This window comes from Lichenostomus cassidix, chromosome 1 (genome assembly GCF_008360975.1).
Source record: "Lichenostomus cassidix isolate B80296 chromosome 1, HeHo_3.0, whole genome shotgun sequence".
NCBI lineage: Eukaryota > Metazoa > Chordata > Aves > Passeriformes > Meliphagidae > Lichenostomus > Lichenostomus cassidix.
In genome coordinates, this window is record NC_139479.1 from 113,346,113 (window position 1) to 113,415,851 (window position 69,739).

The following is a 69,739-nucleotide window of genomic DNA, read 5'->3' on the forward strand; positions in this document are numbered from 1 at the left end:
TGAATATCTTTAATTGCAGCTAGATTAGCTGGCCCACAGGGGCCTTTCCGCCTGCATTCCAAGGTTAAACAAGGTGACGCCAAGCCCTAATCCAAAAAATAATAGTGGATGTGAGTGTGTTTGGGGTAGGGCTGGAAGCCTTGGCACCAGAGACACCAGGACAGCAGCAATTCCTGATTTGCCATGCCCTTGGCTTGGTCACAAAACCTGGAGAGAGGGGTTCTGCAGAGATTTTGGGGCTGATTCCGCTGGGATTCCTGAGCCAGGCAGGGCTTTCTGGGGCACAGGTGTCCTCCGGCACCTGGCCCAAGCGGGAAGTAGCTTGAGAGGCTTCGCTGTGTTTATCTTGCAGCTGCAGCGCTGGGAAAGGAAAATAAACCCTTTATCTGCAAATAAATCAGGGGAATTGGGCCAGGTGGGGACAGAGACACACCGTGCTGATCCTTTTTCCTCCACCTCCGCGGGGTTTGTCCCCCTCTAGCAGCAGCCCCTACAGTGGGATGAGCCATGGAGCAGCCAGGATTGTGGGAGCCTGCAATGGGATGGGGGCTGGATGGTGAGACTGGTACCCCTAATCCCACCCAGTGATGTGGAATTCTTGCTTTTCCCGCTTCTGAGAGAGAGGAATGAATCTGGTGACCTCAGAACCTCTTCTGATGCTGTGACCAAAGGGGGAAACTCCTGTTAAAGGGTAGCACGTCATAAAAATATGGAAAAAAAACCCAAAAAACGCCGCTCTTCCCTAATCCAAAAGACTCCGAGGGGGAAAATCGTCCTGCAAGACACAGCTTCTGCAGCGCTGGTTACCCACCCTATTTGCGATCCATTGGCAGGTCCACTGTCCATCCCCGCCGGAAAATTCGGACTCGAGCCTGCGGCAGAGCAGGGCAGCGCTGGGGGGAGTCACCGGCTGGATGCCACCAGGCTGGATGCCAGTGCCACCTTGTGGCAGCTGCCTCAGGGTCCCGATGTCACATGCCCGGGACACCCCGGCACCCCTGGGGCAAGAGCAGGGACTTGTATCCGCTGGACCTCTGGCTCCTGTCTGGCTCTCCTTGTCCCCATGGCACGCACGGCTCCAATCTGCCTGTGTCCCCATGGGCTCCCTGGCTCCGGGCTGTTTGGGTGTCCCCATGGCACCCACGGCTCCAGCCTGGCTGTGTCCCCATGGGTTCCACGGTCTGGGGCAGCTTGACAAACATCCTCAGCAGTGGCTTGTGCTGGGCTGCTCGGAGGGGTCGGAAACAGGGATGCATGAGGGAAGAACAGATTTGGGAGCCTCCTGAAATGGGTTTGCTGCAGCTGCCAGGGGAAGGATTTTGCAATTATATAGATGCTCATCCCAGAGCTCAGAGATTTTTCCTTGGAGTCGATGGGGTCTGGCCTCACTTGCTGGACTGCAGCCCCAGGAGTAGATGATTCCTGGGTCACACAGTTTTTGTTAACAGCAAGGAGATGCTCTAGTAAACAGAGAGATGAGCTGGGAGTGTGCTGGTCTTGGCACAGAATCTTTTGGTCTGGAATCCCTAAATCCAACCAAGCAAATTGTAGCTGACTATATTTGGGGTTTGAGCAATGCAACTAGGAAAAAACAGGGCTCCTGGGAGGCCAATTTATTTAGGATTTTTTCCTTGGCACACAGCAATGGATCACGGGTGAGACGGTGCCTGGTACTTGGAAAGGATCCTGAAACGTGTGGGAAGTTGGGGCTGACCTTGGCTTGGCGGATCAATGGTCAGATTGTTGGAGCAGCAGGAATCACTGCAGCCTGTTCCTGGGACTGCTTTGATGCTGGGCATTTCGATAAGGAATGCGTGAGGTGAAACGATAGCGGCTCAGGGTGAGAGAGTGACGGGATCAGGGAATGCTGGGCTGGCAGCATGAGGTGCCTCAGGTCACACTGGTTTGGAATGGGAAGCACAGCATGGCTGAGCTGTGGGAAGCTGTGGTTGAGGGGAGCTGCTGCTTCAGGAGAGCTGGCAGTACTCCATGGAAATCCTGGGCTCTGAGGAGGAGCAGGTTGTTGGCCAGGGAAGAGCTGCTCTCCCATCAAGAATGATGAGCCAGTCTGACATCAGGAATGCTGGTTTGCAGCCTGAGGACAGAGGGGTCATGATGAGAAAAGTTAATTCCCACCTAGGGTCAGTTGCTTGAAGTCCTCTGGGGCCCTTTTCCTCTGTTTTCTGTCATCTATCTGAGTCCCCTCTCTCACCCCAGGCTTCTACCAACTGCTTTAGATAAATATGTGGGGAACTAAATTAATTATGTTCAGGCATGAAAAACATTTATTCTGCCCCTTTTGATTTTCTGTCAGCCAGCCCTCCAGCCCTTGTGGGAAGATGAATACATCCCTGCAGTGGCAGAGGAAGCATCAGGTCCTGACAGCTTTACTCCAGAGGATGCTCAGCACAAGCCCCATCTCTGACACATCCCTCTTCCCTGAGGCAGGAATGATTATTGCTGCTGCAGTGTTTCTCAATTTGCTGGGCAGTGCTGGACACAGCTCCTGCTATTGCCTTACCCACAGAAGTAATTTTACAAGGGTTTTGTTGTTGTTGTCGTTGCTGTTGTCGTTGTTGTTTTTTAATGGAAAAAATGCCGGGCACCTTTTCAGTACAATCTTTTTCAGTTTTCCACACAACTTTCCCCATACATTGGGATTAATTGGGGTGAAAAGCCTGATCTGAACTCCTTGCTCATCCTCTCCCCCGAGTACAGGGGTCCATCCCATTCCATCCACATTACAAACTGCTTTTAAAGCACATTTAGAGCATTGTGCTCCTGAGGAAGCTAAGGAGTGTGTTGCCAGTGCTAGAGGCTGTGGGATCAGGCTTCCCAAAGCTGACATCGTGAAGCACCGAGCCAGGGGCAGCTGCAGAGCTTCAGAAGCCATTTCCTAATGCCAGTGGTCCCTGCTGCACCTTCCCACCTGTGCCCCGTGCTCGTACTCTGCCTGCAGAGCGCCTGCACCCCTTCAGAACAAAGCCCTTCTCCTGCTGTGCCCCCAGATCTGCTTAAATCCCGGCATTCCAGCCCAAAAAGCCACCTGCTCCTGCCCTGCGGTGACAGCGCGGCAGGGATGTCCTCACCGCCTGCCTGGAGCATTCCACTGCCTTCCCGACAGTCCGCAGCTCGGGAAGGGAAAGGATGGGAGTTGCTGTGTCATTCATTGCCAGGTAACCCAAGAGGTCCGGGAGAACAAACAGGGTGTACAGGAGACGTAAACAATAAACCAAAAATGGTGCCCCGGAGCCAGGGAGTGCACAGTGCTGAGAGGCTCAGCCACCAGCTGCAGGGATGTGCTGGGTTCATCCCACATTACCTCGGCTCTCTGCAGAAACCGGGAGCGGAAAAGAGACCGGGAATGTCGCGGGAGCTCCGGGCTGTTTGTACACGAGGTGGAATAAACTGTGTGAATTGCCATGGAAACCCTGCTCCGCGCCAGGTTCCCCGGCAGCTGAGGGATCACGGGGCTGATCCCGTTTGCTGTGCGCGAGGATTTGGGCTGTGGAACCACATCCCTGAGGATGCTAAGGGAATGGGACAGATGTTTTGAATTCTGATGTCTGCCTTAGTCCTTCTTGCGGGCTGATCCCCCAGCGTGGGCAGCAGGGAAGGGGGAATTCTGCCCCCCTGCTCAGGTGAGACCCCACCTGCAGAGCTGCCCCAGCCCTGGGGCCAACAGCACAGGGAGGAGCTGGAGCTGCTGGAGAGAGCCCAGAGGAGGCACCAGAATGAGCAGAGGATGGAGCAGCTCTGCTGGGAGGAAAGGCTGGGAGAATTGGGATTGTTCAGCCTGGAGAGGAGAAGCTCTGGGGTAATCAAATTGTGGCCTTCCAAAACCTGAAGAGAACTTACAAGAAAGATGGAGAGAGACTTTTTACAAGGGCTTGGAGTGCCAGAGCAAGTCTGTCTCAAACTGACAGAGAATTGGTTTAGATTGGAGATTAGAAGGAAGTACTTTGCCCAGAGAAGCTGTGGCTGCCCCTGGATCCCTGGAAGTGTCCAAGGCCAGGCTGGATGGGGCCCTGAGCAGCCTGGGACAGTGGAAGGTGTCCCTGCCCATGGCAGGGGTGGCACTGGAACTGGAATTGGTGATCTGGTTTTGATCCTGGCAGGCAGAGTGCAGGGCCTGGTGCAGGAGCACAGCCTGCACGGTGACACACGGTGACACACAGTCCGTGGGTGCTCGCGCTCCTTTTGGCTCGGGAGCAGCCATTGCCTCCGGCCCAGCCCTGCCACGGCGCCCGCTGGCCCTGGCGGCTCCCAGCACGTGAGCTGGCGGCTGCCAGCAGCCTGGCAGCCCTTCTCCTCCCTGCCTGGCTCGTGTCCATGACTGGCAGCGTGGCCTCTGCCATGGCTTTTGGTCCCTGGGCTGTTTGCTGCTGCTCGCTTTGCTCCGCGCGTGCTGGGCCTCAATCAGGTGCAGCGACGCGTGAGGGGGAAAACAGAGAAGCCTTGGCTTTCCTTCACTTGCACATTAATTGCCTTTTTTCTGGCTTTTTTTTCCATGACCGGTGAGGACTGGAAATTTTGTTGCTAGCAGGAGATGAAAAGAGATGTTTGTGCTGACAGCCAGAGCGTGTGGGGAGCCCTAAAATCCCCCCAAGTGCCCGGGAAAGCCATGCTGTGCTGGGGCTCCGCACACTCAGCCATGCCAGCAGATGGGACTTGGTTTAACTTTCCTGGGGCAAGATAATCAGCTTTAAAAATTATTCTGGAGGCTGGTTAACCCTCGAATACACTGGCCTTAGTTGTCATCTCCCACAAGGTCAGTGTTTTCTTAAGGCCTACCCAGCAAATCTCCATCAGCACAATCTAAAACCTGTGGCTAGCACAGACCTTTCCCATGAGAATTCTTTTCTCTCTTCTTCCTGTGTTTTATAAACAAAGAGTTTATAAAGTTTGGATGTTATTAAAAACAGTGTCTCGAGATTTGGACAGTTCAGGTTTATGTTCCCACACCCAGCCAGACCTCTGGACCAGAGGGTTTGTTTGTGTGTGAGCCCAGCTTACTTATGATGGATCATTCCCTTGTTCATGTACAGTTTTCAACACTTTGCTGTCCTGTTGGGTGCCCCTGAACACCTCTTGGGGAGCAGTCCCACAGCCCTCTGCCCATCTTCCCAAAGCCTCCCAAAGCATCCCTACCAGCAGAGATGCCTCCAGCCCTGCGGTTCCAGCACAGGAAAGACATGGAGCTGCTGTAGCCCCCGAGCTGCTCCAGGGCTGGAACCCCTCTGCCCTGGAGCCAGGCTGGGGGAGCTGGGGATGTTCACTGGAGAGGAGAAAGATCCAGGGAGAGCTCAGAGCTCCTGCCAGGGCCTAAAGGGGCTCCTGGAGAGCTGGAGAGGGACTGGGGACAAGGGCTGGAGGGATAGGACAAGGGGAATGGCTTCCCACTGCTAGAGGGCAGGGTTAGATGGGATATTGGAAGAAATTCTTCCCTGTGAGGGTGGGGAGGTCCTGGCACAGGGTGCCCAGAGAGGCTGTGGCTGCCCCTGGATCCCTGGCAGTGTCCAAGGCCAGGCTGGACAGGGCTTGGGGCAGCCTGGGATAGTGGAAGGTGTCCCTGCCCATGGCAGGGAGTCGCACTAGATGGGCTTTAAGTTTCCCTACAACCCGAACTGATTTTATCCCTGATTGTATCCCTCTGCAGTGCCTGCTGTCACCATGGCAACCTGTGTGTGCTGTGGGGTGGGGATGCTCTCTGAATGAGGATGCTGTGTGGGATTGGGATACTGTATGGGATTGGGATGCTGTGTGGGGTGAGGATGCTGTATGGGATTGGGATGCTGTGTGGGGTGAGGGTGCTGTGCGGGGTGAGGATGCTCAGCAGAATGAGGATGCTCAGCAGGATGTGGTCACGCCGAGCTTGCTGCTCAGGGTCAGGCAATCCAATTAGAGCTGATGCAGCCAGGGAAGGGTTCTGATTCTCCTCCTAATGGCTATGGAATTGGCATCTGGAAACGCTTCTGAGCAAGGAGCTCATCGCGCAGGGCAGCGCCTTATCCATTACTCTCTCGGAGGGAACAGATGATACTATGGGCAGTCCGAGGGGCACAGCCGGGGAGGGTGTTAGCTTTCCCTCGGATCCGTCACGCAGGACGCGGACAGTTCCCGTTAGTGGAGCACCAAGGGACATTGTTTTTCACATCGGGGACGAGGCGGGACGCGAACCTGCGGCCCTCAGACCCTGCCCGCTCCCTTAGGCGACCGCGCGCAGCGACGGCAGCTGGGAGGTGTAGTTTCTCCCTACCCTCCATCTCCTCCCCCTTCTCAGCACCGCTGCGCCAAGCGGACTACATTTCCCATCGTGCCGCACGGAGGGGCGCGGGCGGGGCGGCGGCCCGGGGCGGGCCCGGGCTGGAGGAGGTGGCGGCGGCGGGGGCGGTCGCTCCCCGTTAATCGCCGCTGGCAGCGCCGGGCGGATATAAAAGCCGGCCCCGCGGGGATCCCCCAGGCGCCCCGGCCCTTCTCCGCTTCTTCTCGTCCCTCTGGGCGATGCGCGGTGCCGCGGCGAAGTGAAGAAGCGGCACTTTCTCCGTGTTCATCCTCTTCCTCCTCCCCGCGACCATGGGCGACTGCGGAGCCGCCGGGGACGTGAACTCCAACGTGCTGGTGGCCCGCAGCACTGGCGACGCGCAGCTGGACAAGGCGGTGTGGCAGTGGCTGAGCTGGGACAAGGTGGGCGAGCGCCGGCAATTCCCCCCGACCCCTCTGGGGCCGTGGGGTGACATGGGTGCGACACCTCCGTCCCCTCCCTGCTCCCTCCCTGCCGGTGGGAAAGCAGACCCTGGATCCCGCAGGTCCTCCGGGTGATGTTCCCGAGGAATCCTCACCCGTGCGGGGATGGGGATGATGCCACCCTGCACATGGAGCATCGCACCTGCCCCTCCTTAGCACAGGATGGAGCAGTGGCTCATTAAAATGCAGCATGGGTGTTTTCCTGCTCTGCCTGAATTTAACCCTTCCCCGGGGAAGAAACAGCCGGGCTCCAGCATTCCCCTTTTTTCAGCTCACCACGGTGTCAAGAGCACTGTAGGCTTAATTAATTCGGATTAAGCCACCCAAAGGTGTGATAACAGTGTGGTATTGGGGGGATATTTTGCTTATCCTGTTGTTGAAAGGGTTACTTCGGGTTTTTAGAGGTTTTTTTGCAGCTGGTTTGTCCAACCATCATGGCCTGTGCTTTAAAAAAATACCTTGATGATGGGGGAGGGTGAATTGCCAGTACACCGGTGGTTTAGGCTTCTGGTTTAGGCTTTCCTTCATTTTTTAGGCTTTTATCTCCTGAACTTCTTTTGCCTTTATTTTTATTAATTAGGACCGCCAGCGTGTTGGTACTGTTTCCTTTTTAATTTCATCCTGTCAGGATCAAAGCAGGAGGGCTGCAAGCAAATGCCACCTGATGGCTCTTAGAGGAGCTTTCTCCTGCTTGGAAATATGGTCTCTCCTCCCAGCTTTGCAGAAATTAACAGGTGCCATCTGCACATTCTGCACTCAGAGCTGCTGCTGTGAAAATATCCGGGAATAGTGGTAAGGGGGAGGGAAGGAGTGGAGAAAGGAAATGGCATTCCTGATAACTCATGTGATAACTCAGGTTGAACTCCAGTAAATATTTCTTTTTGATAACTTCTTGTTGGCTTATTGAAAGGCCTTTTTTTTTAAACAGGTTGTTTTGTCTTTCCTAGAAATGTATAAAGTCAGAGAACTTCCACTGCAGGAAAAATATTCAGATTAAAACTGGCAATAGGGAAATATCCCCATTTCTAGAGCTCCTCCCAGGGCCATACTTAACCAGTAAAATACAAACTGCAGGGTCAGGGTGAGTGTACCTGTTTGCCCTTGCTTCCCTAGGTGACAAACATAACCTTTCCTATAAAGCTGCTTGAACTTGGAGCTCCTGGGCAATTTGACAACTCAAAGTCACCTGGAGGAAGCTGAGGACTGAGGACTGCTTGCTGGGGCCAGGGGTCATTCAGGGGAGGTGTTAACAAACCAGGTGAAGGTGCTGTGGGAGGGGAAGGCAAGGCAAAACCAGGAAATATGGCATGAGCAGGGGTTATGCCCTTGTCCAATGGTCCACTTGTATTTCACCACAAACTGAGGAAATGGGGCCTTTGCTGCTTATCAAATTTAACCCCCCTTCCCACCCCCAGCTTTCTGAGCTGCAGGGATTTTTATTGCCTCTGATCAAGGAAAAATCTATGCACTCCATTCCCAGCTGTGGGAGGCTTTTGTGCTCTAACTTAATTGAAAACTGCTTGCTGTAATTAATTACCAGAGTTGTGCTCGCTGTCCTTTGTGGTTTGGGTGTTCATGCTCACCTTGCCTCAAACCCCGGGAGGGTGGAGGAAACCTGGCTGTGGGATGAGCATCCTGCTTTCCTCCCCTTCTCCCCAGCATCCTGCATCCTCGTCAGTGCTCCTGGCATTCCTTCCCTTCCTATCATCTCTGCTTAGCTGCAGCTTTGGTCTTTGAGCCTTGGAGGCACAAAGCCTTTGAGCCTTTGGTCTTTGGTCTTGGAGGCACAAGGCACTGCCCTTTGTTTGCTCCTCTTTGGGAAAGTATGTGAACAATTAGTCATTGTTCTCCACTTTCTCTCTTTAATTCCCTTTCATTCCACTTCCTAATTTTCCTATTGCATTTCCACATCTGCCTCGAGTCTCTCCAAGGAGTCTGGTTTGTGTGACAAGCTGATCAGAGCAGCTTTGTACACACATTGCTCCTGGCTGGGGGTACCTGGGAGAACCTTTGGCTCTTAAAGGCACTGGTAGAACTTCACATGGGGGGGAAAGCTGGAATTAATTATCCAGGAGCTGTTTGTGCAGGCCCCATTCACTGCACTCATTTGATTTTACTAATTCATGGACTCAGTATCATTGTCTCAGCTGGAGCATGGATAGTTCTTCCTTGCTGATAAGGTGGTTTGGCTGGTTTTGGGGTGCTTTTGAAGTGTCCCTTGGTGTTCTTCTAAATTTTGTGGCTTTTGAGATGCTTCTCAAGAGGAAATGGACTTGATAGTTTGAGACAATTAACTTGCATGTGACTTGCAATATTTTTTGCTTATTATGACTTTTAAGTGAATTTTTATGAATAACAAGGGAAAATGAAGGCCACAGAAAATTCATTCAAACTCAAGCCAACTTGAGATTTTTCTCCCCTTCTTCCAGTCACACATGCAAAGAGTGTGCAAAACAAAAAAAAGATTCCTGTGAGAGTAGTAAATTACCAGTTATTTTGACAGCTTTGAAACCTAACTCTGGTGGTAAGTATACATGATTAACATGATTGGGTGTGAAAGAACTGTAAGAAAGACTAGGTTAATGCCCTTGTCTTTAATTCTTCATTTGTTCCAAATGTTGAATCCTGGTGAGCCTCAAAAAAGTGTGATTCTACCTCAGCAGGCAACTCCACAGTACTTGGAAAACTGAAAATTTGGCAGAGAATCTTTTTTTAAAAATTCGTTTAATAAAACTTCAAGCCTTTCTGAAATGTGTTGCAGAGTTACCTGCAGGTTGTGACCCCGGAGTTCTGATTCTGGCAGTGACTTCTTATAAATATTTGTGTGTAATAATTTTGGAGGAAAAATTGCAGAACTTTTTTTTTTTCTGGTGTTTATGTGAGTGCAGAACAATGTTCAGTCCCTCACCCACGCAGCAGCCTGTCTGTCTCTGTCCCAAATGTTCCTGATTTCCATTTCTTTGTGACAGGGAATGTGAAGTACTGAAGGGAAGGTTCTGACAGCCTCATTCTCTCTCCTCCCAGCTTGGCAGTAATGCCCTCTGAGAATGGGAGCACTGTTGGGATGAACTGGGGACAGTCTGCTTCAAATGGGATGGGAAGGCATTGCCTGGGCTCTGCTTCCTCCCCACTTCCCATGGATCCATGGCGAGCCTCAAAGCTACTGAAAAATTAGGGATGCCTCACAAATTTACATCTTGAAATGGCAGGTTAAGGTGCCTGAGGGCTCTCACAGGGTGTTGGTGGGTGCTGCAGGGTTGGGAATTAGGTGAGGGCAGAGCTGCTCCTCAGGGACAATCCAGGCCAGGGGATTGGAGCAGCAGGGACATGCAGTGAGGGTGGGCTGTGCTGGAGCAGCAGGGACATTGCAGGGATGTCTGATGAGGGTTGGCTGTGCTGGAGGAGCAGGGACATGCAGTGAGGGTGGGGTGGGCTGTGCTGGAGGAGCAGGGACTCCCTGTGGCAGTACCAGCTGACCCATCCCTGGCCCAAGCACCAGCCAGAGCCCCTGCTGTGCTCCCCTGTCCCTTTTGTGCCCCAGCAGTGTGTGTTCAGGCAGCAGGAGCCTCTCCCAGGGCCACTGTCACCTTATCTGCCCCCTCCTTGTGCTGCTGGCCCTGGGCAGCACCCTTTTCCCAGCAGGAGCTGGGGAGATGGTGGCTGTTGCCTCTTGATTGTGGCTTCCACTGGCCTTTATAGATGAATGCTAAGTTGGGACTAAGTCATTGGAATGTATAGTTGAAGTATTCCTAGTGTTTCAGGAGGGTGATCAGATAAACAAATGCATGGAATTTTCTATAGAAATTTTGGTGCTGATGGTATGGTTTGAAGGTGTGGGGTTTTTTTTGGGTTTTTTTGTTGTTTTGGCAAAGTGAAAATATAAGAAAAGTGATGGGATTTTTTTGGTTGGAAGCTTCTGGTGTTATTAAGAAAGTTAGAGGAAAGGTAGTAATAAATATTTACATCCAGCAAACATTTGTCAAATAATAATAATAGTTAGGAGTCAGTGGATATTCCATAACCAAATGTGAGGCATTGTCCACCAGTAAGCAATCCTTGGAAAACCAGTGGCAGTGTGGGGCTTTGAAGAGTCTCTCTTCCCTGTTTGGGAAGAGTTGGTGCTGCTTGTGCTGGGATATTCCCTGCTCAGCCTTAAGTTCCCTGCCCACCCAGACCATTCCAGGACCCCAGGAAGGCTGGCTGGCCAGCATGCAGAGATTTGGCACATTTGGGCATTGAAATAAGTGCTGCTTTCATGTCATCATCATCCATGTACTGCTTGACTTCAGATGAAGCACTACAATCTCTGAGCTCTCCTCTCATGGGAATTTGAATTGCTTTGTTAGAGCCATTGGGATGCAGGGATGTCTTAAAGCATTGCTTTTTTAAAGGACTGACTATTTTTGTATCAAGCAGCCTGGTTTATTTCTGCTGAAGGCAGGCAGCTTTAGGCAGCTCGATGTCAGGGGTTTTTTTTTTTTTTAATGCTATTAAAAAAATCTTTCAAACACTGTAGTCTAAAGTCTCTAAGGAACTTTTCTTTTTTGCACTTGGAAAAATGAACCATGCCTAAAGCCCCTGCGGGACTTTCAGATATGAGATCAATTAATACAACTGCCAAGCATGCCAGAAAAACCCCTGGTTTTTTGGTGGTTTTTTTCCCCCAGGATTTGCAATGGGGTTAAGTGTGAGCAGTGAAAGCTGTTCTGGAATTCCCAGGGCAGGGTGGCAGATGGTGCTCAGAGCCAGGCTGTGTGTTGCAAGAAGCTGAGCTGGGCCATGGGGTGTGAAGCTCCAGCTTGGAGGGAAAGGACAAGCTGGAATGCAGGAAAAGCAGGCAGGATGTGCCAGGCTGGGATAAGGGAAAGCTGGAAAGCAGGAAGGATGTGCCAGGCTGGGATAAGGGCTGTCTGGAGGTCAGCCATACGTTGAACAGCATTAGAGCCCAGAGTGTGAGACAGATCATTGGCACTTCTGAATTTATACCCACTCCTGTAGAATTCCCTCTTCCTGCTTGCCCAGGGGTTTCAGGTCATCTGTGGAAAGCTTGGAGATTTTTACTTAACTTTTTTCTCCTCCTTTTTTCTTTCCTGCAACTTCAGCTTAACTGAGTGTGACCTGAGCAAATGAAAATGTTATTTGCGTGCTATTTTGGCCAACTCATTTTTATTCCTTAAGAAATGAATTAAGTAGCTTCAGTCAGAAGTGCTTGTTAATCTGTTTGTAAAATAAGTATCTGTGCTATTGCTTCAGTCTTGCTTGAGTTTTGCGAAGCTCCATAAACTGTGGAATGTGCAATTTCTATTCTATTTTTGCAGGGAGGCAATGCAGTGTGTCCTAAAAAGCTATCAAGGATGCTGTGTGATTTAATAACCTTATTTTAAACCAAACCCATGCACTATGGTAGTGTGAAATGAGGTTTTCAATACTCTTGCCTTGGATTCTTTTCACATCAGTCATTTGTTTTCTGGTTGGCTGCCCATGAACAGCTGAAAGAAAAACTTTCACTTTTGCAGTTTGATATTTGTTGTGCTCCATTGTTTTGGTTTCTTTTTAGGCCTGTGTTTATCTGTTTAGTGAGCAATGTCTTGCTTTGGTTGCCAAGCCATCCAGGAGCCTGGAAAATAGTGGCTTGCCTTTTATTTTAGAGCACACAGAAATAAAATTTATTTTAAATTAACATGTCTAGTGCTCAGGGTCTGTTACCAAGCTGCAGAAATAATTTCAGGTTTTTCAATGCATTTTATTGATTATTTTTTCTCCCAGAGAATGTGCACAGCTCATGTCTTTGTGCTTTTCCCAGCATTTTTCCAGCCCTCTGAAGAGCCTCCCCCTGTCTGTGTGGAGCATATTTCCCAGTGCTGCTGGAGCTGGCTGACCTCTATTTTAAATGTCAGGGGTGCTTCACCCCTGCCTGCAGATTCCATTTGCCTTTTTTAACCCTTCCTTGGGACCCTGCTTGAAGCAACACCACTTTGGAGAAGCACTTGTGCCACCAGAGTGGTTTACACCTCTGGAGTCATTGGTTTCTTCCAGCTGTAGGGTCTGGGAGGTGCCTTGTCCAAATTAGATGTCAGCAGACAGGCTGAGTTTCTTGGTGGCCAAATTAATTCAGCATTAGCTGGATAATTGTGGGGAACAAATAGTGGTGATGTGCAATGTGCAGTTTGTGCACTTGCAAGTTCTTAGCTGCAATGGTGGCACAGATTAAGGAAAACACTGAATGAACAGAGGGATCACTGTGGATCAGAATCCAGCCTGCTGCAAAACACCCTGCCCACTGCTGGAGGAGGCTTGCAGCAGCCTGGTCCTCTGCAAGGTGTCCCTGCCCATGGCAGAGGTGGAATGGGATGATCCCCAGTGTCCCTTCCACCCCAAACCATCCTGGGATTTCCATGATTTTGCTGTGCCTGTTTCTTGTGGGTGGGGAGGAAGGAAATGCTGCTTTGAAGTTTGGATTTTTGTCTGTCTTCCAGCAGCACAGATCAAGAATTGTGTTGTCTGCCTTGGAAAAACTTATTCTAAAGTCTGTGCTCCACACTTGGAATAGCTGGAAGGTGTCTTAATGACCAGACAAACACATCAGCATATCAGTGGCAGCAAGAGCTCTTGAATCTTTTGGTGATAAGGATGATGTGGGAAGAATGTGATAGAAGTGAGTTCTGGTGAAGGCTGGTGCACAGGTGTTTTATAGGATAGGAGGGATTTGCCCCGGGAATTACTTAAAACCACTGAGCATGCACAGTTCAGCTCCTGATTTCAAGCACTAAGCGAAGGCCTTGGTGTTTTGCAGAACCAGAAAACCAAGGAGCAGATTGAGAGCTTGCTGCAGAACGGGAAGCACAAGGAGCTGCGGGATCGCCTGTGCTGCCGGCTGACCTTCGGCACGGCCGGGCTGCGCTCGGCCATGGGAGCTGGCTTCTGCTACATCAACGACCTCACGGTCATCCAGTCCACTCAGGTGAGCTGACCACAGGTGGGGAGAGGCTCTGCCCCACGGGGAGTGGGTGGGAGCAGCGTCCTGCTGAAATCCCAGAGCTGGGGCACGGCAGCAGGGTGGAAGCGTGAAAAGTTTGGTGCTCAGAGGAAATGAAGGAGCTTGGAGAGGTTTAACTGGGCTGGAATTTAGCCAGTGTGTTACACAGCCCTGGAGCTGGAAATTATTAGCTGCCATAAAAACTTGTATATTAGTCAAAACCAACTCAACAAAAAAACCAAACCAAAAAAGCAAAGCTCCAACTAAACAAGCCTTTCATTTTCAGCACAAGCGTGAATAACTAAACAAAAATTAGCAGGATTTTCTAAGTAAATGAAGTAAGATGAAAAAGCAAATGTCAGCTGGCTGTGAGGATCTGTATTGGAAATTGTTTAGCTTTTGGGGAACCTTTCCAGTATCACTGGCTGTGATTGGTGGTTAAGTGGCTTGGTGTTCCTGTAGCACTGGGCACTTTTTGAAGTAGACAAGAAAGGAATTGGAGATACGAATTTAAACCTCTCAAACTGCAAATCTCATGTTAAGTATTGGATCAGAGGTGTTGGTGATTCCTGATTCATCTATGGTTCAATATTTGTGTATTTGGGTTACTGATACCATCCTGGAATTATTTGCTAGGAGAAGACTGATCTGATCTTTTTGAGGACCAGGTCTGTGAAGTTTGGAGTAGAGTATTTTGGGATAGTTGATTTATCCTTAAATTACTTATTGTGCAGTACCAGGGTGCTTTTCAGCAGAGGTGTTTCTCTATCAATTTTTCCCCAAGAACAAGTGGATTACATAACTGCTCTTCATAATGAAAGTTCTTAAAAATTAATTCAGATACATTTGAAATCAATCTGATATCATCTTCCCTTTGAGCATGTAAAAGAAGAGTTTGAATCTGAGTATTATCTAGGGTTGTAGTCCTGATAAACTGTTGTTCAGATTTAAGTACCTGTTCATGAACACACTTTATTATGCAAAAAGCAGTTGGATTCTTAATTTGAAAAACACAGCTTTCTCTCACCAGAGTGAAGGTAGTGGGCAAGGAAGGAGGAGTATTGAATCCTTTGGAAAAAAAATAGCATGAGTCAAAAAATGGGTGTTCTGTATTTCCTTACCACATGGACTGAGTATATTAAATATACTTAGTTTATCTGTTTATCTACTGTTAGCCTTGACTGTTAAAAATAGAATGAGCTGATATATTTGGAACCTGTGTCCTTGGAAAAATCAATAAAATGTTATGACAGAGCTACCAAATTTTACCTACTTTGACAGGTACTTTTTTTTAAATGGAGCTTCAGACATGATCAAAGGTGTTTTGTTACATGGTTTACAAAGGGTTGGTAAAACCTCTCATTTCATACTTTTTAGCTGGTTGCTCTCTGCAGGATGATGCTCTGACCTCCCTCAGGAGATGTGACCGAAAGAATGCTTTCTGTTGGCCTAGGATGGAGGGATGTGCTTAAAACTTGGAACAGCTGGGAGTCTGCTGAGCTTTTTGTACAACTGGAGGACAACAATTAGGGGAAAGCCAAATTCCAGTATGGTTTATACAGGTTTAGTGTTGAAGTGTTGGTTTGAAACCCAACCTTCTCTCTGACCATTTTTCTCTTCAGGATCTTCTTGGGTTGAACAGAAAGCTTTAAGTGTCTGACCTGTAAACTGGACACATCTTAGAATGATGCTTCCTTTAATTCTGCCCTTCCTGACCTGGATGTGGCAGAAATGCTGTATTGACATGAACAGCTCCAGGAGGACTCTGTGGATGCACTGGGAGCAGACTGAGGAGGCTAAGAACAGGGTTTAAAAGTCAGTATTTTGCTGCCAGTGGTGGAATGGTTAACAGCAGCTGAGTTGCTTTGACCAAGTCCCCTTTTCTTTGCAGCAGAGGAGGTTTCCAGGAGTCGTTTCCCTGCTGTTGGGTTTGGAGCTGCCAGTGCTCCCTTTGTGCTCCAGGCTGGCGGAGCGTGGCTGAGCGTGGGTCTGCTGGCTCAGCCACATTCCTGGGAGAGAGGGACAACTTCCCTCGTGCTTGGCAGGGAATGTGTTGGCAGGCTCAGTTTCATGGGCATTGCTGGTTTTTCAGAGAAACAAACTGGGGATGTGTTGTCTGCTCCCTCTGCAGAGCTGCTATTTTTAGTTGTTTATTAAAGCCGTGTATCAAGCTGGGAAAAGCAGCCTGTGGGAAGTGGATTAGAACTTGTTTCTGAAGTAAACTGCAGCAGATTTGAGCTTGCTTTGAGCACTCTTGTTCCACAAGCTGAGGACAGGGACAGTTCTGCTGGACCTGCTCTGAGCACAGACAGCCCTGGCTCTCTGGATTTGTCCTTACCTGGGACACTAATAAATATCCAGTCACATAGCAGCCTTGAGTGTAATTAACACTTCCTTCAATTAAAATTACCTGTGGTGTAGTCATATGTGTGCTGTGTCCTTCATTTGATCTTCATTTGATTTAATTATGTTGATATTATGAAAAGCCAGATCCAGGAAGGTCCAGAATATCCTGCAGCTTCCATGAAGGTGTTTGGATAGCAAGCAAGTCCAGTAGGACTGAGTTAACTTCAGAGGTCTGTCGCTAAGCTCAAGGGATTAATTTTTAGCAAACTGTTCCACATCAGCAAGTAAAGACATTGCTGTTTTTCTTCATAGAGAATATTAGCCTAAACCAGGAGTCTGTTATAAGAAATCTGTTCAAGTCAAATTTGAATGGGATTTTCCCATTCCTCTCTCTCTTCTCTCTTTGCAGCTGTGAATGAAAGTTCTTGGCACACTGTCAGGGCAGGGTGAACATTTTGTGTGTTTTGGGTTTGGCATGAAGGTGAATTTAGCGGGTGCTCCTGCCACAGCATGGCTTCCAGACCTGCCACTATTCAAAGGGTTATATTTATTTTAAAGATTTTTCTGTCCCTCTCTGTCTCTGTAAATCCCTCAATGTCTGCAGCTGAGAGAATTCTCCAAAAAGGTGCCAGTATCCTCTGGGTCATGCTTTGGAGCACACCCTGTGAGTGAGCACAAGCCTGCTTAGACTTGATCTCAGTGACCTTTTCTGACCTTTTCTGACCTTAACAACTCTGTGATTCTAAAGGGCCAAAGCCAGTAAAAAAATGGATCTCAGCTGAGTTTCAGGGTAGGAGTTAGGCTGGCTTTCCAGATACCCAGTCAGATCCAGATAAAAACATCCCAAAGAATTGTACTAAATACTGGTGGGGGAGAAAAAAAATCTGTTTAATTCTGGTACAAAACACCCCAACTCCCATCAAGAGGCAACTTGTACCTCTTTGAGATGTGAAATTTATGGGATCAGTGCGGCTGTGTTAAGTTCACTGTGCTGTGTCGTGTGGTTGTGGAGAGCTGCAGCCTCTGGAAACTTCCATTGACAATAGTGTTTCCATCTTTTTATCTAAAACTGCTGATCCATCGTGGGCTGTTTCCGTGATGGAGCTCTGGAAAGACTCTGACTGGGAAGTGAATGGATGGGAAGGCTGCAGGGGAGGTGAAACTGCAGCAAAAGATGATCTTCCCACCCAAGCCATTCCCTGATTTTAAGGCAAATTCAGGACTAACACTTTGGAAAGAATGTTGAAAATGTCTGACTTGTACTGTGGGCTGAGAGATAAAGACTAGGCTGGCACATCTTATATTGTCTGAGTGGATGGACTTCCAAAATACAGATTTTTTTTTTTTTTGCTTCAGTCTTTAAGATGATTTAACTAAATGAAAGCACAGTATGAATTGAAAATGGATGTTTGCTTCTTGAGGGTTTATTGCTGTCCCACTCACTTTTATTCCCTACACCTCTTTTGCTTTCTTTCAGTGAACACTGAGGAAAAAACACTGCTGCTTTTGTGAATAGCATTATTCATGTGTTTGAGCTGTATTTTGCCTACTGACATTATCCATCCTTTGTGAAAGATCACCTTTAATCTTTGTGTGTGCTACACTGCAGCTAATTCTCTTTTCCCTCCTTTTTTTTTCTTTTTTTTCCCCAGGGGATCTACAAGTATCTTGAGAGGAACTTTTCAGACTTTAAGCAGAGAGGCTTTGTTGTTGGATATGACACACGAGGTCAGGTCACCAGCAACTGCAGCAGTAAGAAGTATGAGTATTAACTACATTTGCAAGACTAGAAATGAAATTGTGGCTTTAAATGCATTCTGTCCTATCAGCGTTTTTTCTTTCTTTTTGAACTGGGCACACTTTCCTCTCCCTTAGTCCATTTAAATAGCAATGAAGAGGGGCTGGGCCTAAATCCTTTGTGGTACCAGTTTGCCAGCAAACGTGGAGTGTAAGGCTGGTTACTCCACCAGAGAATTTACAGATTAAATGCCTGAGAACATGAGGCTTGATATGCCTGGAGACAAATTTGAATGTGGAGGTAAATTCAGAATATGAACATCCAGCTGGAAATTCCTAAGTATGAATGCACTTTTAACACTGGTATTACCACTTTTAACAATGATATTCTCTGGTATTTCACACCTGATTTAAGCTTGCTTGGGGGAGAAGAATTCTGCCTGCAGCTTGCTGTAACCCAGTGTATTTTCACTTTGAGGGGATTTTATCTGAAATGCTTAAAATGTAGACTTCCAGCAATGGCAAAGTGTGCTATTTGCAAGGAAGGGGGAGAAAACTGCTTCCTGAATTCTCTAAGGGATCTTAATCCTTTGTCATTTGAGGAGCAAAACACAAGTGGAAAAGGCATGCCTTGCAAGAAAGCCAGCCCAATAGCTAATTAGTATTTAGGTAATGGGAAGTTAATTACTGTAGTTATTGTTGTAAATAACACAGTTCTTTCTTTTTAAAAATTTGTGATATTGATGTTTTAGGGATGAAGAAGTCCATGGTGTAACAGAGCACAAAGCAGTGACTGTTGCAGGAGTTTCTGCTTTCCCCTGAATGCCTCTCTGCTGGGCCTTGGGATGTGTAGCTCATCATCCCCCAGGCCTTGGCATGAGGGGTTAAACTCCCTGTGACACTGTGTTTGCAAGGCTCTTGGCACACCCAGCTCTGTGGGTTAGGCACAGTCAAAAACTGGGGAAGTGTAAGAATGGTGTTCCTTTTCAGCCACACAAAGCTTGGAATTCAGGCTTGATGGTCACACAGCTGTTTCACATGTCCAAGAAGCACCTCAGTTCTCAACTCCATGTTTTTCTTGTCCCCTTGGGATAATGCAGCCTTGCAGCAGTGCTAAAATCAAACACCAAAAGAGTGTTTCCAGTGGGAGCAGCATGCTTTTCCAGCACTGTGTGGGCAGCTGAGCTCCTGTCCTTGCCTCAGCTCCAGGGGGGTGGCAGATCACCCAGCTGTGTCCTGTAGTTGTTAGTGTAAACCAAGCAGAATTTTAGTAGCTTCAGCTGCAAGCTGAGCTCTCAAACTCTTCCAGGTGGTTTCAGGTGACATTTAACAGGTGCTATAGTGAAATTCTGAGTCAGTGGAACTCAGACTGCTGGTGATGGGAGAGAAGGAAGTCAGTATTAAGACTTGTCTGTAAGAACAAGGCAGCAAAGTGAGCTTACACTATTTTATCTCTCATCTGCTTTGACTCTGAGACTTCCCATTACCTCCTGAGCTGTGAGTACCTGAGTGCAAAAGAAGTTTCATATCAGTTACCTGGAAGAGTGTGAACTTCCCTGTTGCTTGAAAGGGCAAGTGTATTATAAAAGCAAGATTTAGGGCCATGGGCACTGTTCCTGTTTCTAAGGGTGTGCTGCTTTGCAGAAGTGTATTTCAGAATAGATCTGCTTCCTGGACATTGTGTGAAGCTGCTGAGCAGGGCTGGCAAACAAGCTTTGTGTGGAATACCAAATCCTTTTCCAAACCTGTTGTTGCACACATCTGGTACTTCAGACTTTGTGGGAAGTTGGTTCTGTCCTTGAGCAAAGGAGGAGTGTTCAGCCAGCAAGTTCTGTATCTCTGTGTGGGACATCACTGCTTGGCTGGGGTGAGGGACTGAAGTGCCTTGGACTGTCCAGGCAGCAGCTGAAAGTGCTGTCTCAGATTCTACAGCCTGAAAATTCTTACCCTGACTGTGCAGTTTGTAGGGTACCACTCTTAGCATGAGCCAAAAAGCAGCAGAGGGCTTTGAGAAACAAATGCCTGAAGGTGACAGGAGTCCCATATGGTTGTTGGGCTGCCCTGGGGAGTTGGAGTGACTGAATATTTTCTTTTCCCTGTTGCTAGGCTTGCAAAGCTCACTGCAGCAGTCCTGCTGGCAAAAGATGTCCCTGTGTACTTCTTCTCCACCTATGTCCCTACCCCCTTTGTGGTGAGTCACCTTCTCGTCTGTATTGTTGAACCACACAGTTAAGGGAGTGTTTGAATTTACTAAAAATGAGAACTAGCAATTTTCTTAAATTCTGTTATTCAGCAGAAAAAGAGGCTGCTTGGTATGCTTGGCTCTTCAAGGAGGCTGTAACAAGGATGTTGCTGAACTCCTCAGTGCCTCTGCTTTTAATATGTCAAATATAGACTCTTCTAGTCACAGCAGCTTTGCCTTGCAGGGTTTTGAATTCCTGTGTGTATTCCATAAGCTCTTCTAGTGTGCTGTGTGTTCTGTGGATCTTGGTTTGAGGGGAGGAGTGAAATGCCTGGAGTACCTGTAATTTGTTTTTCAACAAGCCTTTTTATGAATTCCTTTGTTCTGTTTCAGCTTGTTTCTAAGTGCTCCTGTAATCTGAGCATAGACTTGCTTTAGCTGACCAGTTAATGATTGCATTTTTGTAACTGATACAAAGAATGTTTTTATGGAGAATTAGAACCAACTTTCTGCTACTGCTGCAGGAGACAGTGCAGAGTGTTCATGCCTGCAGTTTTCAGGTCACCTGGTGTGGTGTTAAAATCCCCTTCTGTAGGATGCTATGGCAGAACTGCCCTGCCAATCTGATGTTTTGTGGCAGAACCCTGTGCTAAGGGCTGTCTCTGGGTTCCTTTGCAGCCCTACGCCGTGCAGCAGCTCGGAGCTGTGGCTGGGGTGATGATCACAGCGTCCCACAACCGCAAGGAGGACAATGGCTACAAGGTAAAGCCTCACGCTCACAGCGTGTCACTGCCTTTCCAGCTGCTCTCCAGCATTCCCTGGGTGCACTTGGCCTGTCGTGGGACCACAGAGTGCTTTGGGTTGGAAAAGACCTTAAAACTCATCCAGTCCACCTCCTGCCATTGGCAGGGACACCTTCCACTATCCCAGGTTCCTCCAAGCCCTGTCCAGCTTGGCCTTGGACACTTCCAGGGATCCAGGAGCCTCACCCACCCTCACAATGAAAAAGCTTTTTCTGTGTGCATCCATTAGAAGGTTAAATTATTTAAAGTAATTCATGCTTTTATAATCTGACACACTCTTCTGTGATGAGAACATAAGACCACACAGTTAGTGTATCTTGAGCCTAAATCTATTGTGACATTCCATAGTGTCTAACCAGCAGCTGAGGAAATGCTGCGGCAATTTGCGTGTTCACTTCTTAGGCTTAAAAATCAGTTTAAAACTAAGCCAGAACTGAGGTGAATTAATGCACACAGTAGGTGACTGTGCTGAGGGTGGGAATGATTTAAGAGTGGATTAATAAAACTCAGTAGGAGTGTGGTGTTCCCTGGTTTTCTGGTGTGGCTTCACTTTGAAAGCTTGGGGTGATAAAACCATGCACAATAGCAAATGCAATGTTTTAACTGAGTATTTCCTTCCTCACTTTATAAGAACCTGAACTAAACTCTCAACTTCAACTGAGCTGAGCATTCTAGAAGCTCTGTGGCAGGTCAGTGAGTGATGGGAATGTGAGGAAAGCCATTCCTACTGTGCAGAGAGAGAACTCTTAGGGGTGATTGAACTGCTCTTGTCTTCCCTGGAACAAGTTGTAAAGTTCTTCACCAGCCTTTGCTCCTGCTTAGCTGAGCAATCAGTAAGGAAAGAAGCCACAGCTGTGTTCCAGGTGCCTCACTTGCCAAGAAGCAATTTCATGTCTGTGTCTCCTGATACTCAGCAGTTTATATTTGTCAGGGTATTGGTTTGTTTCTTAGTTTATGTTTTCCAGGATATTGATTGTTTCCTAGTTTGTCAGGATACCAATTTATTTCCTAGTCTTTCCCAAGAGCTGTTGCATCTTTCCCAACTTCCTGTGTGCATTTCAGCAGCTTATGAAAGTTTTGGACAATTTTAACTGAAGGTGACAAACCCAGAGGACACTGATGAGGAAACAGAGGCAGATTATCTGAGCAGAAAGTCTGCACTGTGAGCTCAGCCCTGCTATTGGCAACAGACTGTGGGAAAACTGGCCTCTAAGTAATTCTTTAACAAAGACTTTCTTATAGTTCAGGTTTGATATGGTGTTTCCACTCTAGATAGTGTTTCCAGCTGAGAGATTACAGTTGTTCAGCTGTGGAAAAACACGGACCTTGGCATGCTGCTTATCTGTCTTGCTTTGGGTTCAGAAACAAGTCGTGCTTCCTTTTCAAAAGGAATGCCAGCCTTGGAGAGGGTGATATTTTTCTGCTGTTACAGTTTGCACGACACTCCCAGATATAAGTGCCTGGTTTTGGTTTCTCACATTCTGATATTTCAGCTGTAGTCATTAAATACCAGATCTTGTGAAAATGGGTTGTGTTGCTCTGTAAGCTCCATTTATCACACAACTGCAATCATGAACTCAGAGTTTCATGTTGAAGGATTCCAAATGTCTTGAGAATCAAGCCAGTCAGATGCTGACTTCTCTGTATGAATTAAGCAGAAAGTAGGTGGAATCCTATAGCTGAAAGAATTTATCAAGTAAATTTATCAAGTAAATAAACTTTTAAATAAATCTTTGTAAATAAACTGTCTTGTTTTTCTTCAACTTATACCAGGTTTATTGGGAAAATGGAGCTCAGATCACTTCTCCTCACGATAAAGAAATTATAAAATGTATAGAAGAGTGTGTTGAACCATGGAATGGCTCTTGGAATGAAAATCTGGTAGACACCAGTCCCCTCAGACAGGATCCTCTGAAGAAAATCTGTGACAGCTACATGGAGGATCTGACAAAGATCTGTTATCATAGGTATTGTATAAAGCAAAATATATCTAAGTTATGTTTATAAGCTCTGTGCTGAATGTGGTAAAACTGACTGCAGACAGTCACTGTGTTCTGTGTCATTAGATTCAAGGGTCACCATCCTTAGGATTAAATCATTTGGTTGAGAATAAAGCAGCTGCTTTTGGGAATTAAGCTATAGTGAAGCTCCCCAGTGGAAATCATTTAATGCAAATAAGTATGCTGTCGCTGTTGAGCTGCTAGCAGAGAAGTAGAAACCCAGGTTCTCAGGCAAGAAAAGAGAGCGTTTATTATTTTGATTTCCATATATATAGACTTCTCACAGGTCACCCAGATTGGTCAGTCAAAAACCTCCCCCTAGGCCTAATTGGCCAGGCCTGAACTGCCCAAGTCTTAAGACCCTGTTTGCAAAAACATTCAAACTTTTTGTTTATAAAGCACAGCAAAATGTTCTCACGAGAAAGACCTGTGCTGGTCACAGTATGCTGCAAGAGTTCTGAATAAAATGCAGAAATTCAGAGTAAAAGGCAGGTGCACATACATAAAACAGAGGTGAGAAGATTCAGTCTAAAGGTTAGGTGGGGCAGAAGATGAGAATAAAAGGAGGAGGGTGAATGCCATGGAGCAGAGCCAGAAAACATTAAGTTGTGGAAGAGCTTGAGATTGATGTAGAAATCAGCAGTTTATTTTTGGGAGACTTTGATCAGTTTCAGCAGACGGTAAATATTTCATTTTCCAGGAGAAGCAGCTTTAACCCAGCAATTTGTAGTCAAAGTCCAAACAAGCACTTTCACTCATTCCTTTGAAATTAATGCAGAGATCAGCAGAATGGTACCCAGAGGAATTGCAGTTTATTTTGCTTTCCCTCATGAAAACAGTCTTGTTGAATAACTGAAATCTTACTGAAGTTCTGCTCTCCTTCTCAGGGAGCTGAATGTGCAAACCAATTTGAAGTTTGTTCACACCTCTTTCCATGGAGTTGGGCACAACTATGTACAGCTGGCTTTCAAGGCCTTTGGTTTTCAGCCTCCCATTCCAGTACCGGAGCAGAAAGATCCAGATCCAGACTTCTCTACTGTCAAATGCCCAAATCCTGAAGAAGGAGAATCTGTGCTGGTATTTTTGTTTCTACTTCATTAGATTTCTGTGGGAAAAAAAAAAACTGAGGAAGAGAACAGGGAGAAGCTGCTCTCAGCTGTATTAATACAGTGGGCAATCCATTGGGGAGTTTTCTCTCACTGTGTGTTAGATGTAAGTAGGAAGGCTGTGGGTTTATTTGCTCTTATGTTACTTTTATGTTTTGCTCTCTCCTTCTCCCACCAGGAGTTGTCACTGAGACTTGCAGAGAAGGAAAATGCAAAAGTAGTAGTGGCCACTGATCCAGATGCAGACAGACTGGCAGTGGCAGAACAGCAGAAAAAGTAAGTGATGGAACCCTTTTTTGTGTCCTTCTGCAGAAAAGGTAGTGAAAGTCAGTGTCCCCAAATGGCTGGCAGGCACAGGCCTTCAATCCACTCTTTTTCTTGGTTATTTGGATATTTTTCCTCCTAGATTTATCTTTGGGTATAGCTCCAAATGCATTTAAAGTCAGTTAACTCAGCAAAGAGTAGATTAAATACTTACTGGTGTGATTGTAAAGGGCCAAATAAAGCTCAGCTGAAAACTGAATGGTTACCAAAGACAGTAAAATCTTGTTTACTGGTTTTTCATTTATATCAGGCAAACCTTCCTTGGCAGCTGTCATGGGCTTTTTTGGTGGGATGGATTTTTTGTGGTTTTTTTTTAAATTCTAATATTTTGTTTTCCCCTGTTCATATTGAATAGAAATTATTTTTCTCCTGCTAACAGGGCCTCACTCTGATGGTTGTGTAAGTAAAAGCTGTGCAGGCAATGCCTGTCTGCAATTTACAGATTGCATAGAGTGCTCTGTATGGATCAGTTCTAGACTGCTCTGCTGCTCTGGGTAATCCAAGGCCTGAGCTGTGCTAGAGCTGCCAGTGAAACACCCTGTGGGTGTCTTTTCTTGCTGGCAGAATGCTCTGGGCTTGTAAATCCTCAAGGTGTGACAAGTGTGGAGTCCTGTCAGTGCGGTGGCTTTGTCTAGAGCAGCTTGTCAGTGCTGTGCTCGCATCCCTGGTGTTCCAGTGACTGCAGAAATCCTCTCCCCCTGGGTGGGTGCTCCTGGAAAGCCAGGAGAGCCCTTCCATCACCTCTCCTCCCCACAGTGGCTGCTGGAAGGTATTCACTGGCAACGAGCTGGCAGCCCTGTTTGGCTGGTGGATGTTCTCCCGCTGGAAGCAGAACTGCTCCCAAGAGGCTGATGTGAGCAATGTTTACATGCTGGCAACCACGGTCTCCTCCAAGATTTTGAGGGCAATTGCACTTAAGGAGGGATTTCACTTTGAGGTGAGTGTGGGTTAAGTGTTGTTGTGTGGGCAGAGTAAAATGAGTGCCACGTTCTGTCTGAGCCCTACTGGTGACCTCATGGAATGAGAAGTAGACAGGTGACTCCCAGGCTTTTGGCTGGCAGTTTTGATGGATTCCAGGGAGCAGAGAATGTTCTTTCACCCAGGCAAGCCTGATTTCAATCCTCCTCAGTGTTCTCAGACTGTGAGATCAGCTTGGGCAAAGCTGGTAAGAGGGACACAAATTAACACCTGAATTCCAGTAACAGAAATACCTTTGCCATGGTTATCTTCCCAGAGAGAAATTCTCCTGTGTGAGGAGGAGGTCTGTGCAGCCTGCTGTGTTCACTGCAAAAGTGTTGATGGCTTTGTAATGAGCGCTTGGAGGTTACACAATGTCCCTTCAGGTGCCAGCGGGTTTTAAATTTGGTTTTGCTTCAGGCTGTGGCAGGCAGAGGAACTCCTGTGTTCAGATCTTTAGGGCAGCTTTAAGAACTTGCTGAAAAAGAAACTGAGGGTGCCCCCCACAGACTGACAGGGATTTCAGTTCCTGCATCCAAATTAAACCTGATTTCTGTGGGATGTTAGCCAGAAGGGAGGCAAGTGCCCTAAATCATAGCATAAACACACAAAATGCCAGGCCTCATTTATCCATGTCTTAATTAAATCCATGTGCAGTAGGAATAAATATTTTGCCGAACGATGAGGAATTTAAAATTGAAAGCAACTCTGAAAGCAATTTTGAGTGACTGGTCAGATAAGCTTCATCAGGGTGAATATCAGTTCCTTGCAGTGGATTTGGTTATCTCACTAAGTACTGATTTTGTTTTGTTTTTTGAATTGGAAAAGGACATATTTGACTGAAAGAAAAAGAGAAGCTGGGATTCTACAGAACCTCTTGTCCTCCTCTAAAAGTCCTTCCTCTTTTTTTTTTTAACTTCCTTCTCTCCAAGAAAAACTGTTACTAAGCTTTTGACTGCTTTTGCATTATTTATATTAAAAAAACACTCCAAAACCAAAACAGTGCTTTCCCCTCCCAGCGCCTGAAAGTGTTGCTTTTATGTTTCTGTAGCTTTTCCTCCTGAATAAGTTTGTCTCGTTTGATAAGCACCAGAGATGATCTGATGTGATCTCGGAGCTCCAGTCTCTGACACACTTATTCCTTGGTTTGAAACTCATGTCCTAGATGAGTAACTGCTAAGAAAATGCTATCCAGTGGCTCTTTGCCTTGGACTCATCATCCAAACTGAAGATATGACTTCTCTGATGCTTCTTTACTGTTCCTATTCTGCTTGTCAATTAATTAGATTTAAATTTAAGGAAATCACTTCAAGAAAATCAGAAAAACATCCTTAATCTTTAATGTTTTGACTCTGTGCCAATCTTACCCATTGACCCTAAAATTCAGAATACATCATTATATTTTTTTTTTTAGACTGAAGTGAAGGGAACAGTGGCAATACTTTTTTCTTTGAATTGAAATTAAATTGAAAATGTGGATTTTAAGCACTCTTATTTTTTTACCTGTTTTAGGAAACTCTCCCTGGTTTTAAATGGATTGGAACCAGAGTAAAAAATCTCCTTGATAATGGAAAAGAAGTTCTCTTTGCATTTGAGGAGTCTATTGGTATGAGTGCTAATATCCTTTCAAACTGTTGTGAACTGAGGGGGTGATGTGAATAGGAAGGACTCATCTTGGTTATTAAATAAAACACAGAAAGTACTTTATTTTTGTCCTAGTCATTGATAGCTTTGGTATGTTGCTCTCATCAAATTGACTTGCCAACTCTCATAATAATAAATTATATGTGACTTGCTGGTTCTGATATTGTGCTTGTCTTTCCAACCCTATAAACCCCCAAGTTAATTGGATTTCTCCTGCATATGCAGCAATAAAGCAGCTTCCATGTACTGGCCAATTTTCTTTTACAGGATCAAAGGTTAAAACTTCAGTCAAGTAAATCAGGGTAATAATCTGTCAGGTTATCTTTCCACAATCTTTTTTTCTTCCTAGGCTTCATGTGTGGCACATCAGTGCTGGATAAGGATGGGGTGAGTGCAGCTGTGGTCATTGCTGAAATGGCAACTTACCTGCAGGGCCAGAACCTGAGCCTGGCACAGAAACTCATTGACATTTATGAAACGTGAGTGGTGGTTTCCTTTACAATGTTCTACTCCACTATTTTAGACCTGGGAATAATCTAAAAAGTGTTTTTAATGTGTCCCTCAGATGTTTTCTCACTGTAAGTTGTTTGGTTTGTGGGTTTTTGGTTTTTTTTTTTAAGTATGATGGATTACATCCCATCACTAGTGTGGATACCACTGTACCTAAAGGGCTCCAGGAGAGCTGGAGAGGGATTTGGGACAAGGGATGGAGGAACAGGACAGGGGGAATGGCTTCCCACTGGCAGAAGGGATCTGTAACAGAGGTGGAAAGAACAGTCTCTGTCTGACTGCTACAGACACAATCCCAGCAATAAAACAAGGATCACGTTTATGTCAGAACTAAGCCTTGTGCTGAGGAATTTTAGACACCAAATGTGCCAAAACCTTCTGAGTCTTATAACTGAAAACATGAATGTGCTTGTAGGTATGGATATCACATAGCCAAGACTTCCTATTTCCTGTGCTATGATCCTCCCACTATCAAAAGGATATTTGAGAGACTGCGGAACTTCGACGGCCCTCAGTCTTACCCCCAGTGCTGTGGGACCTACAACATCTTACATGTCCGGGACATCACCACTGGCTATGACAGCAGCCAGCTGAACAAGAAGTCGGTGAGTTCCCAAGTGTTTGTGCAGAGGAGGGCCTGCAGAAACTGGAAGGGAAATACACCAGGAACAGGCAGGTGCACTGTGCCTGCTGAGGGGGCAGAATATTCCACCAGTGTTCAGCATCACTCACTGGGGAGAGAACTGCCTGGATGGGAAATGCTGGTTCTTCTGATCTAGCAGTGAGCTCTACTGACTCCTGGAGCCTGGTGCTGCTGCAGCAGGAGTGAGGGAGCGGCTGCTGTGTTGCAGGTGCTGCCGGTGAGCAAGAACAGCCAGATGATCACGTTCAGCTTCCAGAACGGCTGTGTGGCCACGCTGCGCACCAGCGGCACCGAGCCCAAGATCAAGTACTACGCCGAGATGTGTGCCCTGCCCGGCCTCAGGTCAGTGTCCCCAGCCCTCCTGCTGCCCACAGCAGGGACACGAATGCAATGGGCAGCATCTGCTGCTCTAGGCTTGTTGGACTAACCCAGTTCACCATTGACTTAGAGCTAAGAGGTGATGAAGTGACAAAAGCACAGAATAATTTAGGTTCAGAAAGCTCTCTGAGATGACAGAGTCTAACCTGTGACCACCCCTCACCTTGTCAACCAGAGCAGGGCTCTGAGTGCCACATCCAGCCTTTGCTTTCTCTTCTGCAGTTGTACTGCTGCTGGTGAGTGTTTGCAGCCAGGTGGATTCCCATTGCCTTTGGGAATCTGCTGTGTTCCTCTGAGCTGCTGGACAGGAACTGGGGGTTGTTCACCTGGATTGAGCTTCTTCCAGTTTTAAGGGGTGGGGGGGAGAAATCCAGGCTGTGTTTACACCAGAGAAACCTCTTCTGTTATGGAATCATGGAATGGTTTGGGTTGGAACCTCATCCAGTTTCACCCATTCCATGGGCAGGGACACCTCCCACTATCCCAGGCTGCTCCAAGCTCTGTCCAGCCTGGCCTTGGACACTGCCAGGGATCCAGGGGCAGCCACAGCTTCTCTGGGCACCTTGTGCCAGGGCCTCACCACCTGATCATTGCAGTAGTAATTAAAATTAACTTAATTAAAGAAGAAATAGGCCACTAGAGGGCTCTGGGCACCATCTTTAAAGGTCCCTTCCAACCCAAACCATTCTGTGATTGCATGATAATCCCTGTTGGAAGGCAGCTTGCTGAAGCAGGCAGCATAGAGTCTCTAGAGCTTGAGGGGTAGGAAACACAACAGAACAAGTCTGTTCCCATCAGGTCTTGCTGTATATTTATGTTTGGGTGTTTCCCAGACCTCTGACCTGGCCCTATTCTTTTCTGCAGTGACAGAAGCATGCTGGAAGAAGAGCTGCAGAAGCTGATTGAGGCTTTGATTGAGAATTTCCTGGAGCCTGACAAGAACGGGCTGACCTGGCGCTCTGCGTAGAGCCCGCTGGGCACAGGAGTCACGGTGTGGAACAAAGGCCCCAGGAACAGACCCAGTCTCATGTTTGTGTGTGTGTGTGTTTTCAACAGCTGCATTCTTGTTCTGTAAAGAAGCATTCTTTTGTCAGGCTTGTCACCAAGTTGGGATAAGGAGAGGAGGTCAGAGGAAAGGGTGAAATTGTTTCAGCTTTCCGTCCTTTTGACCAAAAGTCCAATTAGCTCACACCAGTGCAAATGAACTGCCCTGGTACCTTTGAGGCAGCTGAGCTTAGCTGCTACATCTTGTCTTAAACTCAGCTCAGGTACCTAAAACACCTCTTTTGTGTGTGGAAAAAGTTAAAAGTTTTAAAGGAGTGATTGCTCCAAACTGACAACAAAGGCTGCTTCTTCCCTGAAGCTCTCTGAGACCTTCACTGTAGGTCTGCACTTCCAAAAACATTGAAGCAGAGCTCAGCACTTCCTGTTTAGGCAAATTGTTGACATTTTTCAGCTACTTAAGAATTCTTCTGTTGGTAAAGGTGTTCTTGGTGTGTTGTAGCTTTCCTGTGTGCATCTTGAAATAATTGGCAGTGAAACAATAGTGGCAACAGCTGCAGCTTGGGGTTGAAAGTTCCAGGGCTTCCAAAGGAGCAGGAACTTGGTCATTCCTTGGTAAAATTGTCCAGTTTGACTACCATAGGCTCTGTAGCTACTTTTTGTCCCACATCTCTGAAGGGTCTTAACCTTTCTTGGTATTCTATATTCATTTACTGTGAATGAAAATGCCAGGCAGTGACTTCTAGGGTTTTGCTGGCCTGAATTTATATTGTCTGTGTATTAAAAAAACCCCAACAAACCAAGGAAGAATTTGGAGGTGAGACACTGAGACAGTTAATAAATTGTGGGTTTTTGGTTTTTTTTTCATGCCTTGCCAGCTAATTTCTGTTAAAATAGCACTTTGCAGATATTATCATTCTTTATCTCTAAAGGGCAAATTTTCAACAACTTCTCATCTGTTTTCTCCATTTGCTGAAGAAGCAAGACTGCTAATAAAATTAAAAAAAAAAACCAACCCAAAACCAACAAACAAACCAATACACAAATTCTCCTTGTGGTTATGTCAGATTTTGGGAAATAAAGGCCATGTTTTGGCACTGTAGAGCTGGTTCTGAACAGCTCCCTGCTGTCCTTGACAGGAAGTAAAGAGAACAAGCAGCAATTCAATGCTGGCTTTTGTCTGTGTTGGAGATGATGGGAGAAGAACCCAAGGTGCCCTGGAGTTCAAGCTGCTCTTTTGCCACTATTGCTGCCTCTCCAAATTCCTCTTCCCCCAGTTCTGCCCTCCCAGCTGGATGCCACAGGATGGCACAGGGTAGTTTGTGTGTGTTGCCTCTCCATGGCTTTGAAGAGCCCCGAGGTTTGGGTGTTTCCTGCTGCCAGCAGCTTTGCACTATATCCATGGAGAAGGATTTCGGTGTATATGAATGTACTTGTACTAGAGAAGGTCTGTGTTGCACAAATTCTGACCTGTCACTGCTATTTATTTATTTTTTTATTTTAAGAGAAAGGATCTCCAAATTGTTCTGCCATCGAGAGAAATGTATCTAATGCCAAAAGTTTTGGGTTTTTTTTACCTTGACTGTACATTTGACTGACATGGTGGGGAAAAGAGGTAAAACCAGTTACACTGAGAGGATTCTTTGTTGTCTATGGTGGGTAGGGCTGGGAAGGCATTTCTGACTGATGCTTTGCCTTCAGCTTTCCCCAAAATAAGTGCAGATCTGGATCCCCACTGCACTGAACTTGAAGAAGCTCTTGCCATTCCTTCCATTGGCAGCAGATTAAACCCTGAGGTGTTGAGAATTTTGTTCACCAAGTTAGCGGAGAAGAGAACAAGTGACTTGGGACATAATTTTGAACAACCACTGTAAAAAGCATAGTGTGTGTGTGTGGTGAGACCAGCTGTGTGTTATTGTAGCAGTCATGTCTTGTGCTCCTACAAAGAGCAGGAATCTGCAGCTTCCCAGACATCTGCTTTGTGTCAGTAGGCAAGTGCTGTAAATGGAGAAAATGTTTTCAAATAAGCATTGTTAGAAGCTGGTAACTGTTCATAGTCTGGATATCTGAAATTAAAGAAGAGAACCCAGCTGTGGCGTGTTATGTATCTGGGATTTCCCCATGGATAGGTTTGACAGTGAGCTGTAGCTGTAGTGAAGCTTTTGGGATAACAGCGGCAGGCACAACGTGTTGAATGTACTTTCAGGGCATAATAACTATTTGTTGTTTTGAAACTGCTGCTACTGTTGTTTTCCTACTGTATTGGAACTGTTTGATATATTTATACTGTTCCATTTGTGGACCTTCTTTGTCTACTCCCTCTGATCTCTCATCTCTTACTTTTTACTGTGAAGGACTGGAATTCTCGTTTTCTTGCCCTGTAACTTTGTTATGCATCGTGTTAGAGTTTACTTGGTTCATGCACAGCCTTCCTTGAGCTGTCAACCATTCTTACCCACTTCTCCCATAAGAACAAAGGCTTTTCTAACCTGAGTAGAAGGCAGATCACAGATCAAAGGACACTGTGGATGTTGTTTCCGAGGTGCTTCCAGGTAAAACACACCAAAGGTCCAAACAAGGTTGGACATTGGCTAAAACTGCAATCCTACAGCCAGTGAGTTGGGTTTAGTGTTTGATAAAATCCAGAGGGCTTGGGTTTGTCTTTTTGCTGTGACAGATTTAATCTCTGTGGTGAAGTTATGTTTCTGCAGGCCTGGGACAGGAGCCTTCCAAGTTCAGGGGCTTGCCAGGCAAGGCTAAATATCTGTGAGGCAGAGCTTGTAGCTGGGCTTCTTCTGGTCGTTTAGAGCATTCAGGGTGTGGATCAAATAGTTCCAAGTGCCGTCCATGTCTCTCTCATCCTGCCCCTCTAAGGGTGTTTCCTGCCATGGTGTGAGGAAATGTGTATAACAGGAAGAGCTGGGTTGGAAATGTGGCCCAGAGGAGCACTGTAGCCCCCACTTCGTGTTGGGCTGCTGAGGCAGCTCTGCTTCCCTTGCATCCCCAGCAGGAGCTGTGATTCTCTGGGGCTGTGGGAGAGCTGGGACCTTGTCTGAGGAGCTCTGCTGATCTCCCTCATTTGAAATACCCAGCCCTTCCTTCTGAGGAGGGGAAATAGCCCCTGGTGCTGTCCATGTGTCATGGGTTTGAGATAGGACACTGCCAGGAGGACGCACAAAAAGAGGGCAACCAGGCTCTAAGCTTAAAGTTGCAAAAAAGTGTTTTAATTACTTAACAGAGTTAGAGGATAAATGCAGGCAAAAATAAACTTTTCATATAGTATTTGTTCACTCCCCCTCCCTCTTACAAACCTATAGTATTCACTCCCTTTTTTCTCCTTTACAATCAACAAGCCGGGTGGAGGGCAGGGTGTGGGGTTTCTTTTCAGTCTACAGAGCAGATTCTCAAATTTACTCATCACCACGATTCTTTTACTACACATACTCTTTATCTCGACTTGTTTCTCTCTCCTCAGACAGTTTTTTCTGCTCTCACCCTCACCCTCTTAAGAAACAGTCTCTGGACTCACCCCCCTTCACTCTTTCCAAACCAGCAACAGAGCTGGGGGCAGGGTGAGAGGAGTCTTCTGGTCAGTCTGATCAGGGAGAAGGGGTCCCTACTTAGCCAGGGGTCTTTCCCACGAGAGACAGTCCTCTGGGAACTTCTTTGGCATGGGTCCAATCTCATGAGCAACATCCTGCCCAAATTTTGCTGCAATGTGAGTCTTTTTGTCCATAAGGTGCTGTGCAGACTCTCCTGAGCTGAGGCCAGGCTGCTTCCATCCCAGGAGCAAGGCCTATCTCTCCCAGTCAAGGCCTTTGCAGTTTTAACTCTTAGATGAGACTCCCACTGGTTCACAGTTTTTTCCAGGCATCCCCCTGCTCCTCTGGTGTGGGCTGTGGGTGGATTTCTGCACCCCTGTAGACTCCATGGGCTGCAGGGGACCTCCTTGGCAATCTCCATGCTGTTCTCCCTCACATATTTTCATTTCCACCTCTACCTCCTCCAACTACAAAGAAATGAAAGAAGTGCGTACCTTCTTTGTTTTAAGTATGTTTTCACAGAGGCGTAACCAGCACCTCTAATTAGCCCACACTTGGCCGGCAGCATGTCCATCACCTTCAGAGCCATCAGAGATTGGCTCTGCTGGACTTGATGTAAAAACTTCTAGAACTTTCACTCAGGACACACAGGAGCCATCTTTGTGCCACTCCTCATTCCTCAGACACCTCCCCAGGCCTACCACAACAGCTTCTGAGGGGTATAAATTTTTCCTAGATTTTAAAAATACTTTACTGATGTTTTAGGCCAATCAAAACCACCACAGCACGGGGTAAAGGAAGAGGGAAGATGACCCTCTGTGGTGTTTTAGCTGCCCAGGGGAGTTGCCCAGGAGCTGCCTGGGGTTCCCTTACCTGCCTCACCCCATCCCAAGCTCTGGGGGTTTGTTCCCTGCATGTGGACATGCCTGGTGTTATTCCCTGGTTCAGCACTTTGTGTGCCCTCTCTGCCAGGCTGCTGAAGTTATGAGGGATTTCAGCTCGCCTTTCCTTGCAGGAAGTGTTTGTGTGAAATTCTGTCACCAGGGCAGGGTGGGATGTGTGTGCTGCTTTAGGAAGCACCTGGATGGGCTCTAATTTTAAATTGATACAGTTACCACTTTGTTTTGTCTTCCCTCCCCCCTTTTATGCTCTTCCCAACTCAGAGAGGGGGCTTCTTGCATGGTGACACTTGGGTGGTTACAGTCCAGCTTGATTCCCTTTGCTCAAGAGTGGATTTGAAGTATCTCAAGTTGCATCGTTCTCCTTGCCTGGAATCTTGGGGAGTTCTGGATCTGTACTCCTGTTTACCTAATGTCTGTTCTGTAAAACTAGGGCATATTACAAAATGCAGAGTGAGAATTTGCACTTTTCTGAAGAGTTTGTGTATTGCTATGTGGATTTAGCTGAATGAAGTGTTATAAGTAATAAAATATTCCCTTCATAGTCTTAACTGTGTCTTGAGCCAAACACTTTTGCCCTAAAAGCTGACCTGGGCTGAGGAATCTCCATGTGCCACTTGGATAAGGGCTGGGAACAAGAGGCTGTTCAGAGCCTCCTCCTTTTGATGGCACTGAGCTACCTCCTGAAGGTGGAAGGTGTTCCTAGGGCTGAGGGGATGGCTCTGACCTGGAGGGCTGGGGGTGAAGCTGCTTCAGGAAAAGCAGCAGCTTGGGAAGGAGCAGGCAAAGGGAGAGAGAAGCAGTCCTGGGTCCCTTTGGTGATGGCTGCAGGCTCTGGGGGGTGCCCGTGTGTCCCTCGGTGTGGGGACAGTCCCAGGCCAGGCTGGGCCCTGGGGGGCTCAGGGTTGGAGTCCAGAGCAGTGGTATGCACCTGCACAGAGAGGGGGACCTTGGGACTGGGATCTGCTGCCCTTGACATTTCTCCAGGGACAGCCTCCTCAGGGCTGCTGGGAGCAGTTCGGGGGAGCACAGCATCTCCTGGAGGCTCCAGGGCCCCTCTGTGCTGCTGGCAGAGCACCAGGACCCAGGGACATACGGCTGGGAGCAGCCAGGGTCGCGGGAAGCTGATGAGTCCTGGCAGGCAGCAGTGCCTGGCTTCACATTCAGGTCTTGTGAATTTAAATGTTAATTTAGGAACTAAATTAATTACCAATGTGCCAAGCCCAGCCTGCGTGGGCTGTCCCTTGGGCTCGGCTCTCCGCAGGCTCCTGAGGCAGCGCCGCAGCCAGTCCCTCCTGGATTCATCCTGCTTGGCTTCTTCTTGCTGTGGGAGGGACCCATCCTGGCTGGGCAGAGCAGCATCTCTGAGGCTGAGGAGCCTGAACAATTAGAAGTGATGAAGATCATCTAAAAATAGGGATTTGTAAATGTCAGACTGGTGAGAGGTTGGGGAATGTGCTGGGAGGATGGAGCAGCTCCACAGCACTCTGTGCCTGTGTGACCTAATGCAGGATGAGGGACCAGCATTGCTCTGCCCCAGGCTGATCCTGGCTCCCTGAGAGATACCCAAACCCCCCAGAACAGGCTGACGTGGATCATCCTGGACACCCAGCACCAGAGGCCTTCTCTGTGCTGTTTTATCCTGACAGGAGCTGCAGAAGATCCCAGCTCTGCTTTGGATGGGAGACATGGTGGGAGACACCAGGCTCTCAGCATGTTATTTTCCACTGGCTTTTGATGGGAGAAAACTTCAGCGAAGGCCTGAGGCACCAGGGGATGATCCCAGCCTCAGGAATTGGGTGATGTGCTGCCAAAAACACCTCAGAGATGTTCTGGTTCCCCTCTCTGTGCAGATGATGGGAGCCTGGTGGCACAGGGACACCCAGCAGATGTTATCCCCTCTGTCACCTCAGCCCCTGCCAGCTTCTCCCTCATCCCCAGGATCCCACCTGTCCCCAACGCGCCAAATGCTTGCTCAAGACAGCTGGGAACAGAGGTTTATTTGGAAAAATAATCCAGATTTGGGCAGATTAGTGCAAACACGTCCTTCCCCATCTGTCTGGGTGGTGCTGTGCCAGCTCCCCAAGGGGCTGCCCGGAGCCAAGCTTTGAGAAAACACACAGCTCTGCTCATTCCAGGGGCTCTGACCTGCCCCTTGAGCTCCCTGGCCAAGCTGCGTCCCCAGCCCCTGTCCCTCGGTAAAGAACTCCCATCTCACAAAAATATCCCAGCCTGCCTAATTAGAAGCATCCATAGATAAATAGGAGGAATCCTCATTACTCCCAGTTTCTTTGGCAGGGCACAGGAGCCACCTCTGAACCAGAGGAAGGACAAACAGAGCACTGTCCTGGGTGTAGAGGTCCCAAAGCTGTTTCAAGTGAACCCTGCCGAGGACTGAAACCCTTTTCTGTGTTATTTTTTTCCTGTGCAAACCCTTTCCTGCTGTCAGGAACTCGACCCTGCTTTGTTGGTGCCTCAGTTGCCCCAAGGCATGAGGGTAACATCCCCCTCTTGCTCTTCCTCAAGGAATAAATGAAAAGCAGAGGGGTATTTTTTCTCCCTCTGAAGGTTTGGGTTAATTCATGATTCCAGAAGAGGGGGATGAGGATGAAGGAGCCTGGTGTGAAGGTTCTCAGGGGATCCCTACCTGGATCATCCCTGCCAGGGAACATCTGAGCTTTGGAAAATAAGGAAGGAAAAGTGTTTCTGAAAGCCTGTGCTGCTTGCAAAGCACTGATGGCATTTCATATGCAGGGCATATAAATAGACATTTTTTGGCTTTTTTCCCCCCTCTGTTTCGGTGATGAGCCCCTGCAGGGGGCTCTGAGCATCCTTGGCTTGGCTCATATCATGGATGCTGTTTCTATCCTGCGTTTCCTTTGGCTCCAGGAGCCGCTGGGGTAACTTTCCACTCAGGCAGCAGCTCCCTGCTATGAACTTGGGACACTGGGAGGTCCACATTCCTTCCTGGAAAGGGACTGCATGCAAACGTGGTGGCAGCTGGGGTTCTCCAAACACAGGGCTGTCTTAGGGAACCCAAAATGCACATTTTGAGTCTCAGCTTGGTGACAAAGCCCTGACCCAGAGGTTCCCTAATCCTGCTCCTCTGTCATGTGTGGGGTATGCGCTGTGCAGAATAATATTGATGCTAACAAGCCACAGGAATTCTGCCCCCACAGCTGCTTCTCCACCCCCATCCTACCCCTTGCACGCACCTAAGGGGGCCTAGCATCCCTGGATGGGGATCCCTGGGGGCACAGCCAGGTCTCAGTGCACCCAGCATTGAGGGCGAGGATGCTCCGAACCTCTGGTGCCAAAAGGAGAAGTGCCCTCATCGCTGGGGACCGAAAGCCACCACCTCCCTCCCTCCGGCCCCAGGAAAAGCTGGAGCAGCCAGCTGCCCTCGCCAGCACCCTTTCAGAGAAAGGGCTGCAGGGCCAGGGAGCGTTTGGCCACTTTTCCGTTTGCCTGGGGGTGATTTCCTTCCCGTTATCTATCGCCAGAGCCTGGCGGCTGCTGCCAGACGGGTGCTCTGTTCCCTGCTCCCTGTTCCAACAACCCGTCTGCCCGCAGAGCTCTCCAGCCTTCTCCCTGCTCCAGTCAGTTTCGCCAGGCTTTCCCAGCTCCGTCCCCACCAGTGGATGCTGCACCCCGGCAGGTACAGCTGGGACGTGCTCTGCCAGATGTGCAAATCCACCCTGCAGCCCCTTCTTTTGCTCAGGGGCTGCGTTCTGGCTGCACTGGGGTGGGAAACCGAGAGAGGAGGTGAGGAGGTGGATGAAGGTGAGGGCAGGCTGAGATTTCTCCCCTTGTAACTGATTGCCCACAAGCACCTATGGTGGGGGGAAAACCTCAGGAAAAGGTCTTCAAAATGCAACAAGTTTTCCAGATGAGCTGAGCCACGGGGATCTCAGGATTCCCGGGAACCAGGATAGAGTGGAGAACCAGCTCCCTGCTCAGCAGGACCAGCTCTGAGCATCCAGGAAAATAATTTTGACTCCCAGGGCTGCATCCCAACAGCACAGAGCCCAGCTGCAGGCTCTGCTTCTGCTCTCCTCTTCCAAGTGAGCCACCTCGATACTGTGATTTCAAGAGGAGGAAGTTCAAAGGGAAAAAATGCAAAGGATCCTGCATCAGGCTGCACCGTTCCCAGAGCCTCCGGGCATGCCTGGGATGGAAATATCTGTGCTTTGCAACTGGCAGCTGAGTCCACAGGCACCCAGGCTCAGGGAACGCAACTCCCACCAAACTCTCACTCACACAGCCAGCACGGCAGGCACCAGCTGCTCCCGAGCATCCCCCAACACCCGGCAAAGCCTGGCGCTGGCCCCAGCACGGCTGGATGCAGCCCTGCTCCTCACCCTGCTCGCCTTGCCTCTCTCAGCCTCCCGCTGTGGAGAAAGGCAAACGCACACGGATCAAAACGCAACACTTCAGTTTCCATCCCAGCAGCGAAACTCAGCACTTTAAGATGCTTCCCTTAGGGAAGTGCCGCAGCCCCGCAGCCAGAGATGCTCAGTGCTCTGGCACCTCATGAATTACACACCAAACCACCCGGGAGAGAAAAATTGCTTTAGAAAACTGTTACCTGGATAGTTTTCCCGAGCCCCTGCGCTGCTGCCAGGGAAAGATGATGCCTAGCAGAGCCTGATGTCTGTGCACAAGCCACGCAAAGCATCTCGGCATCCCTGGCCACCAAACCAGCTCAGGAAAAGAAGTTTCTAAGCACCGATGAAAATACACAGGAGCCCAGAGCTCCATTCCTCTGGCAAACCAACCACAATAACTTCGCCTCAGCCACGGGGGTATTCGGAAATCGTTTGCAAGGAGCTTTATAGAAAATAGACGATGGAGTGGGTGCAGCTTTCAATATATTTGCTCTAGGATATAACAGGCACTAAAGCAAACACGGGCAGGCGAATTAGGGCGGGAGCTTCTGCTTCGCTCGTTTTAAATTACAAAGTGCCGAGACAGCCAAGTCTACGCTACATTCTAGAGTCAAAGGGCTGCCCCCGCGTGCCCCGGGGAACATGCACGCAGCCGGCGGAGGCGTTTCCTACAGCTGCATCGCCTTGTGCCTGGAACGAGCTGGAAATGTCATCGAACGAAACGAAATGGATAAACGGGCTCGGAAAAGCACGTCGCTTCTCGGGGGGAACAGCTGGATGGCGTGCTTTCCTTTTTGCAGCGAAAGGAAATGGAGAAAAAAAAAAATCGAGTTAAACTTTGCACCTGTCAGATAGAAATCTAATAGGAAAGAGAGCTGTACACGGTGTAAGTCAAGTCCAGGCTCCAGGAAGGTCCAGGAGGACAGTTTCAGGTATTGCCCGCGGTTTCCCGGGATGCGCCAAGCGAACACCGAGGTGCGATGCCGAGCATCCCGCATGCGGAGCTGGGCAGGGAGCGGCGTGGGAAGCGCTTCCCAGCCCTCCCGGGAGCGCCGGGGCTGCGCACGGCAGCACCCCACCGCGGGGCCGAGCCGGAGCTTCCCCTCACCGGGGAATGGGGATGGCCACCGGGATGGGGAGCGCTCCGGCCTCGTGCCCGGCGGGAACCGGCGCTGCGGAGAGGGCCGGGCGGGAGAGCGCTCCGGAGCCCGGCAGGGAGGGTCACCCCGCTCGGGTGCGCCCAGCGCTCACCCCCGAGGCCGGCTGCTGCTCGGAGCCCGGCTTTCTGCGCTGCCGCGGCGAGGGGATGGACGGGCCGGGGCGAGGCGGAGGCGTCGAGGGGCGGCTGGGCGGTGCCGGCGCTGCCGTCAGAGGCCGGGGGTGCCCACGGCGGCGGCGCAGCGCGGATCGGAGTCCTGCTCGTAGCGGTAGTGGTAGCCCTCCATCTGGTCGCGGCACGCTTCGCGTAGGTTGTGCAGCCAGCGCTTGATGCCGCGGCGGTTCAGGTAGAGCACCATGAGGAAGACGATGCCGATGAGCGCCAGCACGATGCCGAAGAACACGTAGGAGGCCGTCTCGAGCTGCCCGGGCTCGCCGCCCTCGCCGCGGGCGCAGGCCAGCGCCTCGGGCCGCAGGCGGAGCAGGGCCGTTCCCCTCAGCGCGGGCGGAGCGGCGCAGCGCAGGCTGCGGGCGTCGAGCACTCGGGCGGGCGCGGCGCGCAGCCAGGCCAGGAAGGCGCGCAGGCCGCAGTCGCAGCTCAGCGGGTTGGCGCCCAGGCTCAGGCGCAGCCCCCGCAGCTCGGGCGCGTCCAGGCCGCGCAGCTCGGCGGCCGCCAGCCGCTGCAGGGAGTTGTTCCGCAGGTCCAGCTCCTCCAGGCCGGGCGGCAGCAGCGCGGCCGGCAGCGCCCGCAGAGCGTTGCCCGCCAGCTCCAGGCGCCGCAGGGTGAGGTTGCGCACGGCCACGGCGAGCTGCTCCTCGAGCGGGGCAGCCAGCAGCGCCTGGTTCAGCTGCAGCGTGCTCAGCAGCGGCACCCCGGCGAAGGCGCCCGCGGCCACCGAGAGCAGCGGGTTGTGGCTCAGGTCAAGGGTGCGCAGCGCGGGCAGGCCCTGCAGGGCCATGTCCTCGATGGTGTGGATGTTGTCGTGGCGCAGGCGGAGCAGGCGGAGGTCGAGCAGCGGGCGGGCGGCGAAGGCGCCGCGGGCCAGGACGCTCAGGTTGCTGCCGGCGATGCTGAGGTTTTGGACGGCGGCCGGCAGCTCCCTCGGGGGCTCCTCCAGCCTCTCGTAGCGGCACTGCACCAGCTCCGGGGTGGCCACGCAGTAGCAGGCGGAGGGGCAGGCGGCGGGGGCGGCGGCGGGGGGCACGGCCAGCGGCAGCAGGGCGAGCCCCAGCCAGGGCAGCCAGCGCCCGCCGCCCGCCGCCCGCGCCTGCCTGCGGGCCATGCTGCCGGCGCGGGCATGCAGGGCGGGGGGACGCGGGCCGGGCTGCGGGGGGACGCGGGGACGCAGGGGGGTCGCTCCTGCCTCGCCGCAGCCCCCCTGGGGCCGAGTGCCTCCGGCGCCGCGCCCGCTCTCGGCGGCTCTGCCGGCAGCGCCGGGCGCGCCGCTGCCCAATTCGGCCCGGGGGGGTGGAAGGGGAGGAGAGCGAGGAGGAGGAGAAGGAGGAGGAGGAAGAAGAGAAAGGGACGGGTTGGGGCTGCCCGGCGCTGCGGGATGGGCTGGGGAGCGCCGCGGGCAGCGGCCGTCGGGGGGAGCTGAGCCGGGCTCGGCTGAGCGGGGCTCGGCACCGAACCCACCGAGCCCCCGCCGCGGGCTCCTGGGGGCTGCACGGGGCTGGCGCGGTCCCCTTCCCGCGCGAGGAGGGATTAGGGGACGCCACGATCTCCATCGCGCCCGGGGAGGATTTCCCAACAAGGTGGGAGTCGGGGGGCTGCTGCGGTGTGTCCCCCCGCAGCCTGGGGTGGGAACGGGGGCTGTCACCGTGTCTTTCCATCCCGGGGAGGATTTGGGGAATTGCCTCAGACCCGCTCCGTTCCGGGGAGGATTTGGGGGGTTGGCTGAGCTCTTCTTCAGCCGGGGAGTATCTAGGGGATGTCCTGCTCCCGTTCCAGCCCTGGTCCCCATTGCCTGAGCTGCCCCACAAGCTGGAAGCCCTGTAGCATCCTTGAGCATTTCAGGGTGTTTCCCTCTGCTTCCTAGCATGGTTGGTCCCCACCAGCATCCCGGGGGCTGCCCAGGGCTAGGGGGCACAGGGTGCTGGGGGATCACAAGCCCCTGGTCTTGGGGGATGGTGTTGGGGTGGGCATGGGATTTTTGGATGCTAGAGTGATTGACAGCCAGGGACTGGGAGTGCTGCGTTCAGAGCCAGATGCAGCAGCAGCTGGACTCCCCTCGGTGCCTAAATACCTCCATGGACCTGAGCTGAGGGTCACATGCAATAAACCCCATCCTGGGCACACAGAGTCCCAGAATGGTTTGGGTTAGAAGTGACCTTAAAGCTTATCCAGTCCCACCCCTACCATGGACAGGGGCACCTTCCACTATCCCAGGTTGTTCCAAGCCCTGTCCAGCCTGGCTTTGGACACTTGCAGGGATGGGGGTCTCATGGATCTTGATTATTCTCCTCCTCCCTGTCCTTATCTCTCATCCTGACCTTTTCCTCTGAGGATTTCCCCCCTTTTTTTGGGATGGCTTTCCCCAGATGCTCTTGTGAATCTTACAGGGACCAGGTAGATTGTGGATGCTGCTGTGACTGGGTGAGCTGCTCCCGACCACCCTTTGCTGCACTCCCAGAAATTGGGCAAACTCTGTGTTTAAAGTGACAGCAGCCAGAGAAATCAAGGAAGCCTGTGGGGGAGAAAAATAGCCTTGGGAACATGCCAGATAACTGTGATCCATCAAATATTTAAGTGTGGGGCAGCATCCACGGTGGGTTAGTGGGGAGAGCCAGGTGTGCAGTGGGTTGTGCTGAGCCAGCACTGCAGCACTCCCAGATGGAGCCTCCTCTCTCCCAAAATAGCACTTTGGAGCCCATTTATCACATTTAAGTGTTATATTTAAAGAATTGATAGCTCTCTGGAAGACAAGGCAGTGGGTGGGCGAGGTCAGGCCAGGTGAGCCAGGTCCTGGCAGCTCTCACCTGCTGGGCTGCAAAGATCCCAGCTCCTCTCAGTCCTTCTGCGGGCTCCTTGGAGAAGGAGCTGCCATACAAAAAGGCAGGTACCTTCCCTCCCGATCCAAAAGCCATAAAACATGGCTGGTGAGTGACAGTAGAGGGTATGGGAGAGCATGAGGCTCTCTGCAGCTGAACCCTCTGACTTTGAAGGGTGGAGATGCTCCAAGGTTTGGAGGGGACGGGAGTTCAGTGCTGTACTGTAGCAGGGTGACTTTGGGGACCTGGGGGCTCTTGCCTGGTGGCTTCCAGGGTGCTACAAACACCCTGGACTTGCCCAGGGATGGCTGGGGGTGGTTAAATCACAGCACCCAGCCCAGCAGAGCTGTGAGCCTCTGGGGAGCCTGGGCTGTGCACCACTTCCCCAGGTCCCAGCATTGACCACCAGGCTGATGTTCTTCGTTCCCAGCTGTCAGTGGTCCTGCTGGAACCTGGAGCCCCTCAAACACACTGTGTGCAGACCTGACGGACTTGAATCGATTTGGGAGCTTCCTCCACCATCCCCCCCGACCATAATTCTGCATTTGAGGCAGCATTGAAGACTTCCTGTGGTTAAAGGCCAGGAGATTGCATCTGCCATTGCCATGTCGCAGGATGAGATTAGGTCAGGCTGATGTGATTTGTTCCTACAATTCCATGCAGACCGTTACTCATCGCCTCGTTATCTTCTGGAGGCTTCCAAGGAGAATTGATTGCTTGTGCCATGGCTTTGGTAACTGCTGTCAGGCCACCTGCTCTGTCACATCGCCTCTCTTTCCCCCTCGGCAGTGGTGGCCTGGGTTGTTTGTGGTGCTGCAGCCTGGGCATGTGCAAACTCTGGTTCCTCTCCCACCATGTCCCACTTTGGTTTGTTTGCTGCTGGTGCTGCTCTTGCTGGCTGTTTGCAGACAGCTTTTTAGTGAAGGCTGGAACAAAAAGACACTCAGTGCTTTGGCTGGTTCCTTCCAGTGGCAGAGGGCATTGTTCCTTCCCCTCCATCCCTCTGTGTTTCCTGCTGCTGCAAACAGGCTAAAGGCTCTCCTCATCCTCCTCTGGGCAGAGAATGGATGGAGAGCAGCCCTGAGGAGAAGGACCCTTAAAGGTGAGCATGCCTGGAAAAATGCTGGAAAATAAGGAATAATTTTTCAACATTTCCCATGTGAAACTGTTGGAAATGACATTTCTTTCACTTAAAAAAAAATAAATCCTTCCACCTGTATTTGCAAAGGGTGTGGTGCTGAAGTTCTGTTTCATGTTTTGCTTTGTCCCAGGTGATTTCTTTCCCTCCTTGCTCACACCCTCTTGGGATTGCAAAAGGTTTTGTTAAAAATGTGGGAGAGTCCCCAGGTGCAGGAAAGTGGATGCCAAGTCCCAAATTTTGTGTCTTTCTCCAGGGATGGTGCTGGGGCTGGAGGTCAGGTCCCATGGCCAGCCTGTTTCCCTGTGACCTGGCAGAAATTGCCTTCCTCAGCACCAGCAGATCAAAAGTGGGAAATAAAAGCCAGGCTGGGATGGACAGACAAAACAAGACGGGGACAGCACGTCCCTGTGGGTTGTGGCTGTCCATGGTTATCCCTGCAGGAAGAGCTCTTCCCTGGGATTGGCAGAGACCTGCTGCTGGCTGGGTGCTCCACACCACCTCCTTCTCCTGCTCCTCAGCTCCATATGTCCCAGCTGGCACCACCAGCTCCCATATGCTGCTCCCTTTGGGAATAGGGTGGCTCATTTCGGCAGCCCAGCCACCAGCAGCACCACCGTGCTCCAGCCCACTGCTGGATTCCTCCTGCTGATGCAGGTGGAACTGGACACGGCTGAGCTGCCTGCTGCATATTTTGAGATGGTATCAAAGCTTTTGCATTTAAACATCACACACAGGATCCAGGAGGGGAGCGATGGCCCTTCTGGAATGTCAGGGCATGGAGACAGCAGGGCAGCAGAGCCCGGGCTGTGTTTAACTGCTCTGGTTAAACCACGACATCCGAAGGAGAGAGCACCTTCTCCCAGCTGCCTGCAGAGCCCTGTGTGCTGGTAATGCTCTATAAATACATTAGCAATAAATAATGAATAACCTGGATGGGCATTAAAGTGTAAACAGGAGGTGAAGGGCTCTCTCCCATTACCGGTCCCCCGAGAGCCACACGCATCCCTCTCTCCGAGTCCAGCTTGATGTTACTCCAAGTGCAGAGCCCTTAGTCACAGCAGTGACAATAGCATAGATCAGTGGCTCCAGAGTTGGGAAAAACAAGCCAAAAATAGTGCAGAGGGCAGAGCCTTCCTCCCGATGGCATGCTGGATTTGCCTGCATCAGCGTTTTTGCCTGTGATGCCCCTGTGCATGCACGGGCTGACCCTCTCGAGGAGTCACAGTCCTCTCCATCCCCAGAAAGCTTGGGAGTGCCCCTGATTTGGGAGGCTTTATTCCCCTTGGATGCAGATGAATTGTTGAGCAGTGCCAGCTGGATGTGGTCCCCAGAAGTCACTGCCTTGGGACTGAGGGTGGCCCCAGTCCCAAACTGGGAGGGATTGTCCCCATCACCATGGTGACCATGCCCATGGATGGTCCCAAGGGGTGGCACAAACACCCACCCGATATGTAGAGAGAAAAGGAGATTAAATGAATTTATGGATGGGATTTGGGAGCATCTGGGGAGGAGACTGGAGCTGGGAGGTTGCAGTAGGGGCTGGTCAGAGTCAGTCAGGGGGTCCTGTGCTGCTTCCAAAGGCTCCTCACAACCCCAAATAAAAGAAAACCTTCCTGGCAGCAGCTGTTAAAGGTACATCCCAGGGTCTGCTGTCCTCCTGGTGGGGAGAAGAGGGCTTGGAAAACCAGCTGGCTCCGAGCCCTTCTCCTCCTGCAGCCTTGCTGTGCCAGAGCTGGGCATTAATTCATCACCTGGCTGCAAACAGCTCAGGAGTGGCTCTGCTTCAGGAGGGAGCAAAGGCATGAGCTCTTCATCTCCCCAGCTTTCAGGAGCCTCAGGCTGAGGCAGGGAGATGGGACTGGGGAGCTCTGCCAGCCCGGCTCAGGGTCAGACACTGGCAAATCCGGAGTGTCACGGTCTGCTTGGGCTCCTTCCTCTGCGAGGGGCTCTGGCAGAGAGCCTGGCCAGCCAGCGTGTCCCAGGCAGGCCTGCAGCCAGGCTGGGCTCAGGAGGGAATTCAGGGATGGCCTGGCAGCGTGGGCTGGGAATGGGAAGGTCCTCAGGTTCTGCCCTTTGCAAGGGCTGATGCTCAAGGTCTGGCTGGAGCTGGGGGTTGCTGACCTGCACATGTTCGTGTTGTGATTCTTCTGCATTCTCCCCCTCTACTCTGCCCTGGTGAGACCTGCCTGGAGTCCTGTGCACACTCCTGGTGCCCCAGCACAAGAATAAGGAGATGGAAGTGTTGGAGTGAGTCCAGAGGAGGCCACAGAGCTGATAAGGGGAGTGAAGCATCTTCCCTATGGAGACAGGCTGGGAGAACTGGGACTGCTCAGCTGGAGAAGAGAAGGCTGTGTGGAGACCTCACAGCAGGTCTCCACCAGGATCTAAAGGGGAGCTGGAGAGGGAATCTCCACCAGGAACTGGAGTGACAGCTCAGAGGGGAATGCCTTTAAACTGCCAAAGAAAGAGTTTAGATTAGATATTAGGAAGGAATTGCTCCCTGGGAGGATGGGAATGCTCTGGCACAGGTTGCCCAGAGAAGCTGTGGCTGCCCCTGGATCCCTGGCAGTGTCCAAGGCCAGGTTGGAAGGTGCTTGGAGCAGCCTGGGATAGTGGAAGGTGTACCTGCCCCTGTCAGGGGGTGGAACAGGATGGGCTTTAAGGTCCCTTCCAACTGTGACCATTCTGAGATTCTGTGATTTTTGTATTTGAGCTGCTGAAAGTAAAGGAAAAACATCCCCATAAAATTCTGTGTGCATTTCGTCTCCTGGAGCTCCCCCAGCCATCTCCAAAAGCAGGACCGGTCTGTAATGGCAAGAGTATATCTTTAATAAGGTAATCAGGGCCATGAAGATACATTCCAAAAGGATAACAAACAGGATTTCTGGAGTGCAGGGAAGAGGCACCTCTGTCCATCGCTGATTCCCCCTCTCGTACCTCCTCCCTGAGCCCTTCAGGCCTGTTTATCTTCCAGCCTTTCTTTGGAGAACTGTCACTTCTTGCTTTTCAGGGTGTCACTTGCAGAGTATAAGGTGTGGGTTGGAAGCCACGTTAATGATGTGAAGAGGGTGAGCAGGATGGTGGAGCTGCTGGGGGGATCTCATCTCCCCCAGACCCCTCTTGGGCTGAGCTTTGCTCCCAGGCAGGGGCTGATGCAAAGCTGCTTGAACATCCCAAATTCTCCAGTCAAGTGGAAGCCAAGGGAGTGATGCAATCAGACAGCAAGCAGCTCCAGCGTGTGCTTCCCTGGATATTTTTCATTGCCAGCCAGCTGAGCTCTTGCCACTACACCGAGCAAATGAAAAAATATAAATTTCTCCGAGCTTGGAACGGGGGGAGGGTCACAATTACTCATACTGGAGCTGACAATTAATAATGGAGATATGACAAATTACACGCTCACCTGAGATGGTGCACAGTACCTGCAGAATATTAAATTAGCACTCTCAGCCACCCTGAGCTCGGAGCTGTGAACTCCTGGTTTTGATGCCTGATGGCAGAGCTGAACTCAGAGCTCCTCCTGTGGGCATGGTGAGGGCAGGACAGAGGATTCCTCAGGGAATTTCTGACCTCCAGCTGCTGAAACAGTGTGGTAGGACCTGGTTTTGCATTGTTAAGGTGACATAAATCATGTCCTGAGTCCAGAGGAGAAGAAAAGGGCAGTGATGGCCTTGCCGAGGCTCCTTTTTGCAGCAGGTGACTGGGGGTGACCCTCACCAGTACCTGTCCTGCTCTGGACAGGGACTGGGCAAATGTGGCCTCCTGGGAGACAGGGAGAACCCAGTGTAAGGCCTCTGCAAGGAAGAGCACAAGATCTGGGTGTCCTATAGTCCCATTATATCTCAGCCTTTTTTCCTCATCTCTCATGGGCATCAAGACTTCCATGGTTTTGTGTGTCCCTTGGCTTTGTTGAGATGTGTGTGCAGCATCCAGCAGCTCCTGTGCAGTGAACCTGCCCCCAGCAGGGGAGGTTTGTGGTGAATTCTTCCTGAATCCCTGAAAAACTGGAAACCCCCACTCACTGGTGAGGATTTCTGAGTCACAGCAGAGCTCCCTGCAATGTTTCAAAGTCCTGTCTGCAGAAGGGATGCTCATGGGGGAGAAGCAGAGCCAGTGCTCAGCAGGATTATAAATAACTTGCTGTGGGGACCTTCCCACCTTCCCTTCTGTGGCACAGCTGTAAATTCCAGGCTTTGGGAAGCACTGGTGCATCCATGAGGGCTGTGAAGCACCACAGGCCTTGGCTGGGCACTGCTGACTGGGGCAGCAGCAAAAACCCAGGGAGAAAAATGAATCCCATTTTCTTTTATGAACCACAGCAATCTGCTGGCTCATAGTGCACTTTCAGAGACTCACAAACTAAAGCCCAAAACAGGTAAAAGACCTACAAAGCACCCTGAGGCTGGGCTGGGGCAGAGCCTTGGATCCTCTCCCTCTGCTGCTCTTCACGCCATGGATCCCAGCAGGGTGATCTTTCCTCTGCCACCATGGGCAGGGCAGGGCAGGGCAGCACGGGTGACACCTGAGCAAAATGCTGCAGCCAGGAGTCTTGCAGAAGAAAATGCAGATGAAGGAGGTGATAACATCTGGTAAATGATCCTTCTCTAATTGCTGTTTTATGGTTGTTTAATGGTTGTATAAAACCCCAACAAGCTCCACCAAGGTTGCAGTGAAACCTTCTGAGAAGCAAAGGGCTGCTGGGGAAGGGGGGGCAAGGAGAGCCCCCAGCTTTTGACTTTTCAAAGGCATTTTCTGAGTCACCTTCACACCCGGGGGACCTCTCTGCTGCTGTCCTGGGAGCTCAGGGAGATGACCAGGGAGGGCAGAGACCTCAGCAGCCCCCAGATAGCTCGTGCTGGTCTTAAATAGAGGTTTTTTTTAAAAACCTGCTACATGGAGAAGGTTTTAGGGGTGAACAAGCTTGGCGTGGTCCTGTCCAGAGTTATTATTTATTTCAGAGCTGCTGGAATTGCTTGACTCTGGCGATGCACCAAGGACCCAGGACATGTCCCCAGAGGTGTCCCTCATCCACAGGGACCCAGGACACGTCCCCAGAGGTGTCCCTGGTGGCTGTTTCTGGCTGGCACCAGTGATGCTCCAGCTGTGGTGGCTCTTGTTTAGTGGTCTGAGGCCTGCAAAAGATTAGGAGAAAACAGATGGCTCCTAATTGGCAGTGCCAGCTTACTTCCTGCTCTCCAGATAAACCATTAAATTAAGCCTTAAATCAAACTTTGTACAAGTTAGGAGGCTGCTTGTAATTATTTCAAAATCTAGACAGATTTAAGGGCCTGGATTAAGGCTCTGCTTACTGTAAAGGATGGAAAATGCCTGCTCTGTCCTGTAAGGCTGAGCAGCAAAATGTTGAAGGGCTGGGGATGGGACCAGCAAAATCCTCACACTCTGATGGCTGAAGTTTTGGTGAAAAGCAAGAGGTGATGTACTTTGGCCAGGCTTTTATGTGAGAGTAGACCTGCGATGGGGCTACTGAGGAGCACACAGCTCACTCTGGGACACAGTGACACCATCAGGACACTCTGGAGATCCATGGGGAGTCACAGCATGGCTCAGGGCTGATCAAAGTGTTGGGATAGTTTAAATTGAAGCTGAATGCAGCTCAGTTAAGATAAAATTGGATGAGCTGGCCAGCTAAGGCTGATTAAAAGGGAGTGATGCCTCTGGATCTCTCGTGAGCATCTCCCAGTGGAGCAGCATGGATTGTCAGCTGCTCCAAGGATGTGCAGATGCATTAGCCCACATGTTTGGGACACACCAGTGCCACCTCTTCAGAATTCAGAATTCCTCCAGGAAGTGAGATTATTGTTGTTTGTCCTAAAACACCAACATGCCTGCAGCTCTGACCAAGAAATGTCTGAAACTTCTCCAGCTCTCAACTCATCCAAGCAGGGCAAAGGGCCTCAATTCCACCCTCAATCCACCAAGGAATTTCCATGTTTTACTAAAACTTTGTTTGGGTGTCAGCATTTAACCTCTGCAGGAATCAATTCCTCAGCTGAGTGTCCTGGCACGGAGGGGATCAGGGACATTTGGAGTGCAGTTGCAGGCAGAGAATTCCCAAGAGGCTGGGAGGGCAAAGAAAACATCTTGTTTGCAGGTGATCTTTGTCAAGCAGGGGATGTCCTGCTCGATGTAGTCCCATTTTGTGCCCAGCCTGTTTCCAGGGATGCTCCACTGCAGGGAAAGGGTTGATACATTCCTGTGCATCGCCAGGGAGGGTGGCAAAGCCCCACGCGTGGGCACAGAGTCCCTGATAATTTCCTAGCAACCTAGAAAAGTATTGATCGTGCCAGGCAGCACATTCATGCTTCATCTCAGAGTGAAAAATTCAGTGCTGCCACGCAGTAAATTCAGCAAAGCATTCACAATTAATGCACAGTTCCTGGCCGTGCCTTTTGGATAGGCTGCCAGCGCTGATTGATGATTGGAATTCTGCTAACTGCCTTAAGGAGCAAATTAAGGAGCAAGTTAAAATGTCTGTGCTTTGGGCATGGGAAAACAGCCTCAGTGAGGAAGCTGGAAGATCACAGTGGTCTAGACAGTCTTCATCCATCCCTTGTCAGCCCCACAGAAAAGGAACAACATCCATGGGCAAAGGGTCAATTCTTGCTGCCACAGGAGGAATTTTAGTGCATGGAAATGGAAGCTGGAGGTGCACCAGACCTCACAGCAGCAGCTAAATGCTTTGGAAAGCAAATGGCTCAAGGAAAGCTTGCCTGTTAAATGGAACAGCAAATACCAGTATCGATATCCATGGGGAGCATTGTGATCCCTTCTTCCTTCTCATCCAGGAAAGGAAGTCAGGTGGAGCAGCTGCTGTAGTGCAGGAGGGAAATGTGGAGGCTTCAGGAGCAAGATCCCTTCAGAAAACACCTCTGGGAGAGGGCAGATGAACAGAGCTTTGTGCAGAGCAGACATGCAAAGGGCTGGGCAGGGGCAGAGGTGCTTTGTTTGCAGCTGGTACAGAGGACTTTGCCAGCCCCAGCTCCTGGGACACAACTCTCCTTAAGAAACTCCCAGCTCTGCCAGGAGTTGTGGTCAGTGGGTACAAACTGAGAGAGTGGAAGTTTAGGCTGGATATTAGGAAGGAAATCTTTACTGTGAGGGTGGTGAGATGCTGGAACAGGTTGTGGTTGTGGATGAGACTTTGATCTGGTGTGGTGGGAGCTGTCCCTGCTGTTGAGCAGTGACCAAGAGGGGTTCACTCAGCGTGTTTATATATTCCAAAGGCTTTGCTGCTGCTCCCATTTCAGTTCAGCTGGACAGCAAATCCAAGAGGGGAAGCTGTGTGACCCTGGCACAGTGAGGTGTCTCTGCAGGAAAGGCAGGCAAAGGTTGTTCAAGGAGCAAAGAGCACAGAAAATCCTGACAGCGTTGCAGAGTGTGCACAGAAAGGGCTCTGAAAGCCCACTGGAAATCAAGTGGCATTAAGGCATGAATAAGCAACTGAGGGGGAAAGCAAAAAAGGCCTGCATATTATAAAGAGGGATGAGGAGGAAGGGAGCAATTCACTGTGGGAATGAAAGTGCTGCATCAGCCTGATGGCTCTGGCGGCAGCAGCCGGAGGGATTGATCCGTGTGCTTGCTGGGAACTGTGCCACCATCCCAAACGATGGCTCCTCAGGGATCCCCTGGGCACAACCCCCTCCCGGAGCTCTGGGCAGGCAGAAATGCCAGGTGCAAAACCCTGTGGGGGCAGGAGGGTGGGAACAGCCCTGTCTGCTGAAAGGATCCTCTGCACAGGGTGGGAGGTGCTGTGTTGGCCTCTTTGTTACTGCCTGGGCTTAGGCTGGAAGAGACCCTAAAAATCATCTTGGTCCAGACCCTGCCATGGGCAGGGACACCTTCCACTATCCCAGGCTGCTCCAAGCCCTGTCCAGCCTGGCCTGGGACACTTCCAGGGATCCAGGGACAGCCACAGCTTCTCTGGGCACCCTGTGCCAGGGTGTCCCCACCCTCACAGGGAATAATTCCTTCCCAATATCCAATCTCTCCCTGCCCTCTGACATTAGAAAGCCATTCCCTGTGTCCTATCCTTCCATCCCTTGTCCCCAGTCCCTCTCCATCTCTCCTGGGGCCCCTTTAGGCTCTGGCAAGAGCTCTGAGCTCTCCCTGGAGCTTCTCCAGGTGAACACCCCCAGCTGTCCCAGACATCCAAGGCAGAGATGGTGAGGGGGAAGAAAGAGCAGGTGAATGGATTGAAAGAATTTACAGCTCCTGCCCAAGAATGAGTGAAAAAACCCTTCGGGGTCAGGAGAGGGATGATTGCACTTGGCTTTGCTGCTGCTGTTGTGGGAAGGTGACCCTGCTGCCAGGCACTGCAGAGTTAACAACTTTCCCGGCTTCTGACACAGAAATATGATCTATCTGGGGGAAAGCCGAACTTTTACAGCCCTAGCATCGCGGCGTGACATTCTGGAGCTTCAGTATTCCCCTGGCAGAGCGCTGGGTAAATGCCACTGCTGCTAAAGGCTGATGACCTCTCTGAAAAGTCAGGGGCAGCTGGATGTCTTGGAGGAGGATTTTGAGAGCCTCATCCCCTGCAGCAAGAGGCCCAAATTCTGACCTGACCATCCACTGTGTCCCAGGCAATATTCCAATGCTTCCAGCTGATTGCCACATTTCCCTGAGCACTGTGGATGTCAAACAGCAGAGCACAGTCGTGATCTGTTGCTGTACAGGATATGCACCAAGAAACAGCTGGGAAAATGCTTCAGCATTCAAATAAAGGGGATAAACCTGCTCGGTGCCTGGTGTGCACACGGAGAGACACGGAGCGTGCCCCAGGTGCTGGGGAAGTTAAATTTCTTAGCAGCCATGACTTGTTAGATGAATTTCCCTGCATTATCTGTCAGGAGCTGACTGCAACTTCGTTATCTTTGCTCGTGACACAGGATTATTGCCAAGTTATTTCTTGCTCCGCTGATGGCTGCGGAGCTGTCAGAGCTTTCCTTGCGAAGGAAGCTGTTCCCAGTGACCCCTGGCTCCTCCCTGGCTCAGTGACAGCCACACAGCAGAGGGGATTGCTCACCATGGACCCCGGTGAGGGGCACAGCCACTGCTTCTGTGCAGATTCCTTCCTGACAGATGCATTAGGGATGTTGTGGAGGATGCAAGGATTTAACTACTTACTGGCAGAGGAAGTGAAAAGAGGAACAAAGAGAAACCATCTTTGGGTTCTCTTTATACTTTCTGGAGTTTAGGCAGCAGAAATAAGAGTATCTAGGTGGGAATTTCCTCCCAGGGACATCCCATGGCACTGTGGCTCAGGTATACATCCCAAAGTATCCTCCTTTCCATAGAAAAGGGCTTTTCTGGTTCAGGGGTACCACGGCAGCCAGTCTGCCTTTTCAGTGGCTGGAAAATCCTTGTTGGTTCACCCCCAGACCCTAGGTCACCATTTCTGCCTGGAAAGCCTGACCCTGACCCTCACCCTTCACTGGAAACAGCCAGAGACAATGGATGTCCTTGCTTACTGCATCCCTCACCACCAGCTGTCCAGGATTTTGGGAAGGAATGAGCTTTGTTCACCAAGGCAGAGCATGTAAACCTGAGGGAATATAGGAGCTCTTGTCCCCTCAGTTCTGCTCCTGTGGAGCCCAACATTAATCACACCCTGACCAGCTGCTGGAAGGTTTGTTTTAAATCTCCCCAGACAGCTCTGGGTCTGCAGAGAGTTCATTAAACATGAGCACTTTCTGTCCTGAGAGAGAATTAAATGAGTTAACACATCCTAACGAGGAACTTAAGTGCTGCCTAATGGAGATAACAGCGAACACTGCAGGCTCAGATGCTCGGATGGGGCGCAGGGGACTCGTCAGGAAATGCCCAGAGATCTGCTGGAAAGTGTCCCTGGAATGGGGATGATGTACAGTGCTCTGCCTGAAGAGCTGCCCTGGGGTGGCACTTCTGTGAGAGAAGTTATGGAATCCCAGACTGGTTTGGGTTGGAAGGGACCTGGAAGCTCATCCAGCGTCACCCCTGCCGTGTGCAGGGACACCTTCCACTGTCCCAGGCTGTTCCAACCTGGCCTTGGACACTTCCAGGGATCCAGGGGCAGCCACAGCTTCTCTGGGCAGCCTGTGGAAAGATGAGGGTCAGGGACTGGAAATGCAAGCTGGAAAAATGAAAGGACATGCAGAGATTCCTGATGGCAGTGGAAACAGGATTGTCCCTTCGTCAGGCAATTAACACTTGAGATACTTTGATGTTACTTTGCTCCTATATTTAATCTAAAGTTAACAAAGCTTAGCTAGGAAGGTGCTGGGATTTGGAGGAGCTGCTGCTGCAGCCCTGACAGTGACAGGGGAAATGGAGCTATGGCCCCAAACTGGGGGGCTGTGAGGGAATGGGGTGAGGGAAACCAACTTCTGCACCTTGGTCAGAAAGTCAGCCCCAAACAGCAGCTCTCTGCCAGCAGAGTGCCACAGCCAACCTGTTAATTGTCTTTCCATGCTGTAAAGTGGCTCCTTGATGCTAAAATCCCACTCCAGGGAGGGTTTTGCCCCCAATTCCCCTCCTCCCTGATGGGATCCAAGGAGTTAAGCTGAGGGTTTGGGTGTGATCAGTCCTTCCCTCACTTTGCAGAACAGCACAGTCCTGTGAGAGGGCTGTTACTCTTGGTTTAGCAGAAAAGTGGCATTAAATTAAAAAAAGAAATGAAAAGAAGCTTTAGAATGGCAATTTCTTATTTTTCTGATGTCTCTATATCCAGGGGCTGATAAATATTCACATTTCCCTTGGTAAAAGGGAAAGAACTGCAGCGGGAAGTGGATCTGCTTTGAGGTGGAGTGCAGACCTCAATAAATTCTAATCAGCTGCTCAGGAATGGACACAGGGGAGTGGGGAATTGGTAGATAAAGCATCAGCTGTTAAAAGAAACACTGAGCAGCTCCTCATGGCTGGATGAATCAGGGAGCCCTTCATAATCACATGTAACCAAGGAAGGTGAATTCAGGAGGACTGGAGTTGTACTCTCCTGTCGAATTAAACTTGGATTGATGGCCTGGAAGGTTACATGGAAATGTACCTGTGGTGGGAAAGTCTTGTTTTCATTTTGATGGGACAAATCTTCCCTGCTTCTTCCCTGCCAGCTAGGCACTTAGTCAAGAGAACAGAGAAGAAAAGAGGCTGCTGGGACAGATATTCTTATTTTCCTTCAGGCCAGCCCAAATAATAAATCCACAACCAATTAAACCTCCTACTCCTCAATGCTCCACAAACCACAGCTTCCTGGAGAGCTCGTGGCCCAGCAGGGATGAAGCTCCTCCATTTCTCTCCCTGCACAGGTAGGGAGACATTTCCCTAAGGGAAACATTTCCTAAGGAGACATTTTCCTGGGTTTTGATGATTTCGTTCCAGGCATTTCCCTGTTCCAGTTGTACCACCTCTTGTCTCCAGCCCATGTCTGCCCTGGTTTGGCTGTTCAAGGCTGCCAGCAAGCACTGGGGATTATCCACACATATTTGCTTGCGAGCATCGATTAGTTTGATCACCCTTGCAATCATTATTCTCGCCAGGACCAGAGGCCTTTCGCCTGGTTTGTTTGGTTTCTAAATGTCAGGAGCGGTGGAGTTTGCAAACACAGAGGGAAAGGGTGACAGAAATGACCTGTTCTGATGCTAAAGCAGGAGCCAGAAGTAAATTTAGAGACTTGCAGGTCCAGAGAAAGCGTTGTGGGTGAGAAAAGGACAAGAAAGAGGAGAAGTGGGGGTAATATCTCATGGAGGCATGGAGAAACTTTGCTGCAGTACAGTGCTGTGTCTGCCAGTAAATCCCCTGGCACCTCAAGAAGGATTTTTTACGTTCCTTGCACTTAATGAGGGATTTTCCTGGTAACAAGTCCTCAACAAGTCTGCACCCAGGGGACAGCAGTGATGTCTTGTCCTGGGGTCATCAGCTGGGGGAGAAAAGCCAGACTCTCTTCCTGCAGAGAACCAGGAGCTGCCAGGTGTCCCAGGAGGGATCTGCCACCGCTTCTGGGGCTCTATAATCCCAGAGGGACAAGAGCAGCATCCTGCCGTGGCCCTGGGGCAAGAGTGGGAGGAAGGAGAGGATCCTGACTCACAGCCTGCTGCTTTGCAGGCAGAGAGTCCAAGGAAGAGGCTGTCTGTGGTGGATGAGGAAGATTTTAGGTGATTTTTATGAAGGACTTTATCACCATGGAGAAGGAAGAACACGTTTCTCCTGGAAATCATTACTTCAGCACTGCCAGAGGGCAGGGTTAGATGGGATATTGGGAAGGAATTGTTCCCTGTGAGGGTGCTGAGGTCCTGGCACAAGGTGCCCAGAGAAGCTGTGGCTGCCCCTGGATCCCTGGCAGTGTCCAAGGTCAGGCTGGACAGGGCTTGGAGCAGCCTGGGGCAGTGGAAGGTGTCCCTGGCCAGGTGGCACTGGATGGAATCTCTCTGCCCTGATTCCCAGCAGTGCATGTGGCTGAGGGAGCATCTTGGGGTCTCCTGGAGCTTCTTGACCTTTGATTTCCCAGCCCAAATCGCTGCAGCAGCAGGAGTGGCTTGTGGTTAATCCCTGAGGCAGCAGAGGCTTGGGGTGTGCAGGTGCTGCAAATGTGGCTCCAAGGTCAGGGGGGATGAATCCATTGCACCCCAAAAATCACCAGTCCCAGGTTTGTTTCCACAGGCAGGACCCAAAGGAATGGATCTGGCCCTCAGAAAACTGAAATTAAGCTTGTAGACTGTTCCTTTCTCATTTTTTGGAAAGCTTTTCTCTCCCAATCTTTAATCAAATGTTTCTTCAGCTTTTTATATAGTTCCTATCAAGAAGCCCATCTGTGAACAAAATTTCCCTCATTTCCAGCTTAATATTTTTTTTCTGCGAGTGGCAAAATGTTCTTGTCTGAAAAATGTTTAATAAATTTCCCTCTGTCTCTTGCTTTTATTAGCAGTGCTTTCCTATTCCTGACGATGCTCTCTGCCATTCCCGTGTTCCAGATCCCACTAAATTATTCAACCCATTTATTTCTGACTTTGGGTATTGTTCTGATCTGCCAGCGTGTGCCAGTCAGATGGGAATGGGGAAGTTTTCCTCCTGCAGGGGGGAATTGAAACCCTACAGTCAGAGAAGTCTTATCCTGCACTTGGGGAATTGCCTGGCATGGGATACTTGTGGGAAAAGGCAGCTTTTAATGGTCTTCTGTATGGGAAAAAGCTCTTCCAGGGACATCTCTTCCAGCCCTGGAGACAACAGCAGAAGGATCTGGAGCTGCTGGAGAGTCCAGAGGAGCCACAGAGCTGCTCCAGGGCTGGAGCCCCTCTGCTCTGGAGCTAAGCTGGGTTACCCAGAGAAGCTGTGGCTGCCCCTGGATCCCTGGAAGTGTCCAAGGCCAGGTTGGACAGGGCTTGGAGCAGCCTGGGATAGTGGAAGGTGTCCCTGCCCATGGCAGGGGGTGGGAATGAAATGAGCTTTGAGGTCTTTTTCAACCAAAACCCTTCTGTGATTCCACAAACTCTGCCAGTTCTGCATGAATCCAGCCTTGCACTGCTCCAAAAGTGCTCCAGACTGTTTGTCATCCAAGGACTGGCTTGGGAAGTGTGGGGGTGTTGCCTGGGAAGGGAGAGCTGCCCACATGCAGGAAAACTGTATTTTCACTCACTGCCTTTCTGGCATTCATTTGCCAGAAAAGAAATATTCCTCCAGGCATGAAACAAATTGGTCCTATTTATGTCCCCATCACCCTTAAAGCTGCCTAAAGGCTATGCTTTATTGGAGAAAAGGGCTTTATTATTTTGGAAAGCAGGGCTTTGGGGAGCAGATCATTATCAGAATTTAAGAGCTGGATAGAGACTTAGCCATTGCTGAAAGTCTGGTGTTAAAAGGGCTCCTGTTTACTCATATTTGTGCTTTCCACTTGCTGAAAAAAAAAAAAAAGAAAGACCTTGGTTTCACAAAGGATATCAGGACAAAATAGGATTTGTAGCTGTGTGTTCCTTTTGATTACCCAGCCTTTCCCTGAACACACATTCCTGCCAAAGCACCATGAGCTGCTCCTGCTTGGTTTAAGCCCCTTTATTGTCTATCCCTGCTCTCCATCCCATTGTCTCTCCAGCATGGAAAGCCAGGCTCAGCTTGGCCTGGAAGGTGGCAGGCATGGATGAATTTCTGGGGAACATCCTTGGAGTTTTCTCCAGTTTTCCCTCACTGTCCTGCATGAACTTCAGTGCAGCCACATCCTTCTTGTCTCCTCACTCCTTTCTTGGGTGAATCCAGGGCTGTGATGCCTCCTGGAGTGCTGAGAGCAGCCTGATTCACAGGGATCTGTGACCAACCCAAACTGCCTCCTTGTGGCTCCACCTGCCTTGGGATGCTTCTCCATCCACCTGGGACCTCCCCTGGCCATGGAGCAGCACTGATTGTCCATCCAGCATTGGCACAGCAGCAGGAATAACAGGAGACCCACTGGAAATCTGTGCACCAAACCCCTGTGCACTCATTAGGGATTCAGGTAGGTTATTTCTGAACCCGAGCAGCTCCTGGTGTTTGTGTGATGCAGCATTTGAGATAATAAATCCTCTGGGAGCAGGGCTGTGCTGCAGAATGCACCAGCCAGTGCCCAGGCTGGGGCTGGAGCAGCAGAGCTTGAATTATCTGGGTTTTTCCTGCTATTTGCAGAATTCAGCCTCGTGTTACCCTGGATGAGAGAGAAGCTCTCGCAGCCATAATTAAATGTCACATACATTTAACAGAGTGTAAGTCTCTATTCCAAACTCCCTCTTCCATCTGGCTCCAGCACAGCCGAGATCAGGCTCTTCACAGCCTGGGAAATGATATTAGGGCAGTTTGTGTTTATCACAGCCATGACTGATGCCTGCAGTCAGCCTGTGGAATAATGAAGGCAGTTCAGGCAGCACAATGGGGATGTATATTTAGAAGATGAAATAGGACCTTGTGAGCCATTAAGCACCATAACATTACCACCGGGGAGTGTAAATAAGAAGTGGAACAAAAGGGTCGGTGAGTCACCGTGCTGGGGAGATACTCTCCACCCAAAAAAGCACCTGAGAGCTGGGGCTGGATGGCACTGAGCTGTGATCCCTCTCGGAGCAGTGCCTCCCATCCTGCAAGCTCCCAGGCAGCTGCAAGGAGGGGCTGCTTGATTTCCCACAATCACAGAACCCAGGGTGTTCAGGCTGCAAGGGACCACCGTGTGTCACCTGGTGCCACCTCCCTGCTCCAGCAGGGCCATCCCAGAGCACAGGGCACAGCATCGTGTCCATGTGGCTCTGCAATATCCCAGTGAGGAGACTCCTCTCTGGTCTCTGTTCCAGCTCAGGCATTGCCCAGGGAAGAAGTTCTTCCTCATGTTCAGCTGGAGCTCCCTGGGCTCAGTCCCTGCCGTTCCTCTGGTGCCATTGCTGAGCAGAGCCTGGCCCTGCTCTGACCTCCCTGCACACAGGGACACCCAGGGACAGCCAGGGACAGCCAGGGCTGAGGCTCCTCTCAGCTGGGCTCCTCTGGAGGCTGAACAGCCCCAGCTCCCTCAGCCTTTCCTGGGCACCGAGATGCTCCAGGCCCTTCCTTGTCTCTGCAGCCCCTGCTGGATCTGCTCCAGGAGCTCTCTGTCCCTCCTGTACTCAGAGCCCAGAACTGAACACAACATCCTTGTTCCCAACGCGTGAGATCAGGTTTGCAATTAAGTTCAGCAGGAACTGACAGGAAATCACTGGGCTGTTGCTCACAGGTAGTGACAGAGCTCAGGCATCACACAGAATTCCACTGTCTCCCTTCCCACGCGCCAGCTTGTGTCTTCATTTCAGCTGTGATTCCCCTCCCCGAGCTGACAGCAGCTCTCACCATCTGGAGAGAGGTGTGCTTCTCCCTGGCTGAGCCTTCCAGCGTGGAGCTGCCGGAGGAGGAAACATCACAGCCCGGGAAGCACCAGGTGTTTGCTCCCCGCAGGCTGTTCCGGGGTGCCTGTAAATAAAGAGTGAGCTCCAAAGGGACCTGAGAGCACAGGGATGCTCAATATTGGGATCAGTCCAGGCTGGGCGATGAGCAGATGGAGAGCAGCCCTGCCAAGGAGGATTTGGGGGTGTTGGTGGGTGAGAGGCTGGGAAACCCCCTGAACCCTGGGCTGATCCCACAGCATGGGCAGCAGGAGAGGGGGAATTCTTTTCCTCTGCCCCTCTCAGGTGAGACCCAACCCACAGAGCTGCCCCAGCCCTGGGGAACAACAGCACAAGGACCTAGAGCTGCTGGAGAGTCCAGAGGAGCCATGGAGCTGCTGCAGGGCTGGAGCCAGGCTGGGTTAAGAGCTGGGAATGTTCAGCTGGAGAAGGGAAGGCTCCAGGGAGAGCTCAGAGCTCCTGCCAGTGCCTAAAGGAGCCCAGGAGAGCTGGAGAGGGACTGGGGACAAGGGATGGAGGGACAGGACAAGGGAATGGCTTGGACATCAGAGCTCATCCAACATGTGATGTTGACATGGAATGGGCCATGGGATCATTCAACAAGGGACATTTCACAGAAATGTTTAATTTTGAAAACTCCTGGAAAAATCCCCAGAGCACAGTGTTCTTGTGAAGTTGAAATTGAACAGGCTCATCTTCCCTTTTGGGACTTCTTCTGGGAGATTTAATTTAAGCATGTAAGAATAGTTCAAAAAGTCCCAAACCAGACCAGTCCTCCTTAAATCACAACCAGAACAAGATAATTTGGCTTCCAGACAGATTTTTGGACATTATGTTGAACAGAAGAAACTACAGATATACAGAAATTCAGAGAAGTTTTTTTCTCACCTGGGGTTGGGTGAGACCCATGGACTGGAGAAAACAGAGTGATGTTCCAGCATCAGCCATGATTCCCATGGTGTGGATTGCTGCTTGGTTCACTGCAGATGAGCAAATTACCAGCAAAATATTTGTGTTCTTCTGCCTTTATTAAAGGCATCAAACAAGCAAGCACTTAACTACTTTGTCAGGGAGAAGAAAACCTCCCAGGGCAGGAATATCGACAGAGTTTGTAAACTCTCTGCTGACCTTTCTCCTTCACATAAACTCGGGGGCTGAGTCAGGACAATAAATCTGCTGCATCTCATTCAGGAAGGGAAATGATTACTCATCTCCCCATGATGAAAGGGACTTTATCCTGAAGCCTGGCTTGTTGGTGATTTGCAGACCTTCCAGGGAATGGGAAGGGATTTATGCAGCAATAATGTGGCTATGCATGGGGATGCTGCTCTGTGGCACTTCTGTGGCTTCAGAAAGGCATCCAGATGTTTCTGCATCAGTCTGGCCATGGAGGGGAGGAAAAGAACCAGGAAAAGAGATCTTGGCTAAGATCTAGAAATCATAAATGGGCTGTGGATGAGGCATGGAAAGAGGGGAGCATGGAAAAGAGGGATTTTGCATCAAACCAGGATAAGCAATCACAAGAGCAGACAAAGGGAAGCAAAGCAGGATCTCCATGGAGATTACCAATGCAGGTTAATTGAATAAAATATCTTTGCATTGTTTGTGAAGGTTCCTCCCAGGACCTTTGGAAGATGTTCTCCCTCAGCCTGGCAGAGCTGGGGTTGGACATGAGGGTTCTTCCCAAGGAGCTCTTCCCACACCTTCCTGGGTAGAGAGGCAGAAGTGGGGTTAATTCTCTCCTTGACAGCAAGAACCAAGAGCTTATTTATGATGGACAGCAGCTTAGTGGAGCCATGTTTGAGCAGCCCTATAAAGAGCAGAAGTGGTTTGAAAGCCCTGAATGAAAGCCAGTCAGGTTTTTATATTTTTTTTTTAAAGCCTCATCAGGCTCTAAGCGGAGTTTGGCTTTGGTGCATGGCAGATGGCTCAGGAGATGTTTCTCTGCTCTATACATAGCAATTTTTGACCTAAATCTACTTTTGCCTCTTCTACAGAAGGCACACGTATTTCTGCTGGTGTGGGAGATTTCCAGAGCAATTCCAGGGTAGATTTTCTGGGAAAGGAGTGGGGAAAGCCCAGTGCCATCCTCTGGCAGGACAGAGACCCATCCCAGAGACCACACCAGCTTCTCTGCAGTCAGTAGAACCAACAAGAACCTCCTCAAGAGGTTCTACTTGAGGACATGAGTGCAGCTGGGACAAACTCACAGCATCACTGGAACCTCTTTCTGCACCACCCCAAATTTTGGGAGTCATTCCCAGAGTGCTGGGAACAACGTGAGCTTGGAGTGTGGCTCAGCAGAATCATGGAATGGTTTGGGGTAGAAGGGACCTTAAATCCCATCCAGTGCCACCCCTGCCATGTGCAGGGACACCTTCCACCGTCCCAGGGTGCTCCAAGCCCTGTCCAGCCTGGCCTGGAACAACTCCTGAAGTGAAGCTGCTTTGCCCCTGCGTGTCCCGATGTTGGTGACAGCTGTGTCACGATGGGACAGTGCCTCTGCTCTGACCACAGAGGAGCTCGGAACAGCTTTTCCCGGGGCTCAGGGAAGGAGGAAGAGCTCAGCCATGGGGGCTCAGGGAGCACAGGAATCCTTTGGAAGTGCTAACACAGCTGCACTAGCACTAACGGGCTCTGCCACCGTCAGGCTCCCAGGAGGAGAGAGGATGCCGAGTGTGGAATTCCGCTAATGCTTCCTTAACCCAACCGTCTTTAAAAGTGTAATGAAAAGAGCTCCTGTTTACAAATAACCAGGGCAGAGGAGGGGATCAGAGCCATCTCTGGGCTGTCTTAGCCAGAGAGAGAGAGCATTCCCGGGCTGTGGCTCTGCCTTGCATCCCCTGACCAAATCCCACCCTCGGCACCGGGAATGGCAAACGTGTCCTGTTAAATAACCAGGTTGCCTAAGCTTGGTCTGATGCACTGAAACAACATTTGCGAAGTGCAAATCCCGCTGTCAGTTACGTAACTGAATTATCCTTCCATATGCCAGACAGCGATTCTACAGTTAATTGATTTTAATCTAATCATTTGTAGCCAGTCACCAGTTTTAATCAACCCTGCCCACCCCCAGCCCATCGCTTTGCATGAGCCATCTTTCCAGCAATTACTGGTTTTAATTATATGAAAGTCTGGTTATGTTTCATTAATTCCTGTCACATTACCACAGCCCTCCATTTCCACGTCCAGTGTCCAGCCGCCTCGGCATCGTGATCCATTACAGGGGACAAACAGGAACATCCTCGTTCCAGCCTCATTCGATTTGCAATGCTAATCAGCGAGATTCAGAGGAGGCAAAACCTGGGCAATTCTCCCCTTTTCCTCTCCCTCCTCCCCTCTCTGCGGCAGGAGGGAGCAAAGCCACAAAACTCCACCTGCTCCTGGCCTGGGGGCATCTGAACCCCAAATATCCCAAAATTCTTCGTTTTTTCCTCGAGAAAAAGGACTCAGGAGCTGCCAGGTGAGGAGGAATATCCCTCACTACTCCAATTCCAAGATTTATCACCTTAAATCAGACTTAGCACACGAAATGCATCTTTTGATGAAGGTTTTTCTCTCCCTCATGAGGAGTGTTTGTGAAGGGCACGAGGAAAGGGAAAGGGTATAAAAACATATAAAAAGGGTATAAAAAGAGAAGACAAAAATCACCAGGTGTCAGGAGGTGGGCAAAGGGAAAGGCACAAATCCTCGAGGTTCCTGAGGTGCAAACACTGAGAGATTCCCTGTGCAATGGGGTGGATATTTCCCTTCCCACCCCGAGTCAGTGATGCTGAGATGGAGGAACAGGGATCTTCCCAACTTCGCCTGGGCTTGAGGGATAAGCCAAGGAGCTTTTTGCCTCTGGAAATATTCTACCTACAGGCTGACCATTTGTCTGGGTGAGTCACCCCAACCATGGGGTCTGGCTGGTTCCCACTTAAACAAATACCTAATAAAAATGAGGAATTGCTCCATGTCTAGTTGGAAAGAACAGGAAGCCCTGCTATTCACACCAGCAAGTGAGTATTTCTTTTCCTAGAGGATATCTTTTTATCTTTGCAGGAATCTGCTTGGTTTGTGTGTGTATAAATGAGCTAAAATGATCTGTATGATAACTGGAACGACATGACCACCTTTGTGCAGGGAATTGTGCAGATGATCCGATTTAGCACCTCTCCACGCAATAGGAACATTTTTTACACATCTATTATGCTGTAGATAAACACTGCATTAATTATTCATCCGTAATTTCTGAGGTTGTCTCTCACAGGGAAAAGCGGAGAGTCCTGAGCTGAGTGTTGACATTGGCGGCAGAATCCGAGCCGAGGAAGGACTGAGGGATGGAGCAAGGTGAGGAGCACGGGAACATCCCTGCCTTCCAGAGGGAGCTGCTCCACATCCAAAGGGGAATGTCGCCAAGCCCAGCAGGATTTCGGTGGCCTGGAGAGGCTCCTGGGGTGGGGTGAGGGTGACCGGAGCAGAATCCCATGGGCAGGAGGGATGGCTGGACAGCAGATGGCTCTCCAGCCCTGGGCAAGAGCAGGACCTGCGGCTCTCCTCAGAAACTGCCCCGGCAGCTACACCACCTGGAGAGAGCCAGGGGAAGGAGGAGGAAAAGAAAGCGAAAGGCAGGAAGGGCAAAAGAAAAAGAAAATTGAAAGGAAGGAAAATGTGAAGAGAAAGAAAATGATAAAGAAAGAAAAAGAAGGACATGAAAAGGAAAAAGAAAGGAGAGAAAAAGAAAAATATGAAGAAGAATAAATAGGAAAGGACGAAGAAAAGGAAGAAAAAGAAAGAAGAGAAAAAAATGTGAAGAAAAAGAAAAACGTGGATGAAAAGAAATAGGAAAAGATAAAGTAGAAAAAGAAGAGCATAAAGGAAAGGAAAAAAGAGAAAAAATATGAAGAAAAAGAGAAAGGATAAAGAAAAGAGGAAAAAGAAGGTAAAGAGAAAAGGAAAAGGGAAAAAAAGAAAAGGAAAAAAAGAAAAGGAAAAGGAAAAGAGAAAAGCAAAAGAGAAAACGAAAAACTCTGTTTTCCCTTGCAGAGAGCCTGTCTGCAGGGAGCAGGGCTGTGCTGATGGACTGCTGAGTCCTTCCCTTCCCACCCCAGGGATTTGTCATCCATCTGCCTTTGGCTCGAATCTGAGCAGGGGAAGGAGAAATCCCCCTCCCTCGGACGGGCTGGGAAGAACCTGGAAGGTTATTTTGGTATTTCGAGTGGGAGCTGAAGCAGGATGCCAGACTGGGTTTTTCATCCTTCCCATATTCCCCATTGGAAAAACAAGAAGCGTTTGCAGGATGGATGCCCCAAAGAGCACTGCTGGGTTTCCTGAGCAGGGATTGGGAAGGGTCACCTCCCTGGCATCCACATGTCCTTGGGGTCACTCATTCCCGGTGATCCTTCACCCTCACCTTGCCCAGTCCCACCTGCAGATCCCACCCTTGTGTCCCATCTCCGTGACAAGGACACCTCTGCATCTCCTGACTGGCAGTGGCTGTTTAGGAACCCGAGAGAGGGAATTGGGACTTAGGCACTTTCCCGGGCAGGCTTTGCCCTCTGCGATGGCCAGGAATGCCTGTCTGTGCCTCAACCCCACAGCAGCGAGGCTCTGCCGTGCTCCCTGCGCACATCCCAGTCCAGAACAAAGCTGTTCCATGGGATGGGATCACGGAGGTTCGGATTCCTGCCATTCCCTGCCCTGGTGCGGTGAGGGCAGGAGGAGCAGAGGGTTAACTCGACCCTTGCGAAGCAGGGAAGGAAATTGCCGATAAGACCTTGCACCTCGGGATCTGCGGTGCATATTTGCCTTCCTCATTTATGTGTAAATAAGCCTTTTTTTCCTGACGCCAGGCAGGGCTGCAGGTGGCTCTGGGCACGGAGCTCGTCCCGCTCCAGGCTCGGGATGCGCAGATGGAGTTTTGGAGAACAAAGAGCTAATCCCGAGTGACCTGACATCATCCCCGGCATGGAGAACAAGGTGTTGAGCCGGGCTGCCGCTGAGCACACCTATTAAATGTGTCCTCTCCGCCATGAATTATGGATCTCCGCATTTCCATTTCCACACCGCCGCTCGTTTGATGAAATTCTCCTCGGCTGATAAGGATTAAGCCACCTTCTTCAAAGCAGAGCCCTGCGCTGAATGAGCCGGGGCGAGGGTGCAGCATTCCCGAGGGATGCTCCCGGGCTGCAGCAGCTTCTCCTGGGGTTGGCATCCAGGTGGGGAAGGTGGGACAGAGCGGAGGGGGTTGTTTCACACACGCTGAGGGTGGGCTGAGGGCTGGCAGAGCTCACCCCGCCAGCTCCTCCTGGGAGCCTGGTGCAAAACCCGAGCTGCCAGCACGGCAGCAATCCCCGCCTCTGCCTTCATCCTGCCTTTTGTCTTTCCCCTGGGGAGAACAGCCCGGTGTCCCTAAAATCCACGGCTCTGCTTCGGCCAGGAGCCAAGCCTGCCCTAAAGCACCCTGAGACACAACCCTGGCTGCAGCAGCTCAGGGGTTAAAGCTGAGGTGTCTCACAGCCACCAGCAAATATTGGTCAGAGCCAAACACAAACAGCAGGGCGCTCAGGACCTGCTGCTCTGCTTGGTGACAGGAGCCACGGAGGGTTTGTGCTGCTCAAACAGGCGGGACAGGGGGAAGGAGTGGCTGTGTGTCTGGCTGGGACACGTTTCTGAGGTGTGTGGTGTCCAAAATTGGGCTCAAGGACAGCACAGTCCTCCAGAGACCCCACTGGACACTTCCAGATCCTGCAGGGACAGGAGCATTTCTGTAGCAGATTCTACCTGCCAGGAGAGCTCTCCACACAGAGACAGGAGAAATTAGCCACAGGAAGCACTTTTTGTGCAAAATCGTGACCCCTTGTGAGATGAAGAGATCAGGAGGGGTCTTGGGAGCCAAGGCTGTGGTGTTAGAGCAGCAAGTCCCCTGTGGGCTGTGGGTGCTGTGTGTCCCCAGAGCCACCCACTCCTGCAGGACTCACAGAGTCCTCCACCACCTGGCAGCTTCCATCCCCAGAGCTGTGAACAGGATTTTTCTTGGGATTTTTCCACAGCGTTCAGTCTGGAGTAAAAGAAGAGCCACCACCTGCCACGAGACTCTCACAGTGCAGAGAAACAGAGGGAAAGAGGGGAGAAGAAACAGCAAAATGAGAGATCCTCAGGCCACAGCACAGCACTGCAAGATGGATAATCATTCCTTCTTTGCTTTCTTCCAGCTGAGGTGCCCTGCTTGTCCCCTCCCTGACAGGAAGGCAATGTTTGCTCGGTGTTTGTTTCCTGAGGGCAGGAAGATGGATGGGAGAAGCTGCTGACGTGTCCCACTGCCATTTCCTTGCTCAGGTGGCACTGAGGACACACGGTTTGTCCAGGGGCTGAGCAGCCACAATTTCTCTGGGAAGCATTCTGTGGGAATGCTCTGTGTCTCCAGAGGAGAAATTCCCACGGGGCAGCAGCATCAATCGGCTTCCTTTATCTCTGCTTCCTTTCCTCAGCAGTTTTTCAGTAAATCAGAGAAGTCAGATGCTATCAGCACCTGCGACTCGTGTTTCTGGAAGTGGTGCAGAGCGTGGGTGACTTTGAGAGTGCTAAAAAAAAGGGAACAAGAGGTTAATAAATGTTCTTCTCAGCAGTGTCCATTCCGGTGCCCTCACCCCTTTCCCAGTCCTGCAGAGAGATGTGACACCCACTCATTCCTCAGCCACCTTGCACAGCCCTGCTCCGAGCTCCCTCCTCTCCTTCTGGAGGAGGAAGAGCTGGGTGTGTCTCGGGAGAAGGGGAATCACTCCATGGATGAGTTATCCAAGGGGAAATGTGGTCAGGCTTCCAGGCTGAGTTGCTGCTCCAAAAAAAGATCTCTGTGCTCCCTCAGTGGTGCAGGTCTGACTGGTTTTTGGGGTGCAGAGAGCTCATATCCAGATGTGTGTCAGGCTGATCCTACATTCTCTTGGATCATGCCCCTTCCAAGAGGAACACAACCTCCTTCTCTTCCTCAGCTCCTCAGGTTCTCCTCTCAGCTGTGGCTGCCCCATGCCACACTCAGACCTGACCTTCCCTTTCCTCTGCCCTTTCCAGGTTGTTTCCCAGGAGTGCAGCTCGGCACTGGCAGGGCTCTGCCATCCATTAATTAACTCAGTACCTGACGGGTGTCATCATCCCGAAGGGATTCTGGAGAACAGCGCTGAAAATGATGAAGGGCTGGGAGGCAGAGATTTATTGGAGGAAGATTAAAGGAGTTAAATATGAAAAGCTCAAGTGAGTGATGGCAAAGGAGAATCTGAAGCCTGTGCAGTGTGGTTTGAAGGGTATAAACACCCAAAAAGAAGTGGTGGCATTGCTGAGATTGGGAATTTCAGCAAAAACCCTCGGGAGAGCTCAGGGCAAGCAAAGGGAATTGCCCTTTGCCAGCCTGAAGCCATCAGGGTCCACACTCCAAATTCACGGCTCTAATTTAAATGCAGTGAAGGATTTTTGGCTGGAATAATGCAGAGACATTATTAGAAGGGTAGGAACTCAGTTCCTGCTCCCTTTTCCCCTCAGTGCCCCGAATTTCTCTGTGCTCAGCCCTGCAGCATCCCCAGAGCCCCAGGGACCCCTGAGGAGCTCCCAGGCTTGTCCTGGTGCCAGGACAGGCTGCAAATGCCAGGCAGAGGCACAGGGAGCAATTCCTGCTCTCCTCTGGAGCACTCCATTGTGCTGTCAGAAGCTTGCTCGGTCAGAAACTTCAATTCTCTGTGCTGGCCAGGTGCTGCCTCTGCAGAGCGGCGCTGGAAAGACGTCAGTTATCCAGGAGGGAAAAATTCCCCCCTGGGAGGTGCTGAGGCACTGAGACAGGTCTCTCAGAGAAGCTGTGGCTGCCCCTGGATCCCTGGAAGTGTCCCAGGCCAGGTTGAACAGGGCTTGGAGCAACCTGGGACAGTGGAAGGTGTCCCTGGCTGTAGCAGGGGTGGAAGGGGATGGGATTTAGGGTTTCTCCCAAAACCCTTCTGTGATTCCATGGAAAAGCCTCTCAGGCAGGGATGTTAACAGAAGGATCCATGCAAAGCAGAGATGGATGGGCTGCACCTCCTTCCACGGGGGATCCTGGTTTCCTGCCCTGCAGAAATGCTCATTCCCAGCAGCAGTGGCTTTGCTGCCTCTCCCAGTCCCCCTGTGCCTCGGTGGGCTGCAGAAATGTTGATTATTTATGGGGAAATGATAACTCTGCTAATGAGATCTCGGTGTCAGAGGATGTGGCTGAGAGGTCACTGCCAAACTCCTGTCTTGCTGTGCAATTAAGCTCCACACTCTTCTCCCTGTTCATCCAGCCTCACTCTTGCACAGACCCCAGACGATTCCCCCAAACTTCCAAAAGGTTAAAAAGAAATAAAGGGTTGAAACCTTTCTAGGTTTTAATCTTTTTTTCTTTAAAACGTTTGTACATTTTAAACCAACACTAATTATGCATTTTTTAATGGGCAGTATTTTATCAACACAGACAACTGAGACTGGGACACCAATTAAAGTCAGGGAGAGAACTACAGCTGTAGCAGAACACCTGTTTTTTTCCCAAAATTATGACATCAGCTTAATTGCAACTTTCCAATCCATTTTCCCCCCAATTAATCTAAAGTGCTCTATTCTTAGGAGGATTTTGGAGCCGCGATAAAGCAAGTCAATAACCTGTTTTCCGACCCTCTGCTAAACTGCTAATGACTTTTTTTGGTTTTATCTCCATTTTAATTGACAATGGACGCAGTCAAAGCCTGGTTGGGAAGCTGTAAGCAAAGTTGTTCTCTGCCTTTTGCAGCAGGGTGGGCAGAAACAGAGTGGCTAGGATGGCTCAAAACTCAGATGCCAGCTGTAAAGAAACATGGATTGTAGCTTCCAGCTGCTGCCCTTGCCCAGAGCACCCCGAGAGGGATCCCTGGAGCAGCAGGAGGGACACAGGTAGGTGTCAGTGCTGGAATTCCTTGGGGGTTTCCCAGGAGTGCAACTGCAATTATCCACACTGTATAATTGCTGTCTCTCCTCAGCCTGTGCCAGCCAGCTCTTCTCCAAATAATCCCAGAATATTCTGGGTTGGAGCTCCAAGTGCAGCTCCCAGCCCTGCACAGGACAACAAACATTCTCACCCTGGGATTGCCATGGAGAGTGTTGTCCAAGCACTTTGTGAACTCCTGAAGGATCACCTGAGATCTCTTCCTATCAGGCATTCTCTGCCTTCACCAGGAAGCTCAGGGAGCAACTCAGCATCCTCTTTGCTGCAATAATCTCCAGCCAGGGCTCCTTCCATCCCTCACTGTCCCATGTGCTTTTCCAGCTCCTGAATCATTCCCATAACTCTTCCCCCGCAGCCTCTCCCATTTATCTCTCTGTTCTTTCAGAGCTGGACACAGCCTGGGGCAGATCCATCATTTCCAAATTACTT

General features: G+C 50.2%; 2 protein-coding genes across 2 annotated transcripts; one reads left to right on the forward strand and one right to left on the reverse strand.

The window, feature by feature from the left end:
- The first annotated feature begins 6,362 nt into the window (after window positions 1-6,362).
- On the forward strand, window positions 6,363-32,645 carry PGM2L1 (phosphoglucomutase 2 like 1). The gene is made up of 14 exons (XM_085077543.1): window positions 6,363-6,687; window positions 13,541-13,708; window positions 17,722-17,828; window positions 19,913-19,997; window positions 20,667-20,750; window positions 22,565-22,758; window positions 23,679-23,868; window positions 24,076-24,173; window positions 24,978-25,158; window positions 26,691-26,784; window positions 27,172-27,301; window positions 27,748-27,937; window positions 28,184-28,317; window positions 29,218-32,645. The coding sequence occupies exons 1-14, from the start codon at window positions 6,577-6,579 to the stop codon at window positions 29,318-29,320; spliced, it is 1,869 nt and encodes a 622-aa protein (XP_084933669.1). The 5' UTR covers window positions 6,363-6,576; the 3' UTR covers window positions 29,321-32,645.
- Window positions 32,646-38,612: 5,967 nt separating this feature from the next.
- On the reverse strand, window positions 38,613-40,805 carry TPBGL (trophoblast glycoprotein like). Its single transcript, XM_085077554.1, has one exon. It carries the CDS (start codon window positions 40,623-40,625, stop codon window positions 39,552-39,554), a length of 1,074 nt encoding a protein of 357 aa, XP_084933680.1. The 5' UTR covers window positions 40,626-40,805; the 3' UTR covers window positions 38,613-39,551.
- Window positions 40,806-69,739: the final 28,934 nt, after the last annotated feature.

Coding starts and splice junctions, on each gene's coding strand:
- PGM2L1 (XM_085077543.1), top strand. CDS start 6,577: ATGGGCGACTGCGGAGCCGCCGGGGACGTGAACTCCAACGTGCTGGTG. Junction 13,709..17,721: donor CGGTCATCCAGTCCACTCAG/GTGAGCTGACCA, acceptor TTTTTTCCCCAG/GGGATCTACAAGTATCTTGA. Junction 23,869..24,075: donor AAGAAGGAGAATCTGTGCTG/GTATTTTTGTTT, acceptor TTCTCCCACCAG/GAGTTGTCACTGAGACTTGC.
- TPBGL (XM_085077554.1), bottom strand. CDS start 40,625: ATGGCCCGCAGGCAGGCGCGGGCGGCGGGCGGCGGGCGCTGGCTGCCC.